The 66559-nt window shown below is 44.3% G+C and overlaps 2 protein-coding genes across 6 annotated transcripts in view; one reads left to right on the top strand and one right to left on the bottom strand.

Moving 5' to 3' along the window:
- Window positions 1-26234: 26234 nt before the first annotated feature.
- Window positions 26235-35036, top strand: ZDHHC22 (zDHHC palmitoyltransferase 22). 2 transcript variants are annotated; one of them, XM_090033769.1, is made up of 3 exons: window positions 26235-26366; window positions 26838-27413; window positions 32953-35036. In XM_090033769.1, the coding sequence occupies exons 2-3, from the start codon at window positions 26852-26854 to the stop codon at window positions 33216-33218; spliced, it is 828 nt and encodes a 275-aa protein (XP_089889895.1). In that variant the 5' UTR covers window positions 26235-26366; window positions 26838-26851; the 3' UTR covers window positions 33219-35036. The 2 variants fall into 2 exon arrangements, with proteins under 2 accessions (XP_089889895.1, XP_089889894.1); XM_090033768.1 differs by lacking the exon at window positions 26235-26366 and having other exon boundaries at window positions 26522-27413.
- A 29185-nt stretch (window positions 35037-64221) lies between these two features.
- The window catches only part of CIPC (CLOCK interacting pacemaker), a 22014-nt gene continuing 19676 nt past the window's right edge, over window positions 64222-66559 (bottom strand). For all 4 annotated transcript variants that reach the window (XM_090033763.1, XM_090033764.1, XM_090033767.1 and 1 more), the window contains one exon: window positions 64222-66559. This exon is cut by the window's right edge and continues 1867 nt beyond it. The gene's annotated coding sequence lies outside the window, so the exon portion shown is untranslated.

The raw sequence follows: 66559 nt of genomic DNA, 5'->3' as shown, positions 1-66559 counted from the left end.
CAAAGCCTTCCCGATGACACCAGCTCCGCAGTCTTTGGTTCACTGCGTGGATCCTCCTCTCCCTCCTCAGCCCATAGCCCGAGACTGGGAGGATCGACGAAAACACTACCTGAGCTCCCAGACCCCTAAGCCCCGCTCCCAACTCCCTGTAGCACCTCATGCTCGTAATATCAATTCCATTTTCCAAAATCTTATGCCATTTAAGGCAGCAGTGCCCGACACCCACCTTTTACATTAAAGCAAGCTAACTAGCTTTTCACAAATGCTAGTCAAGCACAGCACTGCTTTGTCAAATGATTGGAACTACCATAGACCATGCCTGATTCCCTCTCCCTCCATTTTCTCTTCTCCCCTTCAGCTGTAGCCTTTTATAAACCCAAGCATCTAGATGAGGGGTGAGGGGCTGTGCATTTTTTAAAACAATGCTGTGTTTTCCTCCATATAGTCTACACAGGAATCATCACATATTACATGGCCTGGAGATCACAGATTAAATTGAATCCTTGCCAGCAAATCAAAGGGGGAAAAAAGACCTTTTTTATGGCAGAAGGCCCAACCTTCAACTAGAAAAATTTTCAGGCTGTGTATCTGAACTCTGAGTAGGTAAATTGTGCTTGTGATGAAACTTCAAGGAGTGAAAGATGAATTGCTGGGATATCAGGGAAATATGATGGGAATTTTTAATGAGAATGTTAATGGGTTTTGATAGATCCATATGAATGGAGAGAACCAATAAAGGAGATTCACATCATGTAATGAACCTTATTGCCATTCAAACCAAGTTCAGAGGTGTGCATTCCCACTATATTTCAATGCCCCCCTTGCCTTCCCAGGAGTGCATGGTGCATTGTGCACATTCAATGTCATGGTCTCCTCTATTAAAATATATGCGGCAGGCAGCATGGCTAACTACAACTGTCTAATAGTGTCTTTTATCCCAGTTGTCTACAAAAGAGTCTTGTCTGACACCAGAAATGTTCATCTACTCAGATAAAAAATCCCTGTGCTAAATATTTCAGTTTTTTTGCTCCTTTTATATAATATGTTCAGGATGACAAAGGATGAAATGCAGACACCTCTCAGGCAGAAAGCAGCAGCTATTTAATAGTACAGTTGCTCTTCACAACAGATGAGATTAGAAAGTGAAGAAGTAGCCTGTATCCAACTGAAACAGGGCAGATTTTGAAGGTCAGCTGTGTTGGTCCTATTAAAATATAATACATAATTAATTTGATATATATACATATACATATACATATATGGGGGGGGGAGAGAAAGAGAGAGAGAGAGAGAGAGAGAGAGAGAGTCCATCTGTCTGTGTGTCTGTCTGTCCCTAACAACCTTGGTGGGGGGCATGGCTCCTAGCAGGGCATGGCTCCAGCCAGTGCTGCATCAAGAATGCCTGTCAAGAGCGACAGGCAGGCCATGGCTCCAGCGGGGCAGGAAAGGCAGATGCGGAGTGGGGAGGACAGGGAGTGGCGTGGGGCCAGGTAAGGAGTGGTGGGGGGTGGCGGAGGCTGGACGCAGAGTGGGGGGGGGGGGTGGCACATGGCTAGACATGGAGCCGGGGGGGGTGCAGGGCCAGGCGTCGAGCGGGGGGGGTTGGCACGCAGCTAGACACAGAGCAGCAGGGGTGCGGCGTGATGTGAGGCCACACGTGGAGTGGGGGGAGGGTGATGCAGGGCCAGATGCAGAGTGGCGGCAAGGCAGAGAGGTGGTTGATGGCAGCCACCCACTGCCCTGCGCTGAGGGGTGGTGCAGGGGTGGGGGTTGAGGGTTGGGGGGCCTGGGGCTGAATGTGGGGGGAGGGGTGGCAGTGGTGTGGAGTTGGATGTGAAGTGGGGGGCGGGGTGGTGTGGAGCCAGATGGGGGTGGGGGTGGCTTGTGGCTGGACGCAGAGCAGCAGCAGCACGGGCAGTGGGCGACAGTGGTGGTGGCTGCATGCAAGCTTCCCGCCTCCCCGCTCCCGGGAGGTAGCAGCGGCGCGGGGTGGCGGGTGGCGGTGCTCCGGCCCCGCTCCCCCCATCATTCTTGATGGGCAATTTACTAGTAATACAACCATGGGACTGACTTGATGGAACAACTCCCATGTCTGGGACATAAACGCTGAGAAGCATACTCTGTTTTGGAAGGATGGGTTTGGGAAAAAAATGGTGATACTGTAGATATGTCATCTAGAATAACTATTGTGTGCAGTTCTGGGCTCCATAGCTCAAGAAGGAGGTGAAGAAGTTAAAGAAAGTCTAGAAGTGGGCAATGGAAATGAGAAAAGGGTTACAAGGGACGCTGTAGGAGGAAAAGTTGAGGGAACTAGGCATGTTTAGCTTTCAGAAAAGATGATTAAAATGGGGAGATGCTAGCAGTCTTCAAATATATGAAAGAGGGCCATAAATGGGGAGAACAACTTTCCTCCTTTGCAGCATAGGGTAAAATGTGAAGCAGTGGCTTTACATTGCAGCAAAGTTGATTTAGATTAGATATCAGGGGAAAAACATACTCCAAGGCAATGGATAGGCCACCCAGGGAAGGTATAGAATCATTTGCATTGGAGGTTTTCAAGAAAAGGTTAGATAAGTATTGGACAGGGATGATTTAGGAGGAGCCGTATAGCATTTGTGCAGGGGGGTGGCCCTGACAACCCTTCATGTTCCTTCCAGCTTTTTCATTGCGTGATTCTATGAACGCTGTGAAGCATGATTGCAGATGGCAACCTTACTATAGAATCCTGAATCACGGGGATATTTAAACTGGAATTTGACCAGGAAACAAGGATTGATACTTCTATTCTCCTCCAGAACACTGTTAGATATATGACAACTACAAGTGATTTGACATGTTCAGACATGACCTGTGTATATATTGACTCAATCTGGACCTGACATTCACCACAAATGCAGCCATGATCATAACAGAAGTGGTGAAACTGTAGCAGTATAGATGGGGAATTGACATTTTTACCACTGCCTCTGAATGCAGTGAGATAATTTAGGAGTAGCAGGTGAAAACACCTGCACACTTTCAACAAAAAATGCTCTCACCATGGCTATCTCCACTGAAGCAGCACTCTTATTAAACTATAAATCCAAGTTTAACTTGTCAAAACGAGACCATAATATGAGCAAAATTCCTGTCGGTCTTGGCTTTGTGTCAGACCAGTCACTTTAATTGTATGCGAGACAAAGGAAACTGCTTCCAGAGTAAAGGCCTCAGAAGGCTCATGGGAGCCTCTGCAGAGAGCTCTTTCATGGCCACTCATTTTCAGTCCCTAACTTGTTGCATTTGACTTGTCCATTTCTCCTGATGCCCTGAATGGTCACCTCACTTGCACAACCCCAGATGGGCTTCCCCTGATGTGTTCCTAGACAGTGAGAACAATTGGTCTGTGCATAATGGATGAGGCTGAGAAGGGTAAATAAAATAATAATATACAACAGCAATAATACTTTACATGTACAGCTTTTTCTGCATGAAGATCTTCAAGTGCTGTACAAACAATTAAATTAAGTCTTGCAGCCTCCTCTTGTGCTGAACTGCACTTACTGCTTTAACTGTGCTGGAAAATAACTTAGTGAGAACCTAAGGTTCCAGTTGTTTGGTTTGTCCTACCTGTGCATACCTTAGCTATGAGTAGGGGCAGAAGTGGCTTTATATCATCTCACTAGACACCAGATTCTGTAGCCAGTTGAAGCTCAGGTCTTTTCCAATTTCTCCTTGTCTGCCAGCAGTTCCACAAGGCCATTCTAGCAGCTAGGAACAGCCAGAGTACAGAGACATTTATTTTGACCTTGCATATTTGTTACTCAAATTGCCAATTGCTCAAATCACGAGTGAGACTTTATAAAGGGGGATAAAGCAAGGTACCACGTTTATTGATCACATGAGTTAGACACAGAGGTTTAAGTACACCATTCATGGAAACACACACAAATAATCATACACATCATTACACACAGGCATACACATACACAAAACAACCATTTCATCCACACATGCACCAGATATAGTTACCAGCAATAGTTGCTCAATATCAGTCCAGGGTGGCTAACCTGGACTTATTGAGTAGATGACGATGATTTGAAGATAGCAGATTTGAAGATAACAGCTGGAGTGAGGTGAACTGGTGCATCTGTGCTCTGATGAAACAGCAGTAGAGAGACTCGTAGTTTCATAGTTTCTAGGGTTGGAAGGGACCTGAGCAGATCATCTAGTCCGACCCCCTGCCATGGCAGGAAAGAATACTGGGGTCAAATGACCCCAGCAAGGTGTCCATCTAACCTCCTCTTAAAGACCCCCAGGGTAGGGGCCAGCACCACTTCTCTTGGAACCTGGTTCCAGACCCTAGCTGCCCTGACTGTGAAGTCGCGCCTCCTGATATCCAACCTAAACCTACCCTCTGCCAGCTTGTGACCGTTATTCCTGGTCACTCCTGGCGGTGCTCAGGGAAACAGTGACTTCCCCAATGCCTGCTGATCCCCCCTGACTACTTTATAACAGGCCACAAGATCCCCCCTCAGTCTTCTCTTTTGGAGGCTGAACAGGTTCAGGTCCCGCTGCCTGTCCTCATAGGGCCTGCCCTGTTGTCCCCTGATCATACGAGTGGCCTCCTCTGGACCCTCTCCATGCTGTCGACATCCCTCTTGAAGTGTGGCGCCCAGAACTGGATGCAGTACTCCAGCTGCGGCCTGACCGGTGCTGCATAGAGGGGGAGGATCACCTCCTTGGACCTGCTCGAGATGCATCTGTGGATGCATGCCAAGGTGCGGTTGGGCTTCCTGGCTGCCTCTCCACACTGCCGGCCCATGTTCATCTTGGAGTCAATGATGACCCCCAGATCCCTTTCCGCCTCTGTGCTGACAAGACTCACCCAACTTGGCATTTTAAAAGTGTTCTTTTATAGTGCTTTGGGGTTTTTCCATATCCAGCTTCTGTTTTTGTGGTTGTTCTTCTTTTGTCTTCAACTTACCTTAGCCTTGGAGTGTTCTTGTTGCTCGTCTAGCAGGATGGGTGCATTCTTTCTCCTTGTTATCTTCTTTGTGCCCTAGGCCTTAAAGGAATTCTTCAGCCATTTATTAATTAGTTTACTGACTGGTGACTTACATTTGGTGCCTTGTTGCTTACATAAACAGTTAAATCTTCTCCCGTCTCTATGCCATTCTTTCACCATTCACCCTTTTATACACACTCATACATAAAGGCTATGCAGCGTCCATTCACTTATGTCAAGCAGAAGGATACAAAATGGAGTTTTCAAGTTGCTTACAGGACAAGACTAACATGGTTATATTTCACTATTATTACACTCTATGTTAACACCAGCTACATTAGTTCAGTTCATGCTACATGTCCCCCCTTTGACCCTTCAAATGCCAGTGATGAATGGGTCATAAACTTCATTCATCTGATAAGAAGATATTTTGTTTTCAGTTGCAGTTTTTAAAGTTTTGGATGCACTGATTTTATTTAACGACACATATAACACATGACAAGAAATAAACTTTTCATTATGAGAAACAATATTATCATAGGGTGCAGCACAATATTAAGAATAGCTGTCCCTGAAGGAGCCTGTTCTGTGAAGATGTCATACCAATGATATGCTAACAATTGTTTGGCTTGTTCTGAAACTTTCAGGATTTCTTTACCTAGATGCAATATAGAAATACTGTGCACTTTTGCGTTTTTACAAGTGGCAGTGGTTAATTGGGTTATTTGCAAATTTTGCATCAGAAGGTAGAGCAGGGTTGTTTAACTGACTTCTATGGAAACATTAAAACTAGCAAATTGTTATTTTTTATACCTATATCCTGAATTATTTGTTTTGTGAAGTAATACGTTAAAAGTGGAGTTTGAATAACAGTGACGTTACACATACATTGCTGCATGGGAGGAAATGAAGCATTTTTCCCTTGTCAAATAATTTGTTTGAGTCCTACCACATACACAATTTATTCCATCAAAATACAGTTTGGTTGTGCTATTATCCAATTTATTCTAATAACATGTGGACAGTCCGTCGCTCTGGAATAAGCAGGGTTCTTCCAAGAGTGGCAATGTGAGACATATCCATTGATTATCAGTCTATTTATTATACATATGGTCATTGACAATTTTGTTTTGGTCATTTAAATATTTGCCAATTAAATGAGGGGTCGAAATGTGCTTTCTTTGAACAAATGGGAGTGTTATGAATGACCATAATATTTCTGGGTGTGTGTTTGGTAATATTTGAATTATCTGCATACTTCAGAGACCAGTAAGGGAGGTTACACATGCTTTCGAAATTAAGGGTTTGCTTAACAAAGCAAAAAACAAACAAACAACCTAATAAACAATAAGCAAAGCTAAGTCAAAATATTATGGCACACAAATATATTAAAAATAGAAAAACACAACAACAAATACAAATTAACACTTGTTTTTCTTTATTGGTGTTTAACAGCCACTGGTCTTTTAGTCCATTGGTGTCACTGGCATCCTGTGGCTTTTAAATAAATTTAATACATAAAATTTCAGACACAACTGAATAACTTTAACTGAAATACATGTACCTATTTTGATTTTTTTTCTAATTGTATTTTATGTACCACTGTACTAAGACAGTTAATGATATGCACTAGTCTAATTCACTTGGAATCTAAAGTATGTTTCTTTTCTATCTCAGTTATAAATACATAGCTGATCATTAATTTCCCATAAAATGGGTTGCCAATTTTTTCTTTTTAATTGTGCCAACCATTTATGCACATCATAGTTAGTGATATCTCCCACATCATTAAACTGATCCATGTTCATTACCAGCTTCATTGGCCATCCATTTTGTATTTTGCTTTAATCAATAAAGAGTTTCCCTACTTCTGTATGCAAATACTGATGTGCTAGGTTTATCAACTTTTTCTATAAAACAATAGGTTAATGCAGTTTTCACACACATTGTTATGTTGGTGTTATAAATAGTATCTTAATACAAATGAGATTTCCTTTATAGCTTTAAAAACATTTCATTAGGTTGTTTACTAAACACACTGTATTCCTTTTTTTTTACTAAATGCTATTTTGCTAAACAAGTAAACTTTACAACTTAAAACTTTCATATGAATTTCTGTTCTTTGTTTCAAAGATTAGAACAACTTTCCAGTTCAACTGGACAGAAGTGTTCTGGTCTGGGATCCACGGACAGATTTAATTTTTAGAGAGAATATTACTAATAATGTTTATTATATTACATTTTTATGATATTAATATACATTTAAACTTTTGCCAACTTAAACTAATCCATTAAATAAACAAAAACAACACAACAGGACAACCAACACAAAAGAGACAGACAAAACAATTTTGCTATGAAGATAAAACCACGGCTTAGGTGAAGAAAATGCTGTTGATGGCCTTGTAGTTCTCTAGTCACCTTTGCTACTGTCCCTGGCTTTCTATGCTCTCACAAGCTCTGGCTGGGGTCTGCTCTTTAGCACCCACTCTTAATTCCTTTCTGTGCTCTGTGAGTCTGTTCTCAAACACCTTCAGAGATCTCTCACTTTTCAGCAAGTCTCTGGATCTAGCAATTCTCTTTCAACTCTGATGGCAATTACTTTCTCCAGCAGATCTTTTTCTCTAGTAACTCTCTAGAATCTCAACACTTCCTTTTTCTAGGTCTTATCTAACTTTCAGTTTTCCTTTTGTTAACAGATCTTAACCATAACCCTTTCTAGGCTACAGGCTTCACAATCCATTCTTATTAGTGGCCCCTTCTTGGCTTGCTCTCTGCAAACCAATTCATCCAGCAAATCTTGATTTCTCTCTCTCTTTCTTACAGCTGCACACTTTGTGCTGGCCTTGCCTTCTACAAACTAAAAACAACCTCTGTCTCTCTTTCTCACAGTCAGTAAGCTCCATTCTAGGTCCCTCCAAAAGACCACGGGTGACAAATTGCACACCTCACACAATTCCTTCAGAAAAAAATTTTCTTCCTCAAAAAGGAACCTTCAAACTATGCCCCTGCACAGAAAAAACAAAACATGCTTCTGATAAGCTCAGCTCTTTTTCTGCCCAGAGTTACTAAAAGTAATTCTGGGCACTGATTTCTGTTTACACAGCTGTACCCTGATGTTTCCCACAACAAGCTGTTATGTTCCTGTAACAATCTCTATCTCTTCTAGGCTCTTCACTGTTCCTGAAGGGGGTGGGGGGAGAACCAAGGTTCCCCTCACTTCCAATAACAAATTCTCTGCCACTGCCTGAGCAGATGTCCAGTAACATACCTTGTCTCTTTCTGTGCCACCAGATGCCTCTATTTTTTTTTTTTTGGGGGGGGGGGCGCACATAGGATCCCAAAGTGTCTGTCTCACATTTCTCTAACTGTCTTTGATCTCTTTGAAGCTCCACTGCCTGCATAACACTTTACCTTGCCATAACTTGCACTTGTAACTTGTACTTTACAAACTTCACAGAAAACACATCACTGCTCTTGTAACCATCCATAAAATACTAACCCTTCCCAAGTACCCTGTCATTTACGCTGCCTTTCTAGCAGAGAGATGACTTTCTCTGCTCTCTCCTAGTTTCCTATTGCAAACACAACAGGAGGTTCTTACTTAATCCCAAGCGAACCACAGCATGTAGTCATGTTCGCTACTCTGCCTGACCCAGACAAACAAAGTTTTCTGGTCAGCAGTAACAAACCACCTCTCCTGCACAAAACTTACAACCCTAGTCACAATTACCATACAACTTTACCTTACTACAAATTTTAGCTAACCCCTTTAAAATGCCTCCTAACAGTTAGTTAGATGGAGGAACAGATTTTTAGTAGCTTCCCATAAAAGCCACATTGCTGCAGCCCCCTTTTTCATGAAGCATGGTGGTATATTATGTATCTGTATATAGTTCTTAAATTTGTCTTTTAAATCTGCAATGATACAGGCATCTCTTACTGCTTGCTTGGTCCATGGGCTATGTCCAATCACTGCAGCACTTGTTTTTAAAAGACTCATAGCTCACAGCATATATGTAGGCAAGAAATCTTTGACATCTTTCACATCTGCCTCACTCATTACTGTCTTCCTTTGAACATCTTAACTTCTGTCTCCTGTATTTTTCTTACTGTTTAAAGTTAGTTACCATTCATTAATACTCAAATCCAGTATACTAATCTGTAAAAACATGCTAAAAAGTCCATTTTCCAAGATAACCAAGTCCGAAAACAAAACTCAAGACCAAAGTAATGGACCCCTCTCTATATGTGGTCCGGACTACCCTAGCAGTCCATAACACACAGGTGGGCTTTCTAAGTCAAACAACTTGTCCAAATATCCAGGTATTCCTCTATTTTTGTAAGTGGTCGGTCTAACCCAAGACCACTGTACCCGGCACTTCTACCACTGGGTGGTGTGCACACCTTCAGATAGACAAACACATACACAGACAAAACTTACTATGCAGATAACACACAACTGATCAATAACCACAACATATTCCCTCCCTGGCGCACCCCCGGATCCAGCATGCTGAGTGAAGGGATAGAGGTACTACTGAAGATTGTTAATATGCTTGGGTCCAGACTAATGAGGGTTGCCAAATTGGTTCAAAGTGGCCTTAGAAGGGTTGAAAATCAGACCTTTAGTGCTTGATTGCATTAGATCTCTCTAAAATGCAAAAGGGCAGGTGTGTATGTGTGTGTGTGTGTGTGTGGGGCCGGGGGGGGGAGGATAATTACCAGGGATAATACAATACTCTTCACTTGGATGTGGGTGTGGATAATTACCAGGGATAATACAATACTCTGCACTTCCTGAAAGGACTGCACTGCTGCTACAGCAGAATGTATTCTAGGAGAGCTGCCATCAAGAGTGCTGTCAGAGGGAGTAATTTTGCTAGGTAGACTTACCCAGGAAAGACTGTTTCATTCACCAACAGCCTAAATGGCTTCAGCAGCTACACTCCTGAGCAACAATGCAACTATTCATGTCAGGGACAAACAGCAGCTCAGTGGATGTCTCTCTCACCTGAACAAAGATCGAGGCATCTGCTGCCTTCCAGGAGCCAGGATCTGAAATGCTGCAGAAAGGATCCCTAAGCTAGTCTTCCCTATGGACCACTACGCCATGCTTCTTGTCCTTGTGGGCACCAATGACATGGCGAGAAACAGCCATGGTAGAATCATGGGTGACTACAAGACCATGGGGGAGAAGCTCAATGACCTGGGGGCACAAATGGTCTTCTCCTCAATCCTCCATTTTCCAGGGAACTGGCTGAGGCAGCCAGCACTAAAGACCTGATTGTCATGGGTGACTTTAACTACCCTGACACCTGTTGGGGGGACCATTTGGCCAGCTCCAGCAGGTCAGCCTGATCAGAATCAGATGAGGTTCAATAGAGAAAAGTGCCAGGTCCTTTATCTGGGTAGGAAGAACCTTCACCATAACTGTAAGATAGGTGGTAGCCCACTGGCTGACACAACATCTGAATGGGACCTGGGGGTCACAATCAACCAGAAGATGAATATCAGCCAACAGTGTGATGAAGTTGCCAGCAGGGAAGCTAGAACTCTGGTGTGCATCAGCCGATGTGTTGCCAGCAGATCCAGAGAGGCACTTCTCCTTCTCTACTCAGCATTGGTGAGGCTTCAGCTGGAGTACTGTGCCCAGTTTTGGGCACTGCACTTCAAGAAGGATGTGAATAAGCTTGAGAGCATGAATGGTGCATGCCCCCGGTGGCTGGCGGGGGGGGCCATGGCTGTGCTGGTGGCGGGAGCACGGCGGCAGTGGCAGGAGCACAGCAGCAGTGAGCGGGGAGGTTCTGCAGACGCTGCTGGCACTGTCAGCAGCGAGCACTGACCAGGGGTCAGTCACCACCCGCAGGCCCCTAGCAGCAGCAGCAGCCAGTGGCGATTGCTGACTGCCCACAAACACAGACAGTGTTGGCGGTGCCTTTTTTGCAAGGGGGTGCACTGCTACACTCAGGGGGTGCATGTGCACCCACGTGCACCCCCTACACACCACCCCTACTTGAAAGGAGGCAGAGAAGGGCCACCTGCATGATCAGGGAGGGGCCCAGAGGATAGGCCCTATGAGGAGAGACTCTGGGAACTAGGCCTGTTCATTTGGAGTAAGAGGAGGCTGAGAAGTGACTTGATAGCCACCTACAAGTATGTTGTGGGGGGCACCAAGATCTGGAGGATCAACTCTTCAGGAAGGCACCCCTTGGGAGGATGAGGACCAACAGCCACAAACTAACCAAGGGAAGATTTAGACAGGACATAAGAAAGAACTTCTTCTCCTTAAGGGTACCTAGAGCCTAGAACACACTCCTGGCAGAGGTGGTGCAGTCACCATCCTTGGAGGTGTTCAAGAGGAGGCTGGATGTTCAAGAAGAGGCTTGTTGAGCTAGTTTATGCTCATTAATCTCCTATTTATGGCAGGAGACCAGACTTGATGTTCTTCCAGGTCTGTTCTGGTCCATTGATTCTATGACCACAAAGTTCACTGTTACTTTCAGGTCTAGATAGAAATTCAACTTTTTGGAAGTCTTTTTCCTTGGCAGGCAATTCAGGACACAGTGGTTTTTTGCCTACCCTAGCATTTATAAGTTATGAGATTGGCTTAAAATCACATGACTCTTGACAAATATTAAAATTGTCTTCTGGTTTCTAAGCTTTTAGTAGGTTTTAAAGCTTTTTTTTTACAATTGTAGCTAATGAAGAATTTGCTTAGAAATTTCAGTCAAATCAACATAAACTTATCAGGTTTGTCCTGGCAGGACGCTACTTGTGTGTGAATGTTTTTCAGATCATTTCCCTGAAAGAAGTTACTGTTTATCATTGTCACAGTCTGTAGCACCTCACATCTTGTAAGTGTTTTACAAACATTAACCAACTCAGCCTGACAAAACTTCTGTGTAGCTGGTAGGTAAACACCTACCTCAGCTACTGGCTTGGTACAGGTCCAGTACCCACTCCACTGCTGAACTGGAGTCGGTGTAGCATGCTGTGTTAAACCACTTCCCAAGCAGCTGTCAAAGAGCTCCAGACTAGCTCTACACAGAGCAAAGAGATGTGTAGGGGCAGCACCAGCAGGGCCACTGATGCCAGATATATCATAATTACTGTATTTATGCATTGAATTTGGCCCCTATGTGTATATACTAGAGCTAATTGTAAACTTGGCCTAAGCGTGTGACAATTCAGGAAGCTCCCAAGACAGCTTGCATTTGAATGAAAATGTTAATTTCCAATCCATTTTCCACCTTCAGGAGACTTTAAATAACCTTGTGCTGTCCCTCATATGCACAGACTTGCTTGTAGGCATGTCGCACAAGGGACTATGTGTATGAAGTGGAATTCCACTGAGAAATTATAATTCTAAGAGGTGACAGTGAGTGAAATGATCAAAGTATTCGATATTTATGGACATACGGTTATATACTAAGAATGGAAAAACTGTATATTTACATAGCCTAATTACCACAGTAGTGTGTTCTAATGCAACATTTCTCTTTCTCAAATCTAGTAACATTGTGCAGGGCAGAGGCAATATTCTGGGAGCTGGCTGCTGAAGGGCAGCAGGCTGGTATAAGGTAGCTTGAGAACAAGGCCAGGAGGGCTGAGAATTGGACTGGCAGAAAGCCAGCAGTACCCACAGCCAGTTATGTGGTAGCAGTCAGGATATAGGGAGCATGGAACAGATGCATGCTAAGTGGCTGGAGGTTGATGCAAAACAGGCTGCATTGAGATATGGACTGAAGAATTTAAGCCTTGGCTGGTGGGAGCTGCAAGCCAGCCAATGTATTGCTGCCTCCAGGAGAGGGATGGAGTAGAGAGCATGTTCTCACCACTAGGCCTGAAGACCCCCAGTGAGTGCAGTTACTTTCACAGCCTTGGCTAGGACTGCCAGCTGGTTGATCTTGGGTTGAAACTTCCTTAGGTATCAATGCTGAGGTCATTTGTATCTCCTGAGTTCCAGCTGTCTTGGAAAAGTGCCCCTCCATGACTCAGGACATGAACGTATGGAGACCCATAGAGCTGCAGCCTGTAGAATCTGGTACTTGCAGTGTCTATTCAGCTTGCCTTCGCCCTCATGGGACACACAATACCCTGCCAAACAACCAGAGGGGACCATCTGTTGACACTCAGAGCCATACCTGGTCTTGGAATCAGTGAATACACTGAATACAAGTGACACTGTGGATGCTTTAATTAGAGCAGTTCTGAGAATGCCCTCCTCCACACTGAAGTGCACGTATAGGCGTCCCCCTCTTCACGCCAGAGCACGTGTATAGACTCCTCTTGATTATGAAAAGCCAAATTAAACAGGTGAAATGAAGGACAAGATAATGGGGATCCTGGACTAACTATAGCCATAGTACAATTAGGTGGAATCCCTTCACAGTGGCTGCATCTGTATGAGACACTGACTGTGCAGTTCTTACTGTGCAGTCATTTAGTTCTTGCATACACAAGTACTAAGTGACTGCGCAGTCACCCGTGTTACTGCACAGTAGCATCCCCAAATGGCCTTTTGGTGATGCCTCTGTGCAGTAGCTCATTACTATTGTGCCATAGCATCATGTCATGCTTTGTGCCATGCAACGCTACTGAGCAGTAGTAATGAGCTACTGTGCAGTTAGTGTCTTGTGTAGTTGCAGCCAGTAAATAGGGTTTGCACCTGTTTACATCAGAGCTGAATTGGTGCTTAGGCATTAGTTTGCCTATTAGTAGGGTTTTATCCACGTTCAGATAACCAGCAGCACAATCCTCAGGACTATTAAAGAGGTCTGTAAGAGGGACACCATGCTTGGTATAGGAGTGAACAATTAATTTAAACTAGAACTGCACAAAGGCTGATGCTGGAGGTACCTGACCTGGCCTGTAGCTTCTACTCTTGCAGAGTTCAAGGTTACCCTGAGCCCTCTGCCTCAGGAACCCAGAGTTATATCCTCCAGACTGCCTCCTCTTCCAGTTAGGTGTCCCCCTGACCAGCCACAAGTGTGTCCTCTTGGCTTACTGAGTAGCCTACTGCTGTTTCTCTGGCTCAGCTGCAGCTTTTCTCCTCTTGCCTACCCAGGGCTCTGCCCTATTGCTATTTAGCTAGGCATGCAGTAGGTACTTGCAGCCCTATAGATTGCTGGTGCTTACTTTCCTGAAGCTAGCCCATATTCAGCTGCCTGCATCTGCCTGTGGACCTACTTGCTGCAGTTCATCTCGTAAAGTATCAAGAGTCTCGGGCTCCCTATTAAAGACTTTGCCTTTCATTATCTGGTAAAGGCACTTTTCCTTGGGGAAAAGTGAATTTTTTTTTAAAGACATTTTTCGTGTTCCATGCCAAATCAAGTCCAAATCCATGAGTTAGTCCAGAATCATAAGTGGCCCTTCTACCAGCAAATATCTGCTCCCCCTACCAGGGGCTTCAGATGTTTCCAACATCTTTTGGCAGGCATCCTACGTGCAGGCCCAAGCCCAGAAGCTTGGGGTTCAGATGCTCCCAAGTTTTGCTTCCCCTCAGCCATATGGCCACAGGAGCAAGATAGGGGGGAGCTTCCCATTTCCATAAAGTGGGCTTAAAGCCCCAACACCTGGGTAGGTACTAAACCACACCAGAAGAGCAGTTATCTCCTGGGCACTTAAGGAAAACTGCCTTCATGGACGCAAATACATGGTGTTTTGAAAACTGAACATTCCCTGCCTGGGCAGGAAGAGAGGGATTAGCTGCAACTCTCTATGGTTTTATAAGATCTCTATCCCCATGGTATCTGAATGATTCACCTAAAGGGCACAAACATGCCCTTGCATCTCTCTCCTTCTTTCCTTACTTCCTTCTTTCCATTGGGAATGGTCACATGGTTTGACCATTACAGCCAGGACCAGTTTTTCATATCAGCTCCTTGGAGCTTTTCATTCTGAATGTGCTTTAATATTAGAAGTGAGCTTATTGTCTCAACAGTTGCTTTGTGCAGCATCTGCTGGAGGGGCAGTGAGGGACCTTAGCTAAACAAATAGCACCATCTATTGGCTTTAGCTGGGATACCAAAAAGTCAATTTTGAAATCCCCAAGAAGTGGAAAGGTGACTCTTTCAAGGCTCATTTTCAGTATCCCATATGAAGGGGGCTCCCCTTCTTTCCAAAAGATATTCCAGCTTGATTTAGCTCACTGCCAGCTAGATTTTCCCAATATTAACCCTGCATTTCTCCTTAATTTTATCCCATTGCACCTTGTCATCATCTCTGTGATCACCCTAGGTAATTCTTCTCCCTCCGTGGTATTTATATATCAGTTCTTCTTGGGGTTTATGTGAAGTCCTCTACTTAATTCTTCCACTGAGGGATGAAGTGAAAAGTACAATTACTACAAACAGCATTAGACTGATTGTATTAGTTCCCCCAGTTGCCTTCATCCCTTGCAAATCTTCCTGTAGTGAGAAGCCCAGGGCTACGGAAAAAATAAGAGTGATAGGAGTCTAATTTCTGCAGTCTTCTGAAGCATAATTCCTTTTGACAGCAACATAACTCTAGCTTGGGCTTACTCAGTAAGATAAGAAAAAACTTTATTTGTTTTAAACTAAATATGTCTGAAGGTTTCCAGGGCAGAATTTTCCTGGTATTTCCCTTTGTAGCACTAAATGGAAGTTTTCCAACTGCATAAGTAGCTTTTTTGGCACTTATTCACAGATTTTGATTCTATTACCCATATAGTGTGGGTGCATAAATGTGTATGACTATACTCAGTGTACTCAGTAAGCTGTGCACCAGCTGGGCAGTTGTGTGGCTAAATATGTGCATGCACTTGCATAAATCCTGGAAAAAAGAGAGGAGCCTCCTATGTTTTAGAGGCAATGCCTAAGTGTTTGGGGAAATTGCCCAGGAAGACAGAGATAAAGGCCTGAGGCTGACCTCATCCAGAAACAATTTTAACTTGTACCTTTTTATTTTCCCAGGCCAGTGCACTGAACACTGTGCCACTGGTCAGGAGTTATCCCAAAAGCTCTCTAGCACTCATTTTGAAGCTGGTCCCCTGGGCAACCAAGAGAAGGAGGTACATAAGGCCAGGAAGAAGAGCACCCCCTGAAGAGTGCATGGCTAACTGAGATGAATACTGCTTTGGAAGGTTGCAGGTCTTGGATATATAGTCATTTGTCTCCTACTGGAGCAGAAATTGTATTGCTTCCATTTCCAATGGCTATTAAATGCAAGGGCCAGTGATGCAGCTTCCAGAAGAAGTTCTGGGGAGGCTTTTGGATAATGCCTGTGATGTGGTAGTTTGAGCATTATGTTAAGATGCCAGAATGCAGTTTCAAACCATTCTCAGGAAAAGGGACCTTGAAGGTGGGTCTATAGATTCCTCGGCAAGTGATCTAACCACTCAGCTACTCAACCTAGAGTAGTGGTTCTCAACCTTTTTTGCCCAAAGGCACCTCTCATCAGACTTGACGTACCGCTTCGTAACTGTTGTGAATTGAGCATTTCAAAAAACTAATTTATTTATTATTGTGATTATCTCCTTGCAGAGGGGCTGGACAGTGTGAGTCACGATCAGTCAAGCAAGGACAATACTGAGCCTGCACTTATCTACTTTTCTCCTCACACCTCACTTATTTCCTCACACTTCCCACAGCACCCTTCAAAGGATCTCCAGGCACCCCAGTATATCCCAATACCCTGCTTGAGAATCACTGGCATGAAGTATTGGAGAGGTCTCCTCTCCACCTTGCATTCATTTTTGGTGACTTACACTCAGGTATACAAGCAAATAACTACCTACTTCCTTGGCCAGTACATAGCCCTACTGTATTTATTCAGTCTAAATGTGTACACAGCTACAGCTTAAATATAGGGCCAAAACTGGCCAGGTAGAGGCTAGATAACTGTCAGCTAGATACACAAAGGGAAATTAAATCTGCCCTTAGTGTCCTATAAATTTACCTGGAACTTAAACAACATGAGGGGGCACCACAAGTACTGAAAAAAGTTGAAAGGCTGCCCAGCCCCAAGAACAAAGACCCTGAAAGATCAGAGGTCTCCCCTACTACCAAAAGATGCATACAACTCATTCAGGGAAGACACATTTATGGGATCTGGGCATGCCTCTCAGCACTGTCCCACACAGAAGGGAATACTGGCTGAGAGAACTGCAGGTACTGCATACGTCAGACAGAAACACAGGCTCGTGCATCTCAGGTAGCCAGGGGATAGGGAAGCAAGAATTCTACCAACAGCAATACTGGAAATACAGACTTCAGAGCAGGCAGCTGCCTTGAGAATCCCAAACTGAAGTCCCAAATCTGTCATTTGTCCTTCTACTGGGAATCACTGTAGTTTGTCCTGGTAAAGCAAAGGGCATTAATTGTGAAGCAAGATGCTATTCAGCAGATTGAGGGCCTGGATTTCCCTGATAGCATTTACTTGTTTTCCCAGAGTCTAGCTGAGACTGATAAACTCCTTACACAAATCACCTGATCACACTTATCAGTGTGTTTGACAAACTGCAATGTGGATATTGATGTTCTTCATGCTTGGATTGTGATCTCAGTTCTTAGTAGCACATTTGGACTAGGTTTTATCAGAGATTGTATGGGAGACCCAAAGATAGTCAGGTTGTTGCAGTGTATGATTCTCATCCAGGGTGCCACAGCATCCTATAAACACCTACACTTGATTTCCATAGTAAACCCAGATATTTCAAATATGAATATATAATATCAGAAACATTCTGACTTGGTCTTTGTGCATTCTTTGTAACAGAAATATTGCTCTATTATTTTTCCATAGTCAAAAAAAAGTGAATACTAAGAACTAGCATTTTCTGAGGAGTGCCTTGAATCTAAAAAGGTTGGGAACCACTGAAGTAAGTGGTGCTGTTGATTGTGTAGATAACATTATTTCTCCTGATTCAGTTCTGAGCCCACTTTATGCATCTAGAAAGTGCTTTGCTGCTGGAATTGCTAGGTTTAAGATAAAGGAGCCCTAAAGTGTCAACCTTTTGTGGCCTTAAGTCCCAAATCACTTGCACACTTTTCAAAGGAGTTAGAGTAGTCCTGATGCCTTGTCCTAATTTAAGAGTGGATGCCTATATTCTACCTTCCAAAATCCTCCCCACAGGTTTAATTGGACACAGTTGTGAAGACAGCGGAAGGTTTATCCTTAGCTGGTGTAAATTGACATAGCTCCACTGAATTGAATGGAGCTGTGACCATTACACCAAATGAGGATCCCCCGCCTTGTGTTTTCATGTCCAATCTTAAACCAGGGAATATCATGTTCTATCCCAAAGGTGACTACCCTACAGGAGTACACGTACACTTTGGGAGTCTCTAAGATGGTAGAATCTATATAAGTAAAGATGTCTAGGGAACAATCCAGATTGGCCCCTCAGGTTCCTTCAATTTAGGCAGTACAACAGCTAAAAATAAGATGCCTGGCCCCAAGTGAATCATTAAAGGAGAGCAGATCTCCCTATGTAATCAATGGGTCCAATTAGGTGCTTTTGAGAGATGATTCAAAAATTCTAGAGGCTGAGCAGGGAGATGTCTAAAGGAAGCTAACAGACAACACTGAGCACAGATGTGCATGTGAGTGAATCCTGCCCCTCTCTGGAGCTTAGCAGGTGACTCAGGACTATGCATTAAATACTCTACCCACTCAGGATCCAGGCCTTTGGACTCCTTCTCTGAGGTTAGGGTCCTAATTGAGAGGAGCTGCTTCTTTTTTTTTTTTTTAAGATACCTGCCTTTTGTATCATAGCTTTGTGCTTACAGCACTTGGCCAAGACATGAGAGAACTGAGTTTTATGGGTCATATACAGCTAGAGGATTCAAACCCCTTTCTGATCCCTGGCTCTTAGGATTATTTTTCTTTTTTCAGTAGTGACTAATATAATATACATGACCTGGGGGCAGGAATCAAAACCTTAGACCCATTTCAGCCAAGTAACCTAATTCATGGGCCACAGAGACAGGCTGTCTTGAGCTTGTTCTATTTGTTGCTTTCATAGCTGAACAGTGGCTCAGCTTCAATATGAGGGGAGGAAGGAGGATGCCTCAGCCAGAGTATTCTATAACTTGGTGGCTAGGCCATTCTCCTGTGAGATGAGAGATGCGGATTTGAACACTCTTGGGCTGACCAGGGTCTAGAATGCAGTTCTCCCATGTCCTGAGCAAGTGCTCTAACAATTATGCTATTATACAAAAGGTTGGCAGCAGTTGGTGCCACCTCTGTTTTGAGTGAAAGTGACTGTGGCTGCTGCACTTTGTAATAAACTCAATACGATTAGGGTACATTAGGCATGTGACAAGCATACCTAACAGAACAGGCTCCTCCATGGACTTAGGTAGGCTTAGATACCTCTCTACCTTGTATCTGGATCATAATGGAGCGTAGGAAGGAGTTAGGTTCCTAGCTGCTTGTGCATGGAAACCTAGGTTTAGATACCTCAGGATCTTTATAGTCCAAAGTGCAGATGCCTAATGAGCTTCGTGGCTGATGAAACAGGATTGATATGGATTGTTTTTGTTTTGTTTTAGGCACCTAAATTCTACCGAAGTCCTGTTTAGGCACCTACTTTAGTGATCTAAATCTGGCCTTTAGCCTAGCAACAAAAGTTCAGTTAAATTCACTCACATTTGCACTGTCTAGGGAGATGCATAATATTGTGGTTAAGTACAGTACAGGTATCTATAATAACAATAACATTCTACATTTCAATAGCATCCAAAGTCCTTTGGAAACAAGTCATCCAGAATCAGTGAAGGAATATCATCTCAGGAATAAAGAATAACAGTCATGTGAAACCAGAAGCAGGGAGTGTTTGCCCCACAGAATATCTTGCAGAGGCAGAAAAGGGGACTTAGTCCAAGTCTGCTTTATATAACTGATTTAGAAATGTGTTCATTTGGTCTGCTTCTAGTGATGAGGCATATCATATTTCAGATATGATTTCACTGTTTCCCAGATTGAAAGGCTTGTTTCTCTAGGGAGCTGCAGTTTCTGCAAGGGAAGCGTAAGCAAGAGGCCCAGGGAAACAGCAAAAAGGAAGGAGTATTTTATCTTTAGTAACTGGTCATTTCCATTTTGGAGACAGAGAAAGAACCATCTGCTTGGTGCTGAATATTCAACATATGATCAGTGAATTGGTTATGAATATGAGCATGTGTTATCATTATTTATAATGTATAGGATATTCTAGGTGTGCCTGGGTCCTTTATAAGCATGGAAAGACAAGCCCTCTTGCCTCTTCAGATGTACTATATACATTAGATCAAGAATGCAGCATGAGATAGCAACAGAACACAGCAGGAAAAGAGGGGAGGTGCAGGGAGAAGTCAACAATAAACCTAAAGGGACGGCTCCAGGGAGGTGATTGTTCTTGGTGACAGCAGATTGCTTGGGTTGAGCAGTTTCACACCTTCTTTGTTGACTATGTAGGTTTTTAACCTGCCCCAGTGCTTAATATTTACATTTGTTATTTTAGATTCCCTGCTCCCTAAAGGTCTGCAGAAGACCCAAAAGAAAAGAAAACCAACTACTTGCCTTCACCCCAATATTTTTTCTATGGATTGTAGGACTGTTGTCTTCCCAGGTTCCTTTAACACCCTAGAGCAGGAGTGGGCAATTATTTGGTCTGGAGGACCACTTAGTGAGTTTTGGTGAACTGCTGCAGGCCAGGTCAATAGCTGGAAGAAGCAAATGCTTCTGCGGCTTTTGGGAAGCAGCATCTGACCACTATGCTGCCCCAGCCCTGCTACATGCCTGGGGGCTGGTGGGACTAGCCATATACACCATGGCCTGGGCTGGCTGCCTCCCACCCCTGGGCTGGGTGGGGCCAAGGGACCTGCCATGGGCTGGATAAAATCCCTAGATGGGCTGAATCCAGCCCATGGGCTGTATTTTGCCCATTCCTGCCTGAGAGCTTAAACTTATTGGGGTTGAAACAAAAATACTCACAGAAAGCAAAACAGTCAAGGTGGGTACTTTTTCTGATCCAAAGTCTGATATAGGCTGGATTCCCAAGGAATCCAATGAAAGCTGAATCAGGCACTAAATGAGCCAGCTGTAAGTGTGTAGAGTCTGATCCTGCATGAAGATAATGGTAAATTGAGGCCATTCAGCAAATTGCAGAGGATGCTACATAGATGCTCAGAGCACTGTAAGATCACACCTGAGTTGTCTGCCTTGATGTTGTCCTCTTGTTTTTCTTCCCCCACCCCAACTCCTTTAGCTGCTAGAGAGCTTTCTATTACAGATTATCCTGCCCAGGTTCTCATCCATTCATTGGTGACTGGACCCAGACATGAGCACCTTTCCTTTCATGTGGGGCACCTTTTCCACTTGCTTCCATGTGTGATTTTTTCCTTCTAATATTTTCTTTTAAAACATTAATGTATTGGCTTGCTGAAATCTATTTGATCATAGCAAGCTGGTGTTTTCCAACATCAGCAGCAGGCGGCCAATGAGTCAAATGTTAATTTCTGCAACAGCTTTCATGACACGTAAGAGCATACAATAAATTCTTACTTAGTATATTAATTTTAAACAGACTTGATATTTCATTGCAATACCTAACTAGGTACCTATGTGGCCTTTATTAATATATTATCCCCAACCTCTCATTGCTTAAAAAATGACACTGTCCTTTTTATTTCCTTCTTTGCCTGAAAGAAAAAGATTTAGGACATTTCTTTAAAATGAATGACTGGGGAGAAGGACAATATTGAGGACTGTGAGAACAGCATGGGAAATGGAGGGAGACAAGCAAGGACTTCTTTGTGGCTGCGAATGTGACAAGATCAGTGGTTGTTCTTATCTCTTGTGGCAAGGGTTCCCCATTTTGTAAAGGGTCTGTCTCCCACAGTCACCAAATTCCCCCTATCAGTCAACAGTAATGTCAATGAAATGTAACTGTCATGGAAGTCATTTGGTTATAGAGGGGGAGACAGTCTGTGATCACTAGGGCTGATTTTATCTGTGGCTTTGAAAATCAGGACAGCTGCTGTTTTTAAGGGTGCCTTGGTCTGTGTATTAGGTACAATGTCACATTTAAATCCTGTTAGTTGTAACATGGTAGCTAACACATTTTCAAGGACAACCATTTTTCTTTGCCCAGATACTGATAACGTTTCTCCTTCTTGACACATTTGAGTTTAGCTTCTCTGATGAGAAATGACAATATCCTAATCTGTTATGTAAACTGGTAGCTAGACATGCATTTAAAAGGAGGGTTTTCCCTGAAAGATTTAGACCATGTCACAAATCTTTTTCCACTTACAAGTTGTTGACTCTTTCTCTGTCATTCTAAACCTTTTTCTCAATCTGCTTAAGTGTTATAAATCCATGTGTTAAAGCACCTCAGGACACTGTCAGTGGAGACGGTTAGTATGAGCATGTGTGAAAGAACATGGGTTTTTCTTTCCCCCCACCCCACACACCTCATTTTCCCTTCCTCCTATTCATTCACATGGATTAATGACCTAAAAACGTCTATCTGGCATACAAAGATACAGCAGCCCAAGAATGTGTCTTTAGATAGCAAACTTTTCATTTGGATGCCTTAGAACTGGCCAAGCTGATTTTCAATGTGCGAAATAAAATGTGTTCCCACGTAGATACTTATATGCCAAATTTTACAGGCAGCATATTTTTACACTTGAGTCATAAACCTTGTGAAACATGAGGTTCTAATAAGAAAACAACAAATAAATGGACCAGTCAGAAGCTTGGCTCACACAGAAAGGGAAATGTGGCTGTAATTCAGTATGTTTCAACATTAGAGCTAAAGATGGAGGAAGAGGAAGATGTTGGCAAACGTTGGATGAATTAGGACAGAACATGAGGTGTGGGTCTTCTCAAAGCCATAGATTCAAATCCAGCAAGTTTGACAGTATGTGAAAGTCCCTACCATCTGTCAACAGCTCAATGGCCATCCAAATCACTAAAGCCCCCAGCACAATTGGCACAGCATTATTGTCAATCTAGGTCAAGATTTTAAACAAACAGAGCCTAAAGCTATGTTCCTTAGTTCAGACATAGATACCTGCCTGGTCTGCAATAGTGCTGAGCACTTAGGATCTCCCAAATATGAAAAGAAGCTTAAAATCCACCTCCTATTTTAGGGTATTTTTAGGTTCTGCTGATCTCAGTGGGCTAACCAGGACTGAATGGGGCACAGGAACCTAACCCCCCAGTGCTCCTGAGTGCACACCATGGCAGGCTGGAGGCCTCCTTGTGGAGAGCAGCATGGGCAAAAGCAGGCTGGCCAGCATCCATGCCATGCCTGTTCTGTTGCTAAACAGAACTTTGGGCCATGTCTGTCTCAGCGGATTAGTATTCATTGTTATGTGCCCAAACGCAACAGAAATCCCCTCCAGATACTTTGCATGTCCAGATTTTGAAAGTTAACTGGAAACCCCCCCACTGGAACTGCATATTGTTTATCCTTAACAATAATTTGAGAGAAGCATCACTGAATTTACCACAGAAAGAATTAATTTCACCCAAGCTATTGAGTCAAATAACAGGTATCAGATTTCTCATTTCTGTGAAACATTGCCAACTGGCTGTCTCCTGAATGCAGACCTAATGGGGCTGTCTCAGCCACACACATTCCGTGTGGGAAGAGTGTAAAATAACGCACTGCTTGGGATGTGACTCAAAGAGAGTTCTCTGAAGAACTCTTTTGGGTGTGAGGCCAGATGTCATGGAATTGGCCGGAGCTGCTGTTTTTATTGCTGATAGGGAACCAGGAGAGTGTCTCAAGGAACAAACTATAGAAATTGTCAGCTCTCTTGCTCACTATGGTCAAGTATATCCCAGTTTAGTGGTAGGATTATCTCTAATGTGGACACTTGTTCTATCTAATGGCTATTTAGATTGCCTAGATTCCCAGTCTTCTTCCCAATAGGACAAGTATCCACTTTAGAGAAGTTGCCATCACAGTTATCAGTTATTAACTTTCTTAATGGCTGTCTCAGGACAGAATTTAAAGGTTTGGTAGACCATGTAGACCCAAATCTATGCAAGGCAGAGGTGAGATTCTGGTCCTCTGCCAATGGTGTGCTATATGGGACAAGCTCACAGTGCTACTATTGAGGAAGTGCACAATGAGTAACAAGGTCTGTCTCTGCTATTGTTCTTTCTAAGCACAAAACTCTAAGTGCTTCACCAAGGAAGGAAGTGGCATTATCCCAATTTTACTGGTGTGGAAACTGGTACAGAGCAGTGAAGTGACTTGCCCATGTGACCTAACAGGTAAATGACAGAGCTAAGAAAAGAGCTCATGAATTATAGCCCAGTGCCTTGTCCAGTAGGATACTCTGTCTCCGCAGCATGGAAAACAGAAGGTTCCCATCTCTCTGACTGGTGATCCATGTAGCACCTTCATGAGCATGACATTTATTTTAAGGGAGGGAAAATATTAATGCCATTTGCTTTAATATATACCATCAGTTTCTCAAGCTTTTCCTAAGTCTTTCCCATTCCCACCAACTTCATCCACAACATAACTCCTCCAGGAACAATGGAGTTATATGTGGATAACTCCCTCCTCCCCCGCCCAAACTTCCATTACACAAACACTCTAACATTGACAGAACAAAAACCATGCTTGGCAGATATTAAAATTGGAAGCTGGTATTTTGTCAGTGGCAAAACAGTAAGCATCAAAATCTGGAACACCACTTTAATAAGAACACCAGGAACAAATGGGTTCACCAATGTTTTACTCCAATGGGAAAAAAGCATTTCACTTTGTGTTATGCATGGCATTAATAAGCGATAGCTTGTGATGCTACTTGCATAAGAAGGATTAATGCCTTTCATATTATTCATTCCCTTCAGTGTGAGATCTTTTGATTACATGAACAGTTTTCATGTGATTTGTTGTCATTTTTATTTTGATGTAGCTGTTAAAATACAGGAAGAATACTGTCTGATGATTTAAAACAGAATTCAGGCCAGTTGACCAGTATTGCTTATTGTATGGCTCTGTCTAGCTTAAATCAAGAAACTATTGAAGGATTTGATTTTTTTTTTTTTTTTTGCACTTTAGTAATCTTGACAAGCAGCACAAAAGCTGAGCAAGTGCTGCCCACTTTGCCCCCAGTGCTGCTGACATGCCTCTCAGTCACATCTCATTTCAGCTCCATTGCCTAGAGGCTTCCTCTTGCTTTTATTATCATAAATATTTTTCTTCAAAATGCTGAATCATGAAAGTAAGCAGAGAGAAAAAGTTATTTTGATTTAAAAAAAAAAAATCTCTTGAACTGTGTCACTGTCACTAACTCCAAACTAGTGTGTGTGAGTGTGTCTCTGAGTGTGAGATGCATCCTGTCCCTCTCCTTGTGTCTCTCACCTGGAAACTGAAACGGGGGAGCAGACCACAGCCTTGCGCTGCACCTCACTTCCGTGAGCCTGGGAGACCTCCCTTGGAAAAAACACAGGCTGAGAATGAGGCCCATCATGTTTAGGGCAGTGAGTGAGACAGGTGAAAAGAGCAGCCTAGGCCTGCTGTGACCCGGGCCAGTTCAGAATTTGAACCTTGGTCTTCAGAAGGAGAAGCCACCCCCTGTGTGTGTGTGTGTGTGTGTGTGTACGGACAGCGGGGTGCGAGGCGTGTGAGAGGCAGGGGAGATGAGTGTGAGGGAGGCCCGAAGCGCGCCGCCCCTGCCCCTGTCCCTGCCCCTCTGCCCCGCCGTGCCCCTTTCCCGGGCTGCAGAGCCGCTGGGGGGACGCGCTGCCCCGGAGGAGGCTACAAGGCAGCGCGCCCCGTCGCCCCTGCCCGCGCGGCGCCGCCGCCGCGGGGCGCTGGTGGGGCGGTGCCGGGTGCTGAAGGGACAGCTCCCGCCCGGCCCGCGCCGCCGCCGCCGCCTCGGGGTGCTGCAGCGAGGAGCCCGGCGCGGGGCCCGGGAGGGACAGCAGCGTCTCCCGCTCGTCCGGCCCCGGCCCCGGCCCCGGCAGGCGCGGGTGCTCCAGGGTGGCGGCGGCGGCGGCGGGCAGGCGCACGCAGCCCCGTGGGTGCCTCCGGCGGGCCGCTGCGGGGGGCGGCGCTGGCGGCCCCGGGCGCCGCCTCGTGCCCCCGGGCCCGGCTCCTGCCTCGGCCGCTCCTCTCTCCCCCTTGTCGGGGCGGGGGCCGGGACCTGTGCACACCGCAGCTGGGCCGGGCCGGGCTGGGCTGCACCCCCGGTCGGGGCGGGGGGCTGAGCCGCGCGCCGGGCCCCGGGCCTGGGACACCCCCCCTCCCCCCCCGACAGACACACACACACAGGCACAGACACACGCGCACAGAGCCACAGACAGACACACACACACACACAGAGGCACAGACAGACACACACACACACAGATGCACAGGGGCGGGCAGCTCCCCGCTCCCCCGCCGCCGGGGCCCCCCAGGGTGCGGGAGCAGCGCGGGCCGCGCGGCAATCCGGCGATCAGGGCTTTACGGGATAAATCGGAGCCCGGGTCTGATCCGCGCTGCGGTGGATTAGAGCCGGCAGCCGCCCTGCCCCCGCCCCCGCCCCGCCCGCGCTCAGCCAGGCAGCCCTGAGCCTGCTCTGCCGGGAGCAGGACGCAGCCGAGCAGAGCCGGAGCCCGGCGCAGGCAGCCCGGGGCCGCCCCCCTCGGAGCCCGGAGGCGGCCGAGCGGCGCCCGGGCCGAGCCTGCCCGCGGGACCCGGGCTCCATGCCCTCCCGCCGGGGCTCGCTGGGGATTTGGCGGCAGAAGGGGGCGGGGGAGCGAGGCGGAGACAGGGAGAAGCGGCGAGAGCGTCTCCAGGAGCAGGCTGGGGAGCCGGGGAGGGGAAATGGAAGCAGCAAGTCTCCGGCTGAGGCGGTCACGTTTGTTTTCTTCTCGCTCTCCCCTGCAGGAATGTAAGGCGCGATGCTAGCGCTCAAGCTGCTCAATGTTGTTGCTCCAGCCTACTTCCTGTGCATCTCCTTAGTGACCTTCGTCCTCCAGCTCTTTCTCTTCGTCCCCAGCATGTTCAGAGACCCTTCCACCACCCCACTTCTCTCTCCTGCTCTGCTGCATGGGGCCCTCTTCCTCTTCCTCTCAGCTAATGCCCTGGGCAACTACATCCTTGTGATACACAACTCCCCTGAGGACCTGGGCCAGTGCCTGAACTTGGGCGGAGGAGCCGAAGTTGTGGCAGACTGGTCGGATGGAAGCAGAGCCACTGGCTCAGCCTTGCCCAGCACCCACTTCTGTAGACTGTGTGCCAGAGTCACCCAAAGGCATGACCACCACTGTTTCTTCACAGGGAACTGCATCGGGAGCAGGAATATGCGGAACTTCATCATGTTCTGCCTCTACACGTCCTTGGCTTGCCTCGACTCCCTGGTGGCCGGGGTGGCTTACATCTCTGCAGTGCTCTCTGTGTCCTTTGCAAACCCACTGGCCTTCCTGACCCTCCTGCCTCACTCCATCAGCCAGTTCTTCTCAGGTCAGTGGCCTCTCTCAGAGAGGAGGAATATTTTCTTTCTCTTCCCAATGGCACCCTTTCCTCCTGCATTTTCCTAACCCACTGTGCCAGGTGTGTAGGGGGGACATAGGAAGGAAGAGGGTTCCACTACTTTGTTGAGTCTTAATGAAGGTGTTGCATTCATTTCCAGAGCTGTTTAGTGGTCTCACACAATATTATTAAAGGACTCTTTTTCTATTGAAAAGGAAGCTGAGAATCCATCCAGGTTCCAGCCACAACCCTATCCTTATGGCATTAGAGTCTAAAAAAGCCCAGACCCAGCTTGGCAGTGACAGCACAAGGTGATGGACCTTGCCAGGAGTTTAATGAAACAAGAAAACCAGAGAGACAGGGTTTCATTTATAAACCTAAGTAGAAAGGTGCACCAGCTTGTGCCTGGGTGGGTCTCCAGTTCTTCAGCATAGGGGATCAGAGCTTAACTCTGTAGTGCTGAGTGGAAGTGCTTGGTTTTTCCCAGGCTTCTAGACATTGCTGGTTGCCACATGAAGCTGGGAAGAAATATTTCCCCCCTCCTTTTTTCACCTTCCTCAGAAGCACTGGGTATTGGCTGCAGACAAGACTGGGGAATTTGGGGTATGCTGATAAAGCTGCTGGGACTAAACAACTCAGAGGTTCCTGGTTAGTAAGTCTTGCCCATCTGTTCAGGAACAAACTGATTGACACATTTGGGATCAGGAAAGAATGTTACCCCATTGTCAGATTGTTGTGGACAGTGGGTGGGGATTGCCTTCCTCTATAATGTGAGGTAAGTCCTCCCTGGATCTCTCCAGTGTATTTTAACAGACTACTTCCTTCCCTTGCGGCAGCAGGGCATGAACACTACCCTCATTCCCCTGCTGTCCCCTGTGGCAGGTTAGAGTATTCTTAGTATTTTGGGGCAATATGCCTGTGTAGCAGGATTATTTGTGTAGTTTTAAGAATAGGTTAGATAAACCTAGGATAGTTTATTCAGGAATGATCCTACCTTGGGCAGGAGCCTGGACTAGAAGACTTCCTTATGTCCCTTCTAGCCCTACTTTTCTATGATTCTAGGCTATCTCATAAACACCTGTTCCCCCATTTGCCACTGGGCAATTTCTCCCAACCTGCTATTAGATGTGTGGCCTAGTCCAGCTCCTGTCCCATTTGCCAACTTTTCCATGTGCCATCACCTCAATCTGCCCAACCTACCATCTCTCTGCTTTCAGTCACCATTCACCCAGTCCCACCTCACCTCCCTGGGGCAAGTCCAGTGACTACTCACAGGGGAAACCTATATTAGAACATTATTGGAGCTTCTTTGAATGCTACCTCTCAGGTAAAAACAATGAGGGGAGTTAGTATGATGTGACCAACCAGCTCTCCACAGATCAGGGTCTGAAAACCAACCACCCTTCTAAGGAGACACAGAGACATTCTTAGTGCATTAGGAACAATGCTTCCCTACACCTTTTCTTTTGCCCCTCACTTGCTTTTTCTTCTACCTGCACCTCTTTTCCTGCCCCTCCGCAAATCTGATCTACTCCTTTGCTTTCTTTCCCTGATCCTTTACCCACACCTCTCTCTGCACTCTGCCTCCTGTCCCTCTTCACATGACCGTGCCTCCAAACCTCTGCTGTCCCCTCCATCTCTGCGAAAAAAAGCCTTAAAATGAAGGACCCTTCAAAAGCAGCAACAGAGAAAGCTTAAGGTATCATCCTGCTCCAAAGAAGAACATATAAACATGTAATTGTCTTACCCCATAGACTGGCAACCTGTGCATTCAGGCCCAGATCTGCTTTCTTCACCATTTAGTTCTGGAATGTCATGTTTTTTTACTGTTCCACTTAGTTCAGGTGAAAGGACATAGATTGTACTCTGGCTCATGCACCATCAACCGAGGTGCTGATTATGTTTTGATTGTGGAATCTTTACTGCTGGTGAGGGATTAGCCATAAGGAACCCAGCTTGATTTTCAGATTTCAGGCTGAGTTGGTAGGGCTGCCATTCAAAATCAAATATTGCTTTACTTGGCAAATTAGCCAATTTGGCATGGTAATTACTGAGAGAAAATAAATATGGAGCCCTTCAGTGACATTTTTGTCACTTTTCCAAGTAGAACAATATTTTAAATAATATTGGATCAACCACTTCAGTATAAATAATACTGGATTTGTTTCTTCCCATATCTCAACTGTGCAGCGCAACAGAGTGGAAGGGAGGGATGGGGAGGAGATTACTAGGGAGCTGTTTATGACTTTTTGATACTGTGGGATGATATGCACCAACCCATGCTCAGGGGTATGTTAGAACAGTTTAGGGGGTGCTCCAACTGTCTAGGTGCTGTAGTAGATGGCTATTGAGGGATCACAGATTATCTGAGGGTCAGTGTAGCAATGTGGAGCTCCACCCTATCCCCATATACCTTTCCCTTTTAACATGTCCTCTATGTTGGGGCCAGGTATCAGGTGGAATAAGAGATAGCTATGTTAGCTTTATGTCATCTTAGTGTTTACTGTCTTGATGCTAGAGACATTCTCAGCTGGCTAGTTATGGCTAGAGTCTGTGATTTGGTATGGATTTCAGAGTGTGGTGCAATGTCTGTAATTTTAGCTTCATGATTCAGCATTTCTGGCATAAATAATGTACAGCAATAAGAGTGACATCACATCAGGTCACCTGGTGCAGAAGCAAATCTGAGTCTAAAATCTGAGTCTGGTAATGAGGGACAAATGAGCAGTGTTTTGGTAAACAAAGATTGGATTGAATCTACAGAAGGAACTAAAGATAGTTGTTTATTTTGGATAACATGAGACTAAGGCTAAGCAACCTTGTATCCATTAAGTGTGGCTCAGGGAAGCTTTCTTCTTACAAGAGGAAATAGGGGAGCTCTTTTTCATGCTTTGGTGACTCTCAGTATTATGCCCCCAAATAAAGCTTTCAGCCTTGTTGCAAAGAATCTCAGGAAAATCCTGTCTCTCCTCAGCTCCCTTTGAAACATTAGCAGTAAAAAGTAGCATCATGCATTTCCAATAAATGTTGAAAAGCCCATATTTGGATCTGAATTTCCTATTTAGTATTTCAAGTTAGGCCCTGGACAGATGAATACACATCCCACTCTGGTTTTGTTTGCCAGTGTAAATGACATCAGGATCGGCAATGGACAGACATGCAGCTCTCCAGAGAGTGGCTTACATGGTTCTAACTGTGCTTCACTGCTAGGCTTTGGGGGACCAGTGAGACCGTTTGCTTTTAACAGAAAGCTACCTGAGGGTGGACATGGGCAGCCAACACTTCAAATGGTGTAGAATTTAACTTCTGCTTCTTTCCACCAGACGGGGTGATGTTACTCCAATTTAGGGGTTTGCATCATCTGTTCACTCCTTTTTTATACTGATGTAAACATATTGTCTTTCCAGAGTCTTACACTCTAAGAAAACTCGGTATGAGGATTCTTCCCCTTCCCTTGGGGCGTGTTCTCTTCTTTCCATATTGTACATGCTGCATACTGAGGCAAACACAATCTGACAAGAACAGAAAGGCTAGAGAAAAGAAAGCATTTTTTTGCATTTAAAAAACAAAGTGCGACAGTTTCAGTGCCTTTTTGTAGTCTTCAGGGGAGTCTCTGAAAAGCCAGATACTGCAGTCTCTTAATAACAAGTCATCTTTTGGATGTTTCCAGCTAGCCAAGTTCCAGACTTGATGTGAATTCAAAATGTTCTTCTGTGCCAGCCAACACTCCTAGACTACTGATTATAGAGTATCTTATTGGGGAAGCAGAGAATCACAGATTTTAAAGATAGAAGGGGTTTAGTCATTGATCATCTAGTTTGACTCCCTGTGTAACACAGGGCATAGAATTTCACTCAGTTATGCCTGTATTCAGGCACAGATCTAGGATTTTGAAAAGGGGGGTGCAGAGGATGTGGTGCATCATCACATATAAAACAACACATTTTTCACCAGTTAAAAAAGGATCTAGAAGCTTTACTAATATGCTAGGGGCCTAGGGCTCTATTATTCAATTTGAGATTGAAGCAAAACCAAATATAACTCCATTGGAATGAGTTAAAAACAATCTGCAGGGCTGTGAAATATGAGCTTCATTACCAGGAGCAGCTATCAGACAGCAGAATTGTAGAACAAAGGATAACTTGATTGGTGGAACATCAAGACCATTAAAAAGAAGAGAGATTCATTAACACTCCTGGAAAAGATCAGGTAGACTACAATGAGACAATGAAGTCAATTGATTTCCTCAGCACTGCCTAGCTAGAAATGCTGCTACCACTTCCAGGCAGTGGTTTTACATTTTGAGTGCAGCAGGAATCAAAGGGAGGTTCAAATGTACTAGTGCATTTGAATGAGTGCATTTGCAATGACCACTTGATCTGTCCCTGCCTATATTAAGGCTAGTACCTGGAGAAGCCCTGAGCTTCCCACAGTCAGCACTCCTGCTGTTTCTTATGGTGACTTTTACTAAGAGGCTTGAATTAGTCACTTGAGCTCCCCCCTGCACCATACCTACAATATTCACTTCAGCAGTGAAAGTTAAATTAGAGAAATCCTTTAAAAAACTCTGAAGGAATCAGTTATGATCCATTTAATAATTGTGTAGTAAGTAATTATTAAAAATATAGGCAGAGTCTCAGATGATACAGCTTGGCTTCACTCTAGTGATATCAGTGGAACTGTGAGAATGTTCTGGTCATGTATAATTATGTGTAATAAATATACTCACAATAATATTTAGGAATACGTGTCACTGATTTCACTCTTCGATAAGTGTGAATGGTCACTTAGTGGGTGGTGCTATGATATTGATATTTCCTAGAAAGAGGACCAAGATTATAGCAGAGCACACAGAATGTGTCCCTACATTAATATGTTGAAGCAGAGATTTTGCAAGTTGCTGTAATGTTTGAGAATTTCTTCTTGTGTATTCGGATAGGATGTTCATTTTCCAGTTCCTAGGAAAAGTACAGTTCAGCCTGCAGCGGCAGCCCACCTCCACCCCACGCACAGATCCAGGGAGCATGTGCCCCCTGGGGCCTCTCCTGGGGTATGCACAGTGACAGGAGCCCCCCATGCCCCTGGACAAGCTGCCTGGACTCCAAGCATCCCGCGACCTGCCCCAGCCCTGGGGCACCGTTCATCCCAGACCCTGCCTCCGCCCCTGCCTCTGCCCCTTCCCCCACACTTCTCCATGACAGACTTACCTGCTGGGGAGGGAGGGGGGTGCGTGTGCGTGCAAGCACGCACACACTCAGCCCCTCCAAATAATATTTTCTTCTTCCATCTATAGCCTCTAATATATCAGCATTTTCCTCAGCAGCATTAGTTGAACATCATGAAAAAGTACTTTAATGTAATTAGAATAACTACTGCTTTTTTTTCCTTCTAACTCTCCAGATGTATAATTGCTACAGAATATAATCCAGTTGAATGTTTCTGGATGCATACTGTACTAATATACAAAGCATGTTTAAATCTCATCTCTATCTCTTTCTTGTCTTCCTCTCCCCTGGCTCTGTATCTATAGGAGCTCTCCTTAGCTCTGAAATGTTTGTCATCCTTATGCTGTACCTCTGGCTTGGAATTGGACTGGCCTGTGCTGGCTTTTGTTGCCACCAGATGCTGTTGATCCTGAGAGGGCAAACTCGATACCAGGTGCGGAAAGGGATGGTGGTAAGAGCCCGGCCCTGGAGGAAGAACCTGCAGGATGTCTTTGGGAAGAGATGGCTACTAGGACTTCTCATCCCTGTGCTAAATGTGGGAAGTGACTATCACAGGCAGAAAGACAAGTAACACAATACACACACTTGCACACATGCATACACACTTCTACTTTCTCCCATGCTCTGCTGGAACACTGCAGAGTTGGACTCTTCCATCTCTCAGCATAGCAGCCTCTGTGAGAGGAAGGGAATGGCTAGCAAACTGATTAGATTTAGCATATTACCAAGGAGATCACAAACCATGTAGATGAAGAACTGCTACAGCTTTGTAGATGTATTGCTGCACCTGTGTACTTGGCAACTGTCTCTGAACTATTTGTAATATTATAGTCAGATCCTCCTGTGGGCTTCTGCTTCCCTTCTTCCATCTCTCCTCATTCTTCTCCAGTCCCTTTCCCTCTATTACCCAACCTATGCCTTCACCCACAACTTGCAGCTGGGGCTTCCTGATAGTCTATATCATCATAAGTAGACTGTCAGTAAAAAATATGTTCTGGTGAGGGGATTCATAGTATGGCCCTTGGAGCTTTATGCAGCTTAAAGTGACCCTGAGATAGAAAGAATAGTTTAATAATAAAATGCAGTGCAACCAAGTGCTCTAGGGACAGGATATGCAAACTGCTAGGAAGGTATAAAGAGCCTGTCTCCGTAGCCTAGAAGGTAGGGGATGGAAAGGACTTATCCTGTCAGAGTCCTTGAGCTCTTCTTTTCACAACTATGTGAAGGGGTAGATGCTAATAGACTGATTATCTGATCAGTCAGGATTACAGTTCTGTTAGCTGCTTTTAAGGATGACCCTTCTTTAGCCCTTTTGCCCTGTCCTTTGCCTCATGATGACAGTCCACAGTGTAGCAGTTATCTTGACTCCAAGGACCAGCAGAGGGATCAAATAATGGGCCTCACACTGAATAAAGCACAGGTACAGGGGAAAGAGACTGTGAGTGTGAATGAAAAAATGAGAAGTATTTGAGAGTTGGGTTCTGTGTGAGTGAGAAAGAGACGTGTATGCATATACACTGGGCTGGGAGTAAGTGACCACACTCACGGTAAGACTGGGTATAACACAGCAAAAGCTGATATAACATGGTTCTTTCATATCTAGTGGTGTCAAGAGTTCACACCCTTTATGGAACACAACAAAGTTTTCTGAACACCAGGATACTTTGTTATCATTTTGTATTAGCATTTAAAAAAAATAACACCCAAAATTATTACCTCATATGTTCCTGCCACATCCTCTCTATAGATAGGCTCTTTAGGACATTTTCCCTAAACTAAATACAGAAGAGTAAATTCATCATATTATAACTCCATTAAGGAGATTAATGAAATTACTTTCAGCCCAATGTGTAAATTAATGTCCAATCACAGAAGACCTCATCATATCAGTGATCAGACACCATACTTAATAGGTGCCTTAAAAGAGAATACCACCACATTAAAGAAATTATCTCAGTGCTTTATTCCCAAAGAGTTATAATGAAAAGTTTCTGTTATTGCCAGCTCTGCATCAGCCAGTAAGGACCAGGAGCAAACCCACTGCTTCAATCAGATAAGCTGGAGGAGGTGCTGTTTAGCAACTAAAGCTATATTTCTCCCTTAAGTAGCAGGTTCAGTCTGTCCCCAGGAGAGAAGTAAAATACCTGCTATCCTGTGTTTCTCACACAGCAACGTAGAACTGTCATTCTTATAGGCTTTGTAATTATCCCTCATACAGCTTCATTTTGACCTGAATGTGTACACAAGTAATACGCTGAAAAAAATAACTAGTTGAGTAGATAGAACACATGTAAAATATATTCCTCCCATACTGAATGTGTGTTCGCATGAACACACCACTAACAACTTATGTAATATCCTGTATTTTCATTTATAAGGAACAATAAAGTGTTTTGATTTTCTAAGTTATTTGCTGGAAATTGTGGTCTTTTACAGTTCTTTTGTTGTATATGTGTGCATGCATGTGTGGATATGTTTGTGAAAGTTGGTTAAACACGGTGGTTAAACATGTGTCCATGTTTAACCACCACATATGAAATGTACAAAGGAATTCAAGTGATTTCCCTGTCTTTGCCACTGATTTACTGTGTGACTTTGATCAAGCCATTTCTCCCTGTACTTCAGTGTCTCCATCTGAAAATGGATCTAACAACACAGGAAGGTTGTAAGATTTTGTCAAGTGCTTTGAGATACTTAAATGAAAAAAGCTAGAGATGAGTAAAGGGTTGCTACCGTTACCATTATCATCCAGAGATAACATGTTGAAGTGAATTACTCCTTATCATACCTATACAGGAAAATGGTTCACCTTTAAGATTTCTTGCCTATATAAACACATTTATTGTTTCAGACAGTCACCCTGTTACTGGAGTGTGAGCCAACACATTGTGCTATACACCTAGCTTTGGAAGTATTCCCAGTATTATTCTCATTCCACTGACTAGCTAATCCAACTTCCTTTCCTCTCCACTGATTCTTTTTTATATTCTTAAAGGAAAGAAGCTTCCAAGCTTTTAGCCAGGAGCTTCTTCCTGTCAGCACAAATTATGTTATGGAATCCTTACCCTCTGCATTTGGCATTTGATTGGCACTGCTGGTTTGGGCATATCACTGCCTGTAGACATGCTGCTTCTGACTGTAATTTCATCAGCTGTCATATGCTAAGAAGGTTGGCATCAACTCAGAACTTAGATGTAGGATTGTCCAAGGAAAATCCAGGTATTTCACAAAAATAATGCTACTAATCAGTAAATATCATGCTTCTGTCCAGCTCAGAGTTGAATACTTAACTGAACCTAGTGCTAAAGGGAGCTAACCAAATTCCAGTTTGAGTGATTGCATTGTGTCTGTTACAAACCCATCTGTTGGGGTACCCTTGGAGCCCCAAGTTTCTTCCTCCTGTCCTGCTGCTTGTCTGAAGGAACAGAGTGAGGTTTGCCCTGGGTAACCCTTTATCCCTGCAAGCTTCAGTTCCACTGCCCTTCAATTGGAGCCATAGTTACAGCAGGGGATTCTTTGTTGGCTCCAGGTGGTTTCCTCTTGGGTTGTGGAAACAGTCTAGGTCCCTCTTTGTAAAAGTTGTAAAAGGGGCTAGTCGGCAATATCACTTGTCCGGAGATTATGCTTTACCACAAGCAATCAGTAAGGTAACAAAATGATTTATTGCATAGAAAAGAATAGCACATGAAAGTTGACCACATAGTTTGAAGACAGAACAAAAAGATAGTCCCACTTCTAATGTTGCTGCAACCTAGATTAGCTTTCCTGCTGATTCTGTCAGCCTTGACTGCTGAGACCCTGGACTCACTTCAAGGCCTGGGACAGTCTTTGGCCCATCCAAAGGCCATAACTATCTAATAGATAGTCCCTAAATACATCCAAGTTAGCCCTCTTACCCCCACCAACATTGTTCTCTTTGCTGAGAAATCTGGGAATTTTTCAGAAATTTTCCAGAATCTTTCCTTCCCAGGGCAACTGGAATTCCTCTAGTTAATTACTCACCTGTCTGAGATTGTGGGGCTATATTTTCTCACTACAGACAGATTTTTCTCATTACAGCCTATCACAACAATAGTGCTTTTTGTCTGTGGTTGGGAATGGCAGTTGTTGTTGCCCTAGCAACACAATAGCCACGTCTACATGAGACACTGACTGCAAAGTCGTTACTGTACAGTCATTTACTACTTGTATAAACAAGTAGTAAATGACTGGGCAGTAACCCAAGTTAATGTGCAGTAGTGCTGACAAACATATTTTTTGTGACACCACTTTGCAATAGCCTAATACTACTACACGGTATTGTCGCACCACAGTTGTTGCTATGTGACACTACCGTGCAGTAGTATTGGGCTACTGTGCAGTCAGTATCTCATGTAGACATGGCATATGATACTTAGTGGTTTCACCCTCTCCCTTTTCCCTAGGTATGCATTTTTCCATTCTTTTACCATATAAACAGTTCTTAACGAGCTATCTGGCTATAACCTTTGACTAAACTCTGTCCCTAAATTGTAAAGATACATCCTGGATGCATCTACACATGTGCTTTAATGTGCAGTAACCTATTTTACTGCACATTAAAGCGTCATATAAAAAACCATGCAATTACCCTAATGTGCAGTAAAATAGGCTATTGTGCATTAAGTGTCACTTAAAAACCATGCACATTCATTACTGCACATTAGAAAAAGTGCCTTAATGCACATGTAGATGATCCCACAGACAATGTAACATAATCCATATAGTAAAAAGGTGACATAAATGCAGCATAACATTGGCTTTTGAAAGAACCTAAGAGGAGGTTAGTCAAATTAACCTTAGGACTAATGTCTCTGTGCAAAACACCTGAAACCCCCAAATTATTACTGCTTTTGGGGTGGGTTCATGACAGTGTGGGCTTATCTACACATGACACTACATTGCCATAGCAATGTGCTAAGGCAATGTAGCATCTGTGGGCAAAAACCATGACACTGCCGCTATGTCAGTGTAGCAATGCGCTCCCTTGGGATAGCGTGCTGCTATGGCAACATGCAGTACAGGCTATTACAGGTGGTAACAGCAGCGCCATAGGGGAACGTATAGACATTCCCTGTATCTCTAAAATACCTCCTGCAATTTAAATTGGATACATTATTCTGCCCCAAACCATCACATAGTACTATTATGTACTCAATGTACTTACCCAGAGGTGGCAGCACTTTGGTGATAGGGACTTTTGTACATGTATCATTCATTTTGAAATGCCTCTGGGATAAACAGTGCTATAGAAATGTAACACTGCACAGTAACAATGTTTGTTGGCTTATTTCTCTCTCTCATTGCTTTCTCTCAGTCTGTTGACTTATGTCCAAGGTGTAAGGGTGGTGGGCCCCTGAGGAACAGTAGTTGTCCAAGCTCCTCACTTATCCAACTTCTTTGACACCTTGTCTCTGTAGCACCTTAGGGTTCAGTCATAGAAATCCCTGAGAAAAAAGCATCAGGGTCTAACCACTTCAAACAGAACCACTGCTCTGAGCGAAAAACTGGCAAATGAGGTCTGAGCCCAACAGCAATATGATTGCTTGTCACAAATTTTCAGCAGAATCTGTTTGATGGCTCAGTTGTGTGCTGAGAATGGTGCAGAAATGGAGGGGAACAAGCAGGCATTATATGCTGGCATCTGAATCCAGTCACATATGTTTTGTTGACTGGTACAGGGTAAGGGAAGTGAGTACCAATGACCTGTCTCCTCTTTTTCCTTTGCTTCTTCTCTGTTGCTTGGGAACCTGAACAGATTCTGGTCCTTAAAACAGATCAGCATGCTCAATTTTGAAGTGACTATGTCAGAAACCAGAGATTTTTCTAAAGTTTGAAAAAGTCTTCAGTAACTGTATAGACCAAAGTAAAATAAGAGCTGGCAGTACAATGTCACTCCCAAAGAAGCCAGGCTAAGGTTATTCTTAATCTATGTCATAAGGACCACATGTAAATCTAAGGTGGAAGTTAGATTCCTTTACATAGCACTTTTGCAGACGTGCTTGTGTTCTTGTTTGCAATTCTGGGGCCCCTGATTTAGAAAGGATATATATAGATTTAAAAATAAAGATGGACAACCAAAATATTGGCAAAGCTCAGAGGAGGAGACATATGAGAACAGACTGAGGGAAGTAAAATTTGTCCTACCTGGAAAACAGAAGACTCAACAGGAATGATCACAGCCTATAAATAATTTCAAAGTGACAGTATAAATGGATGAAGAAAATTATTCACATGCTTACACAGTGGTAGGACAGGGAGGGACAGCCCTGAGGCTAGAGAAAGTAAAGTTTAAGCTAGGCATGGGAAAGGGAATGTGTCTTCACAGCAAGAGTAACTGGAGTGGAGGGCCAGGGGGGTGAGGCCCTGTCACTGCTGAGATCTGCAAGCAGATGAGAAAGGACATTAGCAGAGATAATGCAGCAAGAGATCTGGCAGAATGCAAGAGGTGGAACCAGATGACTCAAGTTTTCTCTCTTGGCTCCTGTATTGCTGTCTAAAGTAAAACGTGAAAAGCCCTGAAATGGCTCGGTGGGGAAGTTCCCTATTATTTGCTTCCTGCAAAAACCAAACCAAACCAAATCGCAGCAGAGCCAGAGGGGCTTTTCCCACTTGAACAACAAATATAACTATAAGCAGGAGTTTGGGGCTGAAGGTCACATAGGACAAAAGGCCAAAAGTAGCACGGGCAGCATCTGGCAGTGAGATACTTAAGGAATAATCTTAACTATTATTGCGTAGTGTGCTGTAAAAATATTCTTATTTCATTGTTTTATTTTATTTTTAATAATTAGTTTGAGGTTAAATCAAAAGCACCCACACAGACTCTGGGTGCCCTGCCAGTTATGTAAGGTTACAAAAACACAATGTATTACAGTTAGTTCATACACACTGCCAAGAAGCGAGTCATCCCACTGCTGTACCCTGGCCTATACCTCAGTTTCCTTACCTTTCTAAAAACCCCCAGACAGTGGCCATGTGTCATGTCCTCAAAGTTAGCAAATCCAGGTTAATCCCGTAGGGTTCTACTGAAGACATCCTACCAATAGCCTTTATGAGACAGCAAAGGGTCATATCACCCTTTCTACTGCCTGAATATATGTCAGTCCATTGTGGATTGAGGTAGTCATGCAGGGAGGCCATGTAGTGCTTTATAGGTCAAATCCAGCATCTTCCAATCTCTCAGAAAGTTTATCAGTAAACAGTGAGATCCTAGGACATAAGTACCATGTGCTGTTTCAAGGGTATTCCAGGTACCAAGGCAGGTAGACAGACAACTTTTGTACTAGTTCCTGCTTTAAAATGAAGCCATATGTAGAGCACTTTTCAATACTACCACCTTGAAGTGACAAAGATGTGGATATTGGAAGCAAGATCTGCATCTGAAAGAGAAGATTGGATCTGCCTTATCAAGTGAAGATAGTAAAATGCATTTTTTGACCATTGGTGCCATCTGAGATTCTCAACTTCACTCTAAATTGTGCCCATGTCTCTTTGTCAACTTGGGTCACCATTGGAACTGATTATCCTCAATCTTAAAGCAGATATAATCTCTGATATCCCTTCCAGTTGTTTTCCCCAGTCTGTCTCCATAAACCCTGTCTTCTTGCCTTGACTGAGTTTCATCTGATTCTGCTGCAAGCCCCATGTTCCATTATATAAAAATGGGTGGCAAATCTGATACATCAGTCAGGACACCTAATTGCTTACCATTGCTGGGAAGAAACTGGCCAAGGCAACACAGAGAGTCACTGCTCAAGGTCTGTATCTGGACTTTCAAGGCTTATGGAAATTTGAGGCAACTAGATGCTATGCCAAGCTGTTTTATCACAACCTTCTAAATAACCTTACTTAAAAGGAAAGTGTGACATGGGATGTTAGCTAGCTCGCTAGAAGGCCAATGCTAAAGATGGTTTCTTAAGCAATAGATACATACAGGTCCCCTTCAAAGCCTACAATCACTACTGCCAGTCGCTAGTAACCATAAGCCCAGTACTTCCTACTGGGCTTCACCAGCCAGGAAGGCCATGGATCCAACCTACAAGCTGTCAGCTGACATTCTCCCAACATCTCCACCATCTTGGTGAATGACACTGGATGAAATTCAACCAAAGATCTTTTTTTTGTCCTCTCAGTAGCATGCTTTGGTACCTTGGATGGAGATGGTTCAGCCAGAATTGAATGACTTTTTCCCACAAAATACTGACAAGCCTCCTCACAGTAGAAAGGATCTGACTGAGGTATGAAAGTGAGACATCTCTGATTAATCATGCTGTGAATGGCTCCAAACACATCTGCTAATTGAGATTTTGGGACTGTTATAGGGTAGACAAGGAATTTCTCTTCTGTCTCCTGACTACATCACAGCAAACAATTACAAAACTTCTTTCTGACACAGCCTATCAGTTTCAGCCCCAGATTCCCAACCACAACCAATGTTCTAGTTATTACTTAATGTACACTATTAATTTACCACAGGTCAACTAAAAAAAGAAGCTGACCTGCAAATACAGGGTTATTAAAGGTGCCACTTCTACCAGGAAAAGTGGGTTTGTTAATAGAATCATAAAATCATAGAAGTAGGGTCAGAGGTGACCTGAGCAGATCATCTAGTCCAACCCCGTGCTCTGGGCAGGAATGAATACAGGGCTTTTATGACCCCTACTAAATTTAAGCTCAAATGACCCCAGCTAGGTAGTTATCAAGCCTTCTTTTAAAGACCCCTAAGGTAGGAGCCAGCACTACTTCCCTTGGAAGCTGGTTCCAGATCCTAGCCGACCTGACTGTGAAGTAGCGCCTCCTGATGTCTACCCTGAACCTACTCTCAATCAACGTGTGGCCATTGTTCCTTGTTACTCTGGGAGGTGCTCAGGCGAGCAGGGTCTCACTCAATCCCCTCTGGTCCTCCCTGGTAAGATTATAGATGGCCACTACATCTGGTCTCGGCCTTCTGTTGTGGAGGCTGAACAGGTTCAGGTCCCGTAGCCTCCCCTCATACAGTCTGCCCTGCTGCCCCCTGATCATGTGAGTGGCCCTCCTCTGGACCCTCTCAATGCTGGCCACATCCCTCCTAAAGTGCAACACCCAGAACTGGACACAGTGCACCAACTGTGGCCTGACCAGTGTGGCACAGAGGGAGAGGATCACCTCCTTGGACCTGCTCGTGATGCATCTGTGGCTGCCTGACAAGGTGCGGTTGGCCTTGCTGACCGCGTCCCCACACTGCCGGCCCATGTTCATTTTGGAATCAATAATGACTCCAAGATCTCTTTCTGCCACTGTGCTTTCAAGAAGGGAATTCCCCAGTCTATAGGTATGCTGCTGGTTCATCCTGCCCAAGTGTAGTACCCTGCACTTGTCAGTATTGAATCCCATCCTATTCACATTTGCCCCCCATGTAACCTGTCCAGGTCCAGTTGTATCCTGTCCCTCCCTTCTAGTGTGCCCACCTAGCCCCAAATCTTGGTGTCATCAGCAAATTTGAACAGGGTGCTAGTCACCTCCTTGTCCAAGTCACTGATAAAGAAATTGAACACTACGGGTCTGAGGACCGAGCCCTGGGGGACTTCACTGCCTACATCCCTCCAGGTCGAATATGACCCATCCACCACCACTCTCTGGGTGCAGCCCCCCCTAGCCAATTTGCCAGCTGTCAGGATCTTCTGGGAAAGAGGTGTTCAAGGGGGAAGCTCATCAAATGTGCAAGGAAAAGTGTGTAAGGAAAAAAAACAGAGAAATGGAAAACCTGGAAAACAGCGGTGCCAAGATGAATGTACATATGAAAGGGTGAAAGTAGATCAATTAAATATCAACATCCAATGAAACATGGCAGCATTTGGTGCTACACATGAAAATGAATAACAATGTCCTGGAACAGGAAATGCTAATGTCTCTCTGTACCACTGAATGATGTAACCATACCTGGGGAATTACATATTCAGCTCCACATATCTCTAACAAGCTGAAAGGAGTTCAGAGAAGAGCAACAAATGATTAAGAAGATAAGGAATTGATTTACAAAGAGAAAAAACATAACATTTTATCTGTGTAACTTGGAAAAGTAACAGCTACAGGAGTTTTGGGGAGGACTGATAAATATGAATATTTGAAAGGGAGGAGGACTGGATTGGAAAAACAGGCATAACTAGAAATGATGGGATTGATTTAAGAAAATGAAACATCTGTTCCATTTTTGGAAATCCTTCCAGACAGTAAGTTTGTTAGACAGTGGTATAATCTTTTCGTGAAAACTTCAACATTAGGGAATTTCAAAACAGAACTGGGTAAAATGCTTACGGTAAACAATCCTCCGCTGGTGACAGTGTGGGATAAGAGTGCTTAGATAAGCCTTTATATATCTTTTCTCTCTCCAACGTCTATGAAGACACAAAGATATTTGTGCTAGTGTGAGATGTCATATGTGCACCACAGACTTGAACTGTGAAAACCAAATGCTTAAGGCACCAAACTGTGGGTTTTTTTGTTTCACAGCTCATAGCTACAGCACCATAGTGTTGCTGGGTACAAACTGTGGCAGTGACACTACTGGGCAGTAGTAACAAGCTACTGCCCAGTAGCTCATTGATAGTGCTCAGTAGTGTCTCAAAATAACCGTGCAGTGACAGGACTGCGCAGTAATGCCAGTTACTGTGCAGTCTTATATTACTTAGTTAAGCAAGTACTAAATGATTGCTCAGTTACAACTGTGCAGTTTGCTGCACATATCACTATAGCCAGAGGGGCATATCCAAATTGCCTTTGTTAATCTTACTCTTTTTTGTCCTTTCAGCACAGTGTAGGTAGAATGGCCAGAGAAAGCAATGGATTCATGTAAGCTGGAATAAAACAAATGTTTTTTATTTAATTTACTTTCTTTCCTCTAAAATGGACCCTTGAGAAGGCTTCATTTTTAGAGATGCTGAGCACTCAGAACTCCACCAGAAGTCAGTTAAGTCACAGAGCCAGTTCAGATCCTCAGAACTGGATGGAATAAGAGAGTTGACTTCAGACCAAATTCCAGTTCTGAAATGTTTTTTAAGTTGTTGGACTTAAACAGAGCTTTCTGATTGTCTCAGACCATGGTGTTTCACTCCGGGTGATACACCTGTGATACTCAGGAAATGACAGGAAAAACATTGTGAAAATGTTAAATAGTCAGTATTTCACAATAGCTGTAAATGCTTCCTAGTATTTTGCAGAGATTAAGAAGAGCTTTGTGGTGTACATTTGAGCTACATATATATATTTCAGTGAGTGAAATTAAATACTACTAGCAGTAAAATGCAGCACCATGTAGAGAATGAAGTGAAATGCAGAGCTGAACTGCAACCTTACTCTGTCTCACTGTCAACAGCACAGAGGAAACAAAAATCTGTGAAATGTCAAGCTGCTGATCATCTAAATACAAGCCCTGAACATAGACCGTCTGAGTCACCCATCACATCCCCTCATTCAATAATATGGCTTTGCAATTTGAGGAGGCCACAAGGATTATATAGTGAAGTCCCATAACTTTTCACTTGGGTCAGTGGTGCTCAACCTTTTGGCCCTGTGGCCTGGATGAGTAACACAGGGTCAGTCCATGGTCCAGATTCCATGAGCAGGATCAGTTCATGGGCCAGATTCAAAATGGGATTGGTATGTGGGGTCAGTCCAGAGGTGTGATTCAGTGCACTGGCACAGCCCTACATGGTAGATGGACCAACGCTGTGCACCAGCACAATCCAACACATGGGGCCATCTGGTCCACAGGGCTCCCTACAGTTACAGAAATTTGGCACCAGGAGGAGATGGCAGTTTTAACTGCTGCAGCTTCCAGAGCCACTTCCAAAACTGTGGGAAGTAATGCTGCTACCTCTCCCCCAGTGCCAAATTTGTAGATGCAAGGGGGGAGCCCTGTAGGGTGGATGAGAGGGCCCTGTGGGCTGATTAGGCCTACAGACTGGAGCTTGTTACCACACAGTAACATTGCCAGTCACTAACCACGATGTGATGCTACTGTGCAGTAGTAACAAACTACTGCTCAGTAGCTTGTTGCTGCTGCACAGTAGCATCAGGGAAAAAACCATGTGGTGATGGTACTGTGCAGTCATGCCAGTGGTACTTATACAAATATGAAATGACTGCACAGTAACAACTGCACAGTCTGCCACAGATGTAGATGTGGCCAATGGGTGTGTCTATATGAAATTCTTCACTGTGCAGAAGCATAGTTTACTATGCAATAAGCATGTGGATCTACATATGCACATGCTTACTGCGCAGCAAACCTCACTAATTGCAAGCAAATTTGCTACCTGCAAATGCAAGTAGCAAATTTACTTGCAATTATTTACTGCACAGTAGTGCTCATGTAGATACCTGACCAGAAGCAAATGTGCTCCTGGTCAGCTGGCCACCAGGGAGCAGGAGATTGCTCCCTGTCCCTGGGAGCTGCCTGCTGCCAGGGCGGGCTCCACCATCAGAGCTTAGGTGGGAACTATGTCCCCCTGCCACAGCAGCAGGGAGCTCCAAGCTTCCAGCTCTGAGATCACAGTTGGGGAGTGGGGGCCGAGAGATCCTTATTTTCCAGACCCAGCTCCACAAGTACAGGGCCAGGGCTAGGAGCTTCCTGCTGGCAGGGACTGGGAGTCTGTTCCCTGCCAAGCTCCATGATCATAGAGCTAGGTGGGGAACTGGTTGGGGAGCCTGTTCCCCACCCAGCTCCATGATTGTGAAGCTGAGAGGAGAACAGGCTCCCTAACCCCCTCCCCACGATTGTGGAGCCAGGGTAGGGAACTGTCCCAGTCAGGTGATCAAAGCACCAGGCTTGGAAAGAGCTAGGGATGGAGTACGTTCCAGCCTCCTGCCCCAATCTGCTGGTGGGGCAGCTAACTTGAGGAGCCCATCATTAACTGGGCACAGGTGAAGAAGAAGAAGCTGGTGTTTTATGAGCTCAATTATCATTTCACTGGGGCAAAAAGAGCTACCATTTTTGCTCATTCAATAGAATTTCCTTACTGAAATTTCAGAGGAAACATAATTGAAGTGCACTTTATATTTCTATCAAAGTCTAAGCATAAGGGTTATGCTGGTAGTAAGGGGCTAGGAGATCATATGAATTCTTATTGTCTATAGTGCAAGGGGCAGTAGCAGTGTTAGTCTGAAGATGAGGAGGGTTCCTAAAAGTTCTCAGGGCTACATCACAGGAGATTAACCTTTACAATTAAGAAGCTATATAGTCATGCTCTTTACACACACAGTTAACATAGGGTGGAATTTTCAAAGGTGTCTACGAGAGCACAGATTGTGAACTTTGTAGTTCTTGGGGTATATCCACAGTAAACAGAACAGGGTTATGCAAATAACTGAGCCAGCTCCTATATTGGAAGCAGCATAGTCTCATAAATGTGGCACATTGCCCAGTTAAAAATTGTATATTAGCCTGGGCAGAGTGCTGGACCAAAACAGCCATACTGATTTGAGTATCAGAGTTAACTCCTTAAGAGCTGCATTGTGCAATGTAGACATACCCTAATATCTCTGAAATAGGGAGGCAAAGCTGCAAATATAAATTTGGACACCACACTGCAGCAGCTATACCCAAATGTGCAGGATCTGTATTTGAGAGCATAAGAAACAACCAGTTTGTGCACTGGAAGTCAACTGTTTGAAAAAGTGAGAATACTGTCCTAGATCCAGCCAGGGGTAAAGCTGCCACTGTTGGGGCAGAGGCAGGAGTGGATCTGGGGCAGTGCAGTGGCATGGACACCTTCTCCCCACAGCCTTTCTGTTAATTGGGGTTTGGGAGGAGCACCCAGTAACTAGACTTAAGTCCCTAAAGCAAAAAAAAATCCCTCCTTCCTGTCCCTACTGTTCTCAGCATCATGCCTCCCCCACTCTCCTTCATTCTCCCTCCCCTTACCCACTGCTGCTCCTTGTCTCTGGCTGTCCTGGGGTCAGTGTCTGGGAAGAGGGATGTGAACTGCAGAGCCATTCTTGCCTGCTCCACCCATGTTCTATGTGGAGCAAGGCTTAGCCAGGGACAGCAGCAAGCAGGTCCTTGCTCTCTATCTGATTTTCCAGGTGTTCCCTACCAGTCCAGGAAGAGGGAAGGGAACCTGCCTGCTGTTGCAAATGTCTTTAGCCAAGCCTGGCTCCACCCTCAGCCCAGATGCAGCAGGGGAAGAGTGGCTCCTGAGCCCCATATCAGTTGGGACAGTGACAGCAGCAGGCGGAAGAGGGTAGGGGAAGGGAAGGAATATGCAGTTGAGCACAGAGAGGAAGGGAGGGTGGAGAGAAGATTTTTACCTGCTTGAGAGACTTTAAAAAGTCTGGTGCTCCTCTGGTGCAGTCTGCCTGTCCTAACGTGTGTGTGCAGGGAGGGCCAGGGGGAAAGCAGGGGTGTACCCACCCTTGGTCTTTGCTCCCACACCCCACTTTCTGAAAGTCCGGGTTTGTCCATAGGTAGAGCTGACCTGCTTCTAAGGCTGTGCCACATATTCACAGTGTTTTTATATCAGGACAGCTTGACTTGCTGCTGGTTAACCTGTTCATATGTCCATTGCTCACATCTTGTAGGCACTTCTGAAAATTCAAGTCAGTAAATACAGTCACACAAACCACACTGCTAGCTCAGGAGATGCAAGTATTTGCACTACCTGGAAATCACATTACGTTTTAAAAAATGCTCCTGTTTCCCATTTTAGGCCCTGACCAATTCTTGTGTTTCTCCAGCAGAATTTCATAAAATACACACATATATATAGATAAGCAAGACTGAAGACCACAGATGGAGAGATCTTTTGCACACATTAATGAAACAAGGTTCAGTCCTGCAGGATGCAAAGGGTTAGCTCAATCCAAGCAAATATTTCAGCATATGGTTCATTTCAAGCATGTGAATACATGAGTACAGTTGAACTATTCATGTTTAATTTTAAGCCTGTGCTTAGTGTTTTGTTTGATCAGGGTACAGTATTCAATGTCTTGCAAGACCAACCTCAAGTTGCTTTTTTAAAAATAATTATTTTGTCACCATCTGCCTTCAGATATATGATACTACAGGTGTCTCAAGACTTTTAATATTCCAGTTTCTTATGTCATGTTCTTACAGTGTCGTGCAAAGGTTCATAGTTGAAGAGGGGCAAGGAAGTATGAAGTAATATGTATGTGAGAAGGTCTGTCTACATGATGGAAATTCTTTGATTTTTTTCCAATATGGTTGGCACCCTTTTCATGCCACAAGTATTAACAGTGATGGAATAGAGAGAGGTAGTTAACTGCGTTAGTCTAAAATCAGGCAGAAGGCAAGGCAAGGTGGCAGCTTGGAGAACAATTTGTTCAGAAAGGCATAAGCTGACAAAATAGGCTGTAGCCTATGAAAGTTTATGTCTTTCTGAATAATTTAGATGTAATGGTGGAAAATGTAGAAAATTTCCCAAGTGTAGATTGGGTTGCTGAATTTGCAGTCACTTAAGTAAAGTTTTTTTTTTCTCTTTTGGTTTGAAAAACAATAAATAATTAATTTCCTTGTTGGGTCACAGTGTGAGCTGACACAATCAACAGGCAGTTGATTTTGTTTCATTAAATGGCAGAAAAGTTACAAATGCTATGAAGATGTGCAGATATTTATGAAAATCCAGTATCAGAGCTACAACAGGACAGCCATGACATGGAAGAAAAACTTGGAATTTTTTATCTGAGAAGCTCAAAGTGCTTAGCAATATTTTATAGTTTACAGTGCAGAGGGGTGAAGTAACTTGTCTGACACAGAAATAAACAGGACTCAGGCTTCTTCAATAGCAGCCACATGTAATAATGTGAACGGGTGGTGGTGGACGGGTCATATTTGACCTGGGGGGAAGTGAGCAGCGGAGTTCCCCAGGGCTCGGTCCTGGGGCCTGCGCTGTTCAATTTCTTCATCAGTGATTTGGACGATGGGGTGAATTGCAACCTGTTTAAATTTGCTGATGATACCAAAATTTGGGGTGAGGTGAGCATGCTAGCAGGGAGGGAAAGACTGCAGCAAGACCTGGATAGCTTATAGGAGTGGGCTAACATAAACAGGATGCGTTTCAATACTGACAAGTGCAGGGTGCTGCACTTAGGCAGTAGAAACCAGCAGCACACTTGTAGAATGGGAAACTCCCTTCTTGAAAGCACGGAGGCAGAAAGGGATCTTGGAGTCATTATTGACTCCAAGATGAACATGGGCCGACAATGCGAGGTCACGGTCAGCAGGGCTAACCAGACCTTGTCGTGCATCCACAGGTGCATCTCAAGTAGAGCCAGGGAGGTGATCCTCCCCCTCTATGCGACACTGGTCAGGCCACAGCTGGAGTACTGCATCCAGTTCTGGGCGCTGCACTTCAGGAGGGATGTGGACAACATTGAGAGGGTCCAGAGGAGGGCCACCCGCATGATCCGGGGACTACAGGGCAGACCCTACAATGAGAGACTGAGGGACCTGAACCTGTTCAGCCTTCACAAGAGAAAGCTGAGGGGGGACCTGGTGACTGTCTATAAACTCACTAGGGGGGACCAGAAGGGTTTAAGGGAGACACTGTTTCCCCTAGCACCCCCTGGCATGACAAGGAACAATGGACACAAATTATTAGAGAGTAGGTTTAGATTAGACATCCGCAAGAACTACTTCACAGTTAGGGCGGCTAGGAGCCGGAACCAACTTCCAAGGGAAGTGGTGCTGGCTTCTACCCTGGGGGTCTTTAAGAAGAGGCTTGATGACTACCTGGCTGGACTCATTTGAGTCCAGTCTTTTCTCCCGCCCAGGAGGGGGGGGTTGGACTTGAAGATCTACAAGGTCCCTTCCGACCCCACTTCTATAATTCTATGATTCTATGATTAGCAGCAGCATGCTGATACCAAGGGCCTTTTTAAACTGGGCTATGCATAGGACTAAAACAATCAATTTCAGACCAGAACATTTACTCAGAGAAAGGCAAACACCTCACCATACTGATTTTATATAGTTTTTAATATTCAAAGGACCCTTTATTAATATTTTTAAACATAGGTATTAAGATTTGATCTATTTCCTTAAGATAGAAACATATCTTTAAAAAGATATAAAATGGGGATTAGTTGTTTTAAAGTCTGCTTGCATGCATCTATGTGAGCAAATCTCTCATATAATTACTATTCTAACCCTGCTGGGTGCTCAGTATTCTGCTCCTCTCTGCCTTCTTCAGTTTTTTTTCCCTCCTTTGCTAACAGCTGCCACCCACTCACAGTATTAACTTCATGGGATTTTCTTCATTTCCCCCCCCCACTTTCATCCTCTCAAATTGCTGAGATTTTAGGCATCAGCCATATGGCCACTAGCTCCTCTCTCAAAGTTCTTCTATTTTATCTTCTATCTAATGTGATTGTTTGGAATGTGAGAAAGGGATGGAAAATTACAGGTGCACTGAGAACAGCATGGGTTTTTAAAAAACAAACACATTAAATCTACCATTCTATGAAAATACTATATATCAATAGCAATTACTGAAACAAGACTGCAAATAGACTTTATTACACCTCATGAGATCAAATATAGACCAAGCTCTTAGAGGAGATTAGAGACAAAAACAAATCTTGAAAACAAAAACATGTGTTAGGCATCTAGAAGTTCACATTACAACCTGTTGGACAAGAGGTCTGAACATAATTGGCTATTTCACTTGAATGCAGTTTGAGTGGTCACATTAAAGCAATTCTGGTTTGGAACCTAGATACCATAGAAATGGGTGAATTAAAAATTAGATTTGTTTAGTTACACTGGGCATCGTTCCAATTGGAAACTCTATCAGACAAATAGGTGCTGTTTCTATGACACCCATGTTTTATAAAGACAGGAACCCAAAATGACTGCAATAGCCCATTCATTGAAAAATCATGAACCAAAGAATGATTATCACATCAGAGCCAAGCTATGGTGGTAATGTACATTTAAGCCCTTCCAAAGTTAAGGCATTTGGAGAACAATGAGTCGTTTTGCCTCATTCCCCATATTGACATCAGATCCAAGCAGTTGTGTGAGATTAAAAAAGAAAGAAAGGAAACAGAACCCTTGCAGAGCTTCTGGCTGTTCACTTTGATGTTATCCCAGCAGACTAACTGCTGGTTCAGTTAGACTTAGTAATTACACAGGTACTTGCATAATATCCTTATCCATGGATAAAGACTTTTGATGTAGACTGAAGCAGAAAACACTGAATTTTTTTGTGGGGAGGACTGGGGAGTAGGAGGAGAAAATCTGGATCTTTATTTATAAGAGTTCATCCGCTTCTGGTGCTGGCTTCCATGCACGCACACTAACCTATTTGTGAAATTGTAGTCACCTCTGTGTTGGCTGACTGTGATGGCTTGGATGGGTACTAAGCAAGCAGACAGAATTAAAAAAAACCTCTCTTTTTATGAAGACATCTGTAGGAACACAGAGAAGAGGAAATATAAATTAAAGATAATCTCTGAAAAAAAAACTTTTTCACAATGATTTTCCATTAGTTATCAGCATCTCTCTGAAATCTAAATTTCTCTTTCCCTGCTCACTCCTTTCCTCAGAAGTTACAATCTCACAGTTCCTAGGAGTGGAAAAATAAAATGACTGATTGTGGAATAATAGGGAAACAATGCAGTGTTCTCTTTTTCCGTTCTTCCATTGCTCCAAGTCAGTAGTCTGGGGGGGGGGGGGGAAATGAACAAGGTAAGCATCTGTATGGGCAGGAATTCCTACCTTTGTATTCCTGCATTCTAGGGAAGAAGGGACCTTTGGCTTGGTTGCCCTTGATTACCATCCAGAAGCTGCAGCTGGAGCAGAAATGCAGTGGCCTGCCTTCTGGCAGAATGGGTTGCCAGAAGCACATAACTCCAGTCCTTCAGAGTCTGTACCAGCTTCCAGTAGGTTTCTGGATGAAATTCAAGCTGCTAGTTTTAACTGTAAGGACCTAAACAGTCTGGACCCCATGTTCATAAGGGACTGCATTCTCCTTTATGTCCCATCACGATCTTAAACTCAGGCAAGAGTTACCTCCTGCAGGTACCATCTGTGTGCCAAGGCTGCTTGGCAAAAACATGTAGGAGGCTGTTCTTAGCAGTCACCCCTCAGCTCTGGAGCTCCCTCCCACTCAAGGCCTGCCACATCCTAAGCCTAGACATCTTCCAGAAGTGGTATAAGATCTACTTACTTGGGCATATGCTTAGCAAGCAAGACTAGGTTGGGATATTGTCCAATTAACCTGTGGCATGTGTAGCTGCCATGTGGCATGCTGTTTTGGGCATTCAGTAAAGGAATAGAGATGGGACAAGATGATGACTTGAAAGGAAGTGTTACAAGCCAGGATCAAAAGCCAGGCTAACCCTTGCCTGGCTCTGCAGCTGCTGCTGAATTCAGGCCTTTGGATCCTCACTTGCCAACTGCAGCAGTTGTAGGAGCAGGGAAGGGTTAACCTGGCTCTTGGCGGTGACAGCTGTCTCGCAGCAGCATTCTGCCCCCACTGTGCAGAACGCGGGAGCCCCCTGCCTCCATTCTAGTGCCCTAGGATGTGCACTGTGCTTCAAGGATGCGGAGCTGAGACTCAGAGGGGCACTTTGGGAGGGATGGGACTTAACCTGTAGCCCACCTGCCAAAATGGTTTAGAGAGTTTGTATTATTTTGATCTATTTAATATTCACATTTTTTTTAGTTATTTTGTCTCTTGTTTGCGTTCTTGTTTTATACGTCTTTTTGTTCTCTTACTGTGAGCTGCGCTAAGCCTTGGTTGGGAAAGGTGGCGTATAAACTGAATGAATAAATAACGAACTAAATAATACCATCAGGAACTCCAAGAAAACCAGTAATGTTCCTGTTGGTGTATAGGTATTTGGACAGCATTGTTCTAGGCAAAACATCTACATAACTATGCCAATCTCATTGAAACAGCACCACAGTAAGCACCAAGCACTGCCAGGGGTGGATATAGGAGTGTGCAGTGGTGTAGTACCACCTCCCTTTGGCTCCTGGTCCATGCAAAGTTTAAAGCCAACTGCCTGGAGCAACAAAATTTCTATTTAGCCAGCAGTGAGGCAGTTGCTTGACTCCATGGCTCATTATAATTAACCTAATTCCTTGCAAACTCTTCATTTCATAGGGTTAATGACCCTCTTTCCTTTTTAATGGTCTTGATGTTCCACTCATTTAGCCATCCTTTCTTCTGTGATTCTACTATCTGTTAGCTGTTCCTGGTAATGTAGCTCCTGTTTCATAGACCTGAAGATTGTTTTTAATTATAGTTAAAAACATTAACTCAGGTGTGGAAACCTTAACTCAAGCAAGCCTTAACTTAGGTGTGGAAATAACTGTCAGTGAAGCATTGGTTGCATTGTCAAGATGCTCAAGAAACTTTGATTTTGTTTTATGAATATGAAAAAAGAGATTTACATTTAATCCTAATGACAGCAAGACTAAAGAAGCAGCATATTTTGATTACGTTGCTTAGTTTATTGTATTTGTACATATGATATAATATAGAAAAATTAATCCACATTCCAATAAAGTTATATTTGTTTTTGCTTCAATCTTAAATTGAATAATATAGCCCAAGTCCCCTACTTTATTACTAATGCTTCAAATTTCTTTTTAGCTAGTTAAAAAGATGTGTTGTGTTATGTGCCATGAGGCGCCCACCATCTGCATCTCCCTTTCCAGAGTTTTAGATTTGCCCAGGAGAAGTGCTGTAAGAGTCCATCAGCGCAATTCATCTTACTTCCACAGTGTGGTGGCCACTGCTGACGTGATATGTTTGAGTATCTCAGTACTCTTATGACCCAGGTTCATGTTTTCCAGAAGCAGCTTTATTTGTGCAAACAGGGCTGCATACAGGTCTGTTTTTCACTGGAATCCACTTCAGATTAGCTGTGTGAGCAACTCACTTTGAGAGCATACTCAGAGCATACTTATCTTACAGGCATGCTATGAGGTAGCTCACAAACTTTTGTATATAGTCAAGATGATAATGAGATCTGGCCCTGGTTGAATTCTGTTCCCAGAGCATGGTGATTCATGACCACATCTGATTATTTGCTTGGGGAACAATAGAGGGAGAAACTAAAACAATTAAAAGGTTCAGTATAAAAGGCCTGGAATTCCACTAATTATTTTGGGACCAAACGGGGAACACTTGTCTTGCCAATATTTTGTGTACTGTTAAGCATACCTGAAGCACATCAGTAACTACAATGGACTTCTCAACCCAAAACTGACAAGTAACACTCTGAAATAACTGGTTTCCACATGGCATTCACCACTCTTCTGTGGTAAGCAACACTTATTCTTGGAGTGCTGCAATCAGTTGCATCACTAGTAGTGGACAACTGGGGCATGAGCCTCAGATGCTAAGTTAAAGGAGGCAACAGTTCAAAAGTAGGACCATGCAGACTTGGGGCAGGAGCTGCTCATAGCCTCACATCCCATGAGTAACAGGGAGCCAGAGGCTCCTGTTACTATAAGAAGCAGATTGCAGCTGCAGTACCCACAGGCAACTGACTATGAGCTAACTGCAGGAGAGTAGGCAGCTAGGGACCTTTGGCTGCAAGGGCTTACTGCATAGCTATTTGCCTAGCAGTAAGACAGTAAGGCAAAGCCTGGGTAAGCCAGCAAGGGAGCAACTACAGGGAGGGAAAGGAGTGGCAAGGGGTAGGAGCTTCAGACCACATCAGGTCCTCCTAGGGCTAAGAGAGCCGGTGAGTGGGAAGGAGGTTTCTTCAGCATCATAATGACCCAGAGGTGGCTCTGAGTCTTTTAGCTTGTATTCATGCTGCATTTAAGTTTGGTACTGAAGGATTGGATAGTGGCTGTAGGAATAGTGGGGAGGCCATGCAGGGGTGCCTGAGAGGCATGCCGGGTTTTGAGTCCTGCTGGTGGGCAGGAGCACAAGACAGAGGGAGACATAGGTGGCCTGAGGCCAAGAGGACCAGAGCCTGAGCCACAAGAGGGTGAAACAGGTGGCTGAAGGTGGCTGAAGGCTGATGAGAGTCTGAGACTGAAAGGCCAGGCCAGCGAAAATGGGCACAGGCTACAAGTCTATAGCCAGAGTAACCTGTTGGGTAAGCTAAGAGGGCTGAAGGTTATACATGGGACTCTTTAGTCTGGAAAAGTGCAGGCTCAGGGGTGATCTGATGGCCACCTATAAGTTTATCAGGGGTGACCACCAGGATCTGGGGGAACGTCTGTTCACCAGAGCGCCCCAAGGGATGACGAGGTCGAACGGTCACAAACTCCTGCAAGACCGTTTCAGGCTGGACATAAGGAAGAATTTCTTTACTGTCCGAGCCCCCAAGGTCTGGAACAGTCTGCCAGCAGAGGTGGTTCAAGCACCTACATTGAACACCTTCAAGAGTGGATTGGATGCTTATCTTGCTGGGATCCTATGACCCCAGCTGACTTCCTGCCCTTTGGGCAGGGGGCTGGACTCAATGATCTCCTGAGGTCCCTTCCAGCCCTAATGTCTATGAAATCTATGAAATGGTGAGAGAGTGACACCTGTGAGGCATGGCTATGGGGGGAGCTGGAAGGCCTCAATTAATGGCCTTTAGTCAATTTAGTGCCTAATGGCAAGACTGGAGGTGAGGCAGGTTAGCTCAGCCCCCAGGGGGTGTCATGGACACCCTTGGGGCCCAGGACCTGCAACACCATGTCCATGGGGAGGGTCACTGCTTTGGAGGGAGGTACCACAGAGTTCAAGGTTGTGATGTCCTTGTACTGATGGGGCTTGGGGTGTGGCTGCTGTTGGGGGCACTACAAGTAGGTTCCTGCATGAACTCCCTGGCTGCTAGTTGTGCTAGCACAAGGGAACTGAAGCTATCAGGGTTTGTGCCTAGGGAGCAAATCTGACCGGTTACATTTCTGGCTTTAACACTGGTGTCAGCTGGTCTCTCTCATCCCTGGGAGAGCCTGTGGTCACTGCTGTCCATCCAAAGACTTGAGGATAATGCTGTTACATTAAGGTTGCATTCTTCCCAGTGAACTTCCATCTAGGAGCTAGTTATTAGGGAGGTGAGCAAGAGCCCAGCCACCTCTCATAAGTAGGCAGAATATATCCTCATTAAAGTACCAGCCTCTTTCTCTAGCTCTCTGCATGTATTTTTAGGTTGACCATCTCACCTGGGCCATTTGAGATGTCTGGCAATTGATTTTCATGGCCTTTATAAAAAAAACTGTCTGAGCAAATAGCAAACCGACCTTTTAGAAAGGCGCTATACACATTAGCAGCACATGATGCACTTTTTACAACTTTCTGGTGGCAGGAAGAGGCTTGCAATTTCATCCATGCTGCCTGAGGCTTCCCTGCAGAGGAAAGAAATAAAGCCTGCTGTCCAGATCTATGTGGTACTTTAGGGCTTGTGCTACTCCATGCAGAATAGACAGGGTAAGACTGGATCTCTGGACTGTATCTACCTATTGGCATGGAGTGTTTGGTTGTGTTAGCTATACTTTTTTCCTGCTATGTCTAAACAGCTAAAATTATTTCTGATGTGGCCCTTGAGGGCAACTGTATAGAGAAGATAATTTCTATTTGAACCTGACTTTATATTTCTCTTTGAAACTGTTCTGAACTGTGCCCTGCATTTTTTAAACTGAAACTTTCTCCTGTAGGTATGGAGTGGCATGGGGGCACCACAACTCCCACCTACCTTCTACTCCTTTCTCTGCATCCCTAAGATTAAAGTGACCACTTTTAAGAACTAAAAAAGCAGAGTATTTTGTGACTTTTTTAGCCTGAAACACTCAGTAAAAGTATACTTCAAAATGCACTTTTCCATGCTCCAGAACTACTAATTCCAGTAAACAGTAAACTGAATGATGCCTGGAGTAGGGTGCTTAAGTTCCCTCTACAGTGGATGGGAGATCTCAGTGAATCAAAAGGGTGATCCAAAAACCCTGCCCACGGAGTAGGGAGCCACCAAGTAGGGAGCAGATGTTGGCTACCTGCAGCCTACCAAGGGATTTCATCTGGCCAGTGCAGCCCAGATAGATGTGGGCAGGGGGGAGGTGTTGAAGCTGGGAGTTTCAGTTGCCAGGTTGCAGATGAATCAGCAGCAATCCAATGCCAGGGGAAGCAGCAGCAGTGGTTGGGCTGCAGGCAGTGCGCCACCTTGTACCAAGCCATATTATTTCAACCCACTGCTCCTCAAAGGTGCCAAATCCTGACCTAGAGTCAGCCAATACGAAATACTATTTACGGGATGCATCTGAAATCACATTCCTCACTAGAACTCAGGTGCTTGAGTCAGGGTAGCAATGGTGTCAACCAAAGCCCATAATCTATTGCTGAGGGGAGGTGCCTACAAACATAATTTCGAAGAACAGAGCAGGACTTAGTCTTTTTAAAACACTGCTACTGCACCTGCCTTTATATAATAGCCTAGTGGTAACAAAACTCTCCCAGGGAGTGGGTGAGTTCTTCAGGCTGAAGTGTATCAAATCCACATCTCTCACCTCATAAGAACTCCCATTTAGTGGGTCAGACCATAGGTCCACCTTGCTCAGTATCCTGTGTCACATAGTGCCAGAGAGTGGATGCGGAAAGGGAGTGTGAACTGGGCAGATCAGGTTTTTCCCACTGTTCCTCTCACACTTGCAGTTTTCACCATTTAAAGTCTGCAAAGTTGTGATTCAGAGGCTGTATCCCTAACTCCCATACTCAATATCTATCTATTGGTGCCCCTTTCTTTCAAGAGTTTGTCCAAGCCCTTTTTGAATCTAGCTAAAGGAAATTTCCTTTTATTAGTTTTAAACTTACTACCTACTAGTTTCATTTTGTGGCCCCCTAGTCTTACATTGTGAAGGGTAAATACTAAATCCCTATTTACTTTCTCTTTACCATCTAGTATTTTGTAAACCCATATCATGTCCTGCCTCAAGCATCTCTTTTCTAACTAAATAGGCCTAGCCTTTTTAGTCTCTCTTCATATGGAATCTCCTCCATATTGCTAATTATCCTCATTGCCCTTCTCTGTACCTCCTCTAGTCCCTTTAAATCCTTTTTGAGGTGTGGGGAACTCAAACCAGAACTGGGCACAAAATTCAAGGTGTGGATGCATCATGGATTTATAATGTGGTATAATGATATTTTCTATTTTGTCTACAATTTCCTTCTTAATAATCCCTAACATTTTTGATGGGTTCCATTTGTTTGCCTTTTGATGGGTGTTGAGCATTGAGCTGATGTTTTTAGCAAACTATCTACAATGACTCCCAGATCTTTCCTGTGTGACAACAGCTAATGCAGAGCCCATCACAGTGTAGGTATAGTTCAAGTTATTTTCTCCCGGGTGCATCATTTTACATTTATCTATGTTGAATTTCATCTGCCATTCAGTTGCCTATTCGCTCAATCATGCTAGATCCTTCTGTAGCTCTTTATAGTCTGCCTTGGTCTTTACCACTTTGAATAATTTGTTGTCATCTGCAAATTTGGTCACTTTGCTACTTACCCCCTTTTCCAGATCATTTATAAATGTTAAACAGCACTGGTCCCAGCACAGATCCCTGGGGAACTCTGCTGTTTACTTTCCATCCTGAAAACTGACCATTTATACTCACACTTTGCTTTCCATCTTTGACCCAACTTCTTATCCACAAGTAGATGTTTCCTGTAATCCCATGACTATCTAATTTAGTTAAGAGCCTAGGAGAATGCCCCAATCACCAGACTATACAAGAAGCCTTGGTTGGGGTGCATCCAACATCCCTTTCTATTAAAGCTGAGATACTGTGCAGCAAGGATTGTGAAACACATGGGCCTAGAAAGTGAGCAAGAGGAAGCCTAACTTCCTTGCTTAGGTGTTAGGGCACATAGCTGGGAAGACTCCTCTTGTTCTAGTCCCTGCTCCCAGAACTATTGTTGCATTTGATACTTCAGTACTTTGCATGATTATTATTGGGAAACTGTTTCTACTACTGGCACACGCAATTCAAGAAGGATGCTGAAGAACAGGAAAGGATTCAATGAAGTAACACGATTCATACGATTTCATGATGGGCATACTTGTAGAGCACAGTACATTGCTGTGAAGAGATACCTGCACTAACTCAGGACACAAGAGCAGTATAGCAGTGCTAGCCCAGGCTAAAAAGTCCTGTCTGAGCAGGGATAATTACTTTGGGTAGAACACAGTGCTGACACAGTTACACTGTTTCTGGTAGCTACGCTAGCCTACTGTTTTATGCTCTGTAAGTATCCATAGCAAAAAGCTCAAGGAGAATCATTTGTTTAGTTTAACAAAGAAGGTTGAGTGGTGACTTCATTGCAGTCTCTAAATGCCTCTGTAGGGAACAGAAGTTTCACAGAGTGCATCAATTTATCAGACAGAAGAGATGAGATCCAATAGCTGAATACTTAAATGAGACAAAAACAAATTTGATAAGGTGAAAAATTTAAGTGAGAGTAATTAATTATTGGAATTGCTTACATAGGTTGTGGCAGATTCCCACCCCTGGACATTTTTAACTGCGAATGACTGTTTTTCTGAATCTATATTGTAGTTCAAACAAGAATAAATACAAGGAAATCTTATAGGCTGTACTATGCAGAAGATCAGACTAAATGATCACAGTGGTCCCTTCTAGCCTTAGAATCATAGAAAATTAGGGTTGGAGTGGACCTCGGGAGGTCATCTAGTCCAATCCCTGCTCAAAGCAGGACCAGCCCCAACTATATCATTTCAGCCAGGACTTTGTCAAACCGGGCCTTAAAAACTTCCAAGGATGGAGATTCCACCAAATCTCTAGGTAACCCGTTCCAGTGCTTCACCGTTCTCCTAGTGAGAACATTTTTCCTAATATCCAACCTGTCCACATCCTTGCTATAGCGGGGTTCTCAGCACTGGACATGATACTCCAGATGTAGCCTCACCACTGCAGAATAGAAGGGAATAATTACTTCCCTTGATCTGCTGGCAACGCTCCTACAAATGCAGCCCAGTATGTTGTTAGCCTTCTTGGCAACAAGGGCACACTGTAGACTTGTATCCATCTTATTGTCCACTATAATCCCCAGGTTCTTTTCTGCAGAGCTGCTGCTTAGTCAGCTGATCTCAAGCCTGTAGCAGTGCATGCAATTCTTATGTCCTAAGTGCAGGACTTTGCACTTGTCTTTGTTGAACCTCATGAGATTTCTTTTGGCCCCATCCTTCAATCTCTCTATGTCACTGAATCCTAGCCCTACCCTCCAATGTATCTACTATACCCCTTAACTTGGTGTCTCCTGCAAACTTGTTGAGGGTACACTCCATCCCATCTTTCAGATCGTTAGTGAAGATATTGAACAAAACTAGCCCCAGGATGGACCCCCTGGGGCACTCCACTTGATACCTCCTGCCAACTAGACATTGAGCCATTGATCACAGGTGCACTTTTGGGCCTGATGTGTGAGTTAGCATGAGAATTTGCACAGTAGGGCAAGCCCGAGGCCCTGCCAGGGAGCACTAGAGAAGGTGGTCACAGCAGTAGATGGACTACCAGTAGCACAATGTGGATGGCCACAAACTGCACCCCAAGGGTCCCCTCTGAGTCTGAGACCTCCCCCTCTGGTACTTCTGAAGTCTCCACCCAGATGAAACCCATGGTTCCGGGCTTCATGCAGACAAAGCCTTTGGCTCTTGGCTGCGGGGTATGCCTGGCACAATTCCAGGCACATGGGACTGAGAGCATGGCCACCTCCCCTTGTGAGGTTTGCTCCACTGGAATCTCTAGGGCACCAGACAGAGGAGCTCCAGGCTGCAGTCCAGAGACTGTGCGCCATCAGTGATGGTGAGCGGGAGATAGTTTTCTACTGCCAGGTCCTTCACCCCCTGGAGGCCAAGGGTAGACCAAGGTCACCTTCCAGGACAAGGGAGGACTTGAGGATCCCCAGGGGGTTGGACCAAGGTGGTCAATGGCCCCAAGGCCTGCTGCACCAGGGTCCCCTCCCCTCCGGAGCTTTGCAACAGGTATGAACCTCTTACAGCCCCAGTAGAGCCTGCAGAGCAGCCAGATCCTACAGGCAATGCAGGCTCACCCACAGCTACCCTCCCTGCTCTCCCTAAGGCCACTTGTAGAGAGGTCATTGTGGGAGACTCCCTCCTGAGGAGGATTGAGGGCGCAATCTGCTGCCCCAACCCCTTAGTCCGGGGGGGTCTGCTGCCTCCCAGGAGCCTGCATCTGGGATGTAGCAGAGAGGATCCCAAAGCTCATCCAGCCCACTGACCACTACCCTATGCTCCTTATCCATGTGGACATGAATGACAGCTTTGAGCAATCCCAGCCAGGTCATGAGAGGCTAGAGGGCCTTGGGAGCAGGGCTTAGGGGTACAGGTGGTTTCTTTAAAATACAACTAGCTCCCCAGGACTCCTTCCCACCTCAGACAGGCCTCCCAGGGTATCCTGCTCATCATTTCCCTAATGGAGTCAAAGTCCATTTTTCTGAAGTCCAGGGTCCATACTTTGCTGTTCTCCTTTCTTCATTTGTCAGGATCTTGAACTCAGTCATCTCGTGGTCACTGCTGCCCAAGTTGCCATCCATTTCTACATCCTACACCAATTCTTTCCTGTTTGAGAGCAGCAGGTCAAGAAGAGTACAACCCCCAGTTGGTATCTCTAACGCTTGCAGCAGGAAGTTGTCTCCAACACTCTCCAAAAACTTCTTGGATTGCCTGTGCACTGCTGTATTGCCCTCCCAGCACGTCAGGATGATTGAAGTCCCCCATGAGAACTGTGATCTGGAAACTTCTGATCGTTTTCTGAATAAAACCTCATCTACCTCATCATCCTGGTTTGGTGGTCTATAGAAGACACACACCATGACACCGATGGCTAGAAAATGGTATTTAGAGATTTGTTTTGGGGAATAGGCTTGTAGGTAAAATATAGATGCATTAGAACAATAGTCCAGGGTAGCAGCAAGGGTTAATTGATTTCTAAAGGCCTGGTCACACAGTCCTCACTGACTTTAAGGCAGACAGGGTGTCTAACACAACAAGGCCAATGGACAGACACAGACTGAGAAACTGTGGGCATATACCACGTAGTTCCATAACGTAAGATAAGGTGGCACCAGCTCACAAGGCCAAAGAGAGTGGGGCCTGAGGTTCTGGTTTTGGAGGAACAGACCAATTAGGAGAAGGCCTGGAAAGCCCAAATTAGGATGTGTGCATGTGATGGACTTGTGAAACAAAGTAATATGCTGACAGGACAGAATGTGGATAGTATGACAACCACAGGAAAACCAATCAGTGATAGCCATGGATGGAGAGTCATCAGGAGGGGAAAAAAATACAAAAGCAGAGACTTTAGAGCAACAAAGGGTCCCCCATTCCTGAAAAGGGTTTCCTGACAAAGGGTCCCTGAGAAGGGAACTCAAGGCACCATGGACAGAGGGTATACCACCGGCCCATCTCATCCACCCCGTTGGGGATGGGAAAGGGAAAGAGGTGAGCCTCAGCCTCTGACCTCCAGGCTGCTGACATCTGACATTCAAGAGAGAACCTCACCTCCTGGCCAGATGTATTTTGACTCTGATGACAGCCCTAGGATTGGTAGCTATAGAATTGCTTGTATTATTCTTTTCTGCGTATCAATAAATTTGCCTATTATCAAATGGAAAGGTCATGGTCTGAGAGTTTTGGGTCCCCCTGGAACAAGGCATCTGGATCCTAAATCCAGTAGCAACAGACATTACCCTTGTTGCTCTCCCCTCTAACCTTAACCCAGACACTTTCAACAGACCTATCCCCAGTTTTATACTGGAGCTCCCAGCAATCATACAGCTTTTATATACAGTGCAACTCCTTCTCCTCTGCTCCCCTGCCTGTCCTTCCTAAACAGTTTGCACCCATCCATGACAGTGCTCCAATCATATGAGCTATCCCACCAAGTCTGTTATTCCAATAATGTTATAGTTCATTGACTGTGCAAGGACTTCCAATTCTTCTGGCTTGTTTCTCAGGCTCCATGCATTTGTGTACAGGCACCTGAGGTAACTAGCTGACTGCCCTACTTCCTCAGGAAGAATGAGGCCTCCCCTGTTACCCCCTCCTCCTTGTGCTTCTTCCAGATCTCCTGCTTCCCTACTTACCTCAGGGCTTGTTCTCTATCCCCCTGGAAACCTAGTTTAAAGCCCTCCTCACTACATTAGTGAGTCTGTCTGCAAAGTTGTGCTTCCTTCTCTTTGTCAGGTGACACCAGCTGCCCAGTCATGCATTTATCTGCAGGGTACATCCGCTCCTGCCAGGGCCCTTCCCCTTAACAGGAAGGATCAAGGAGAACACCCCTTCACACTTGCACCCAGAGCCCTGTGGTCAATCTTGATCTCCTCAACAGGAAGGATCAAGGAGAGCACCCCTTCACCCTTGCACCCAGAGCCCTGTGGTCAATCTTGATCTCCTCAGGGTCACCCCAGTAGTATCTTTGGTGCACACACAGATGAGCAACATGGGGTAATAATATATTATATTCTTGAATTCTATTAACTCAATTTGAAAAATGCATTTTTATCCCCTGGGAATACCCCAAAGAATCATGTATCAACTAAAGTGCTTGGCAATGCACACACCTGCTTCTCCATCAGCAGCTACGGAAAAGAGCAAGAGCTCTTGACTCAGTGAATGAATTTCCAGTCTCTGCTTTGCTGCCCAAGTGCCAAAATGAGGGAATAGTTGTTCTGTGTTAAAATACTGATTTAGTCCCTTGTGCTTGACACCACTTAAATAGATGTTCTGATCACCTCAGTGCTTGGTTCATAAGACAAGAATTTGGTTTCATAAAAAATGTTGGATTTGAATGTCTTTTGTTTGCTGCAAAACAAACAAAAACAAAAAACTGAGCCCCTCACCCCAGAACAGCTAGTTCATTAGGGTACTCACTTGGGTTGCAAGACATCCAGGTTTGAGTCCCTGCAGCTTCAATTCAAACTAGGGACCTTAAGCTGAGCCTCCCACACCACCAACCTATTAGCTGTTTTGGGGCTGATCCATCCGGTTTTGACCAGGAATGTCATTCTGGACTTGAAAACAAGTATTATCAAAACTGGTTGGGAATTTTCCAGGAACACTAACCTGAATTACCCCAAGAACGTTCCCTCTTTGGTGGGAGAGAGAAATTCCTCACTCCTGAAAGTTATTGCTCTCTGAGAGAACAATCTACATTCCAAATTTGCGATTTAAATTCTTGCATATCTAACTGACAAGATTAGGAGACTGCATGGGCACGTACCCTACACAGACTGCACTCTGGTTGTAGTTCTCATAGAATTATGATGGAAAAGGATTTATTAGATCATCTGGCTATTATTTATGCCAGTGCAGGACTATTCACTACAATATATTTTGAGTGTTTCAAACAGTCTAGTTTTACCTTCTCTTCCTCTAGCCCTTTTCTGGGCACAAAAAGACTGGTAACAAGCCAATGCTAAAGATCCTGAATACTTTTTGTAGACAAGTTCTATTAGAAACCTCTTGTTAGTATGCTTCCTCCAAAGCAGCTGCATGTCACTGTAAAGCTATTTGTAGAGTGTGCTTTGGGATGAAGGACTTTGTAGTTTAAAGAGTATTAGAGCAACTTATAGGTTTTCAAGCACATACTTTATTTTGTTCATATTTCACAGTCCATTTCTGCAAAGTTTTACAAAAAAAGTCACATTTTGTAACTAAGTTTTTACATACTGTATTCAGAGCTGGCAATGCACTTAGAGGTACAGAAGATGTTTACATTCCAATTGCAGTTAAAGTTAAAAAAGCAATAAAAGCAATTCCAGGTTCAAAACGATCAAGAATTATTAAAACTTTACATGAAAGCCAAAGTCTGCTTGACCCATCAATCGGCCCTTTCTTTGTGTGACACCTACTAGTTGTCAGCACCCAGAGTAGGAAACCCAGAAAGCTGCTTAGATAATATTAGGGTCCAGAACTTATTTCTTGAATTCTAATTTGTTAGAACAAAGCTGCAGTTGAATCAACAGTTCAAATTAAAATCCAGAAATCAACAGTTCAACTTAAAATCCAACAACTAAAGAACTGTTTAATTTAAGAGGCTGATATTTCTGATCAATCCTGCCCAGCCATTTTCCAGATTATTTTTAGAGCAGTGATCCATTCCACTCCTAATTTATTAAAAGCAGCAAATTCTCTCACCACAGCTCCATGCCCAACTATTTTATTAAGCTACAGCTATGCTGAAAAAGCCCTGGCTGTATAAAGTTTGAGCAAGACAACCAGGAAAAAAGGCAGCTAAGAGAAGAGCAAGAAGACCAGGTTTCATTGACACTTTGTTTTTTATTGAGATTTTACTGTATTTTATCATACTTATTGTATTTGCATTAGAGACTTCCAATATGTTGCATAATAATTTTAAATAAGTGAAAATCTTTATCTGGGCATGTGGCTCCAAAGGAACTCCAGGTCTACATAACAGCTCTAAAGTAGATCTCTGTAATGTAGCAAATATTGTTTAAGAAGTTAGGAGTGATACCCAGTAAGATTTCCAAACAGCTGCTCTTATTTATTCACAGTTTTATTAAAAAAAACCAAAATATATTTATAAATTAAACCACACCAATAGAAGAGTCCACAAACTTGGAGTACTCACTCACCCAGCACCTATACTGTCAGGGAAGAGTATGCACACTGTAGAGTGGACTATGACAGTCTTACTTCTCTCACTTTGAAAACACATTGTTAAGGAAGCAGCAAACATTTTCTGTTTTAGAGGGATGCAAGTAGTGCCAGCCACCAGCTCACATTTCTCTCACTTTCAGACAACCAGGACTGAACTTCCTTCCTTCCATCTCTAGAGTGTCAGTAATTCATTCTAGACCCCTCACGTCACTTTTTAGAACAGCTGCTGCTTAAAAAATAGTCTGAGCATAAGGACTCTCTATGCCATCAGATGGGGAGGGCAGAGATTCCAGGGAAAGAAAGGGACTAGTTAGAGGTGGCTGCCAAACCAAATACACCTGCATCACTCAAATCAATAGAAATAGCCTTTTCACCCTGCTTCGGATAAGGATATTGGAAACTACACAATTTCTCATCAGGGTAAATTAGGTGCACAGAACTATACAGTATTGTAGCAAGACTGCTCCTTGTAACCAAGCTAACTTGAGTGTCAGTACTATGCAGCACAAATATACCCCCTCAATGTTTAGCCTGGCATGTGTACAGCTATCCTGTCCTCTACAACCTCTTGTTCAAACCTGCTGCCTCAAGTCACACACCATAATTGCACCAGAACAGGAGCAAGACATATTCAGACAAAGGTAGAAGGCAGCCGGTGCATGACCTTGTCTTAAGTTCCACCTTCTGCTTAAGCTTGTGGGTAGGGTGCCACCAAACAAGCTGCACTTAATCTGCTATTACTCAGCTGGATCCTGAGATAGTCTCTGAAGTACTACTTTGCTCTAACTGGTTCAGAGATGCATGAGATCTTGTAGGCAACAGCCCACTTCATCAGATGTTATGAAGAAACTGAAATAAATAAAGAAGATGCGAAGAGAAGTGATCACCTGGACTTCAAGTTTCTTCAAAAGTATTTGCAAACCAAAAGGCACTGAACTCTGATCTTACAATTGTAAAACACCACCAGAATATTCACTTTATTTCTGACAGGGATATTTTATATCTATTTTATGCATCCCGTAATAAAATGGTTCAGGGTGAAGCTGAACAACTTTTCAAATTAAAAAATAAACACATCCACAGAACAGCTTTTGCAAGATTTTTGTGTACCTTTGACATAGCCTATTGCCTCAGCTGACACTGGGGTGTATGCATGCACTTCAAGAGGATTAATAATGGTGCTGCTCCCATCACAAATATTTTTAAATACAAGTGTTCAAGATCAGGTTGATCAGATTCTGGGGAAGAGTTAAACTAGCTGGCAGCCTTTCTCTCTTTTACAGA

This window comes from Crocodylus siamensis, chromosome 2 (assembly GCF_052110815.1).
Source record: "Crocodylus siamensis isolate JL-2025a chromosome 2, ASM5211081v1, whole genome shotgun sequence".
Lineage (NCBI taxonomy): Eukaryota > Metazoa > Chordata > Crocodylia > Crocodylidae > Crocodylus > Crocodylus siamensis.
The sequence above is the reverse complement of the archived record's forward strand: the minus strand, read 5'-3'. Positions and strand labels throughout refer to the sequence as shown.

Bases quoted from the DNA above. Each gene is read 5' to 3' on its own strand.
- ZDHHC22 (XM_090033769.1), top strand. From the start codon at position 26,852: ATGCTAGCGCTCAAGCTGCTCAATGTTGTTGCTCCAGCCTACTTCCTG. The intron at 27,414-32,952 runs GTCAGTGGCCTC...CTGTATCTATAG, and splicing joins CATCAGCCAGTTCTTCTCAG to GAGCTCTCCTTAGCTCTGAA.